We start from the raw sequence: 72,089 nt of genomic DNA, 5'->3' as shown, positions 1-72,089 counted from the left end.
CCTCTGTATCCTCTCACTAGGGTTTACTCCTGTTGGATTCTGTTGGTTTCTGTAAATTGGCTTCAGTCTGGTTTTGACCGACTCTATATGTAAAGTGTCATGAGAGAACTTTTATAATGATTTGGCGATCTATAAATAAAATTTGATTGATTTGATTGGTTATTATATTATTTTTGAGTTCGATGTCCTAACTTTCACTTTGCAAATTCATCCCACTGGCCTGGACTGGAGCCTTTGGTGGGCCGGTTTTGGCCCCGGGACGCATGTTTGACACCTGTGTGTTAGTGGATCAACAGGTATTAAATATTATAGATGAGAAGATGCTTTTGGTCGCTGGCAGATCTTTGAGTCTTTATGGGTGAAAATGGATTAATGCAAGATGAACCTTTAGTTCACCAGGAACTAATGATCAAGCCTTTATGTGAGTACAACACACTTAGACCCTGATCATCAGTTAAAGAAATATTAATTCAGTTACTTCAAACATATATTACAAAGCCACAAGTGTTCAGATCTATGAGTTAGAACAGGGGTGTCAAACTCATTTTAGTTCAGGGGCCACATACAGCCTATTATGATATAAAGTGGGCGAAACCAGTAAAATAATAGGATAAGAACTTATAAATATCAACTCCAAAGTTTTGCCATCTTTTTGAGTGAAAAAAGTAAAATTCCGTAATGAAAATGTTTACGGACTGTACTTGAACGTAACATAAACAAGTACGAACAACCTGAAAATTCTGGGGAAAAATAAGTGCAATTTTAACAATATTACACCATAGTTTATCATTTATACATGTGTGTCTTAACTTACAGATCACAGTGGATCTACAAATACACAAAACATTTAGTAACAGGCAGAATATTGGTACAATTCCACATACTTAAGACTTTTCAGGCTGTTCTTATTTGTTCAGATTATTCACATTTTTTTGTAAAAGGCTAGTCTGTAAATGTAAACATTTTTGTGTAATTTTACTTTGTTTACACTGAAACAAAGAGGAAAAAATAGCTTTTTTCCCCCTATTTATAGGTTATTATGATAGTATTTTACTGGCCTGACTCACTTCAGACTGAATTGACCTAAAATTATTCTAACATCCTTGACTGTTAATATCTTCAGTGTAATTTTTGCATTTCACAAATTTATCCCACGGGATAAATTGGATCCTTTGGCGGGCCAGATCTGGCCCCCAGGCCACAGGTTTGACACTTATGAGTTAGAAGAACAGTAAAAAAAAAACTAAAACTAAATTTAGCAGATGATTCAGCAATCAGAAGGAGTTGTGAAAACCTCATATCTGTAGCTGTAAAACCACTGCAATAACTGGAATTCAGTGTCAGAGCAATAAATGATATGCCACCTCACACATAAATCCTCCTCTTCATGCTGTCATGTTGTCAGACTGTTTACCTAACCTCAGCCTAAAGTCATGGAAGGCTTTGTCAGTCTGAGCGTTTCACTTCATTTCAGAGCTGCCTATATTTTTATTTTATTTTTCATTTTAGCTCCAGGAACTTTTATGTATAAACGTAAATTTGGACTATCATTACTTCTGTGGTAATTAGTAAATGTGAATCAAACACATAAGGCCACAATGACTCCACCATTTTCTCATGATTTCTATTAATGATTTTAAAAATATCATGGAGAATGCAGTGGAGGAGGAGTGTCACTGTTTTTCTTGATGCCATTATGGTTGAATAGTTGTCACTGTATTTTATTGTTCATTGTGTATCATGTATGTGTTTTATGTTGTTTGGACTTTGTGTGGATGCGACCTTGACCAGGTCTCCTGTGTAAAAGAGATTCCTAATCTTAATGGAACTTCTTGGTTGCCGTTTCACTCTGTTCAACCTAAGAAAGACCAGGCCATACCTAACCCAACAGGCCACCCAGCTCCTGGTGCAGACTATGGTTATCTCCCGCCTTGACTACTGCAGTGCTTTTCTAACGGGCCTCCCAGCTTGTGTTGTCAGACCACTACAGATGGTCCAGAATGCAGCAGCGCGTCTGGTCTTCAATCAGCCTAAAAGGGCACATGTCACCCCCTTACTCACCCTAAAAGGGCACATGCCACCCCCTTACTCACCCTAAAAGGGCACATGTCACCCCCTTACTCATTGAGTTCCACTGGTCTACCCATAGCTGCCCGCATCAAATTCAAATCTTTAATCCTAGCCTACAAAATTCTCCGTGGGTCTGCTCCTACCTACTTAGGTGCACTGATAAAAGCTTATGTCGCCCCACGACCACTCCGCTCATCTGGGGAACGTAGTCTGGTGGTCCCCAGACCTTGTACAAGACAATCCAGGCTCTTTTCATGGGTCGTTCCACGTTGGTGGAACGCTCTACCAAGTGCTACAAGAACAGAGTCATCCCTGCCTATCTTCAAGAAGCTCCTGAAGACCCAGCTCTTCCGAGAGCACCTCCTATCCTAGCACTTTCAAACATTCCATCTTAAATATTCTAATAAGGTTTTTCCCAGGATAACCACAGATTCTTCCAGGATTATCTCTGGACCTGCTGCGGTGGTCCGGCCTCTTCCCTGCCCTCATCATCACCACTCACTTATCCTCAACCGCCTCCATGTGTCTCCCCCTACTCCCCCCTTCTCCCCCTCTCCCCCAGTCTCTATCTCTATCACTCTCTCTTTTTCTCTTTCTTTACCCTCTCTCTTTAACCCCAGCTGGTCCTGTCAGTCGTCCATCCTCCAGGAGTCTGGGTCTGCTCCAGGTTTGTGCTGTTAAAGGGAAGTTTTTCCTCGCCACTGTCACCATCACTAGTGTTTGCTCCTGGAGGATTCTGTTGGGTTTCTGTAGAATTGACTTAGAGTCTGGTTTGGACCAACTCTATATATAAAGTGTCATGAGATAACTTTTGTTGTGATCTGGCATTATATAAATAAAATTTGATTGATTGAGTGATTTAATTGGTTTTCCCCTGTAAGTCACTTTGGAAAAAAGCGTCTGCTAAATGCATAAACATAAACATAAATAAAGGTAAAAAAAAAAAAAAAAAAAACCCAAAAAACATGAGCAACAGATGATTTATCTCACATTAAATCATCATGCCTTGGTTATTTTAACACACAGGTGTCAAACATGCAGCCCGGGGGCCAAATCCGGCCCACCAAAGGGTCCAATCTGGCCCGCGGGATGAATTTATGAAATGCAAAAATTACACTGAAGATATTAACAATCAATGGTGTCAAAATCCTTTTAGTTCAGGTTCCACATACAGACACATACAGTCCAATTAGATTTGAAGTGGGTCAGAACCAGTAAAATATTATCATAATAACCTATAAATAATGACAACCCCACATTTCTCTTAATTTTTTTGGTGTAAAAAAGTACAATTTCATGAAAATGTTTACATTACCAAACTATACTTTTACAAAAAACATGAATAACCTGAACAAATATGAACAAACGGAAATGTTTTAAGAAAAGTAAGTGCAATTGTACCAATATTCTGCCTGTTACTAAATGTTTTGTACGATTGCAACACACGTGTAAATGATAAACTGATAATCCGAGGCAGAATATTGTAAAAATTGCACGTGTTTTTCTTAAGATAATTCAAATTGTTCATGTTATTCAGATTTTTAAGGAAACTTTGTAGATGTAAACCTGATCATAATACAGTTTTGCTTTTTTCACTCTTATTATTTGACTGGTCCGGCCCACTGCAGATTAAACTGGGCTGAATGTGGAACTGAACTAACAGGAGTTTGACAGCCCTGCTTTAACATATGACTGTTCCTTTTATTATTATGAAGTTACCAAATAATGTTCAACATAATCAGTTATACTGTTTGAATCACACCTGTACTGATGAATGAGAAATGAGAAAACCTCAGATATTACAGTCACATGAGGGGATAATACACGGTAAAAAATGCAGTGTCAGTATTTCAAACTCAAGCTTTTTTAACCCAGATAGAGTATTTTTTTAGCTCTATGGAGAGTAAACCAGCTCTAACAGCAGAGTTAAAAGTCAGTGTAAAGTTCTGCACAGATGCAGTGTAAAATTCAACTCTACAGAGTGATGATTAGTGCCAGTCTGCCACATTGCATTGTGGGTACTGGACATTTTACTCATTGTGTTCTATTTTATATGCAGGGGTTCGAGGGGTGTGTGTGTTAATGTTTATTTAGGTTAATGTGTCTGTTTTACAATGTTTATTGGCCTTTTTATGTTTTTTTTTTTTCCTTTTTTTTTTTTTACTTATATGCTCCCACTCGGTGAGATTTTTAACCGCCATAATGTCTCTTTCCACTGCTATGCAGATGACACACAGGTATACCTGCCCCTGAGACCGGATGACCCCAGAAGCCTCGCTGCTGTGTCTGACTGCCTCACTGATGTAAACCGTTGGACGGCCCAGAACTTCTTTCAATTAAACAACTCCAAATCAGAGGTCATACTGTTCGGTCCACCACATTCCACCACTGCCATAAAAAACAGCCTCGGTCCCCTCTCCTCAAACATTTCACCCACTGCAAGAAATCTTGGGGTAATATTTGACTCAGCCCTCTCCTTCCAAGCACACATAAAGTTATCCAGTCCTGTTTTATCCAGTTACGAACCATTTCAAAACTCAAACCAATAGTCCCACACTCTGACCTGGAAACAGTCATCCACTCATTCATATTCACCAGACTCGACTACTGTCACTCACTTCTGTTCGGCATCAGCCAAAAATCACTGTCCCGCCTCCAACTGGTCCAGAACGCAGCAGCTAGGCTTCTGACTGGTTTGAACATCAGCCCTATCCTGGCATCCCTCCACCGGCTCCCTGTGTTTTAGAATTGGTTTTTAGATTTTACTGATCACTTTTAAAGCCCAAATGGGTCAGGCCCCAAGTTATATACACTCAAGGAAAAAAGAAACGCACCACTTGTTAGGGCTGATGGTACGTGAACTGAACCCAGATGCAAGACCCTCAGACAGGAATACAGTTCAAGGGGATTTATTAAATACAATCAGAGTAATTGGTTCACACAGGAAAGTAATGGATAAATCTTCAGCGGGACTGTGATGGGGAATCGTCTCGGCTTCAGATTCCAAGTGAACCACTTTGCAGCCCAGGTCGAGAGCACACGAGGGGAACCTGACTAGGAGAAAGCAAAGGATAGTCAGGGGACAGACCAGGTCATACAATCAGACAGGCAAACGTACATTGGGATAGGCAGGCTCACATACCGTTAGTCCAGGCAGGGGTCGAAACCAGGATAAAGCACAGAGGCGGATAAACAGACAGGGGTCAGGCGAATTCTCAGGTGTGATGGACAAACCAGGTCGAAGACAGACGAGCAGGCAGACGAGGAACAGGCAGAGTCGGTGGTCGAAGGGCAAAACGGGTCACAACAGGAAGACAGACAGACAGACAGGCAGGCAGGATCCAAAAACGCTGGTAAGTTATCACACCAAAAGGAGGAAAACGAACTGGCAACAAACAGGGGAGAACACAGGGTTTAAATACACAAGAGGGCGGGAAGACAATTGGACACAGGTGGAGACAATCAGGGAGGAGTCAGGTAATCAGCACAGGTGGAACAATCAGGGAAGGGAAGTAAAGACACCAGACATGACACATGAGGGAAACTTAACAAAATAAAACAGGAAACGACACACAAGACAGACAAAACAAGTAAAAGTCCAGGGACTGATATGACACCACTTTCATATCCTCAATTTTTTCAGAAATATGACAGTTATTGTAAAATTGCAAACTACAATGAGTTCAGTACTATTCTGAGTCCAAATGAAATGATTGTTTTCCTGGTTCTGGTTGATTGATTTTGATTAGCAGTAAGGAGTGAATTTGTATATTCCTCACCCATGTCTGCTCAGGAGTCAAACTTCAAAAGTCAAAAGATGAATTGGACCTCTCTTCAATTGTGCACAACCATTCCCTATGAAAAGACACCAAAATGGAGCAAAAACACATTGGTCCACAGTGCCATGACTACTGCAACCGGAGAGAGATGGGGCCGTTGGCATGCTTCAGCTGGACGGAGCAGACGGGCCGTAGCCAGGCTGTTTGGAGCCCACCACTCTACAGTACACCGTTGTACTCCTTGCTGAGCGTTACCACACCACCGGCTCCTCCAACCACCGTCCCAGATGCACAACTGAGCAGAGGTCCACTTCATCTGTGAGTTTGACTCCTGAGCAGACATGGGTGAGGAATACACAAATTCAGTTCTTATTGCTAATCAAAATCAATCAACCAGAACCAGGAAAACAATCATTTCATTTGGACTCAAATAGAACTGAACTCATTGTAGTTTGTCATTTTGCAATAACTGTCATATTTCTGAAAAAATGGAGAAAATGAAAATGGTGCATTTTTTTCCCTTGAGTGTAGATGAGATGCTGGTGGACTACGAGCCAGTCCGCAGCCTTAGATCCTCGGGGGGGCAGAGGGCTCCTGGCTGTTCCAAAGTCCAGGCTTAAATCTAAAGGGGACCGGGCCTTTTCCATCAGGACCCCTGGATTTTGGAACGACCTGCCCCAGGAGATAAGGCTGAGGAATCAGTGACATCTTTTAAATCACCTCTTAAAACACATTTTTATAGACTTGCTTTTATGTGATGTCTGTCCCTTTTTAACTTTTTAATTTTTAAATTTGATTTTTATCCTGTTTAATTATTAATTTGTTTCATACATCTCTCTAATTGTGTTGCTTCTGTTTTAGTGTTTTTACTTGCTTCTTGTATCCTGCTGTTGTGATCCTCTGTGAAAAAAGCACTTTGTAAACTTTGTTTTTAGAGGTGCTATACAAATACAATTATTATTATTATTATTATTATTATTAATTTTGAATAGAACTCTGAAAATTTGACGCTGGTCATAGAGTAAATTTTACTCTAATTTTGAGTGGGACCAAATATTATGTGAAAGTTAAATTCAAGTCTCTTAGAGTTGAATTGACACTGTTCTTTTTACTGTGTACAACACAAAAATGCATTATCACAAAGTGACCAACAATGAAAAGAGATTATGGTTGGAATATTTCTGAAATGCCACAGCAAAGCAAGGGAGTAGCACCAGGACTGTTTTAACCAACAACTTCCTCTGTTATAAATAAATAAATAAATTCATCCAGCTGCCATCTGGTAAACATTTAGTGACTATGGGCTTTAAAAATGGATAAAATGATGTGTATAGATGCAACTTATACACTCTAAGAAATGATTCATGGGGTTAGTAAGTTAAGCTTAAAATCAAGAGCTTTCTCTGCTTAAAAAAATTAGTTTGTTCCATGTACACATTTAAATTAGTTGATAAGTTATTTTATTAAGTGGGTCTAAATGAAAAACAAGGAAAACAGTCTTAACTTACTAACATATCGATTTTGAACAGACATTTCTGCCTTTAACTTAACAAAGAAGTAGATTAAGTTAGTACAACTTAAAAATCTTGTCATCGTCCTTTAAAAGCTGAGTACAGATCTGATGTGCCGGAGTCAGGGCTGTGGACTTCCATGCACATGTCAAACAGAGGCTGTGCAGACCTGGTACTCCAGAACCACATGTACTCTAACAGCATCCATAAAAAGGACTAACAGTCCCTTAAACCACCCTGTAAATACACTGTTGTCCCTAAAGTTAAACTAAAATGTGTTTAGCTCTTCTCCTTAAATGACTGTGACTATGTGATTTATCTTTGATTAATAAAGTGTAACTGGGACTCATTATGTGATCATTACATCTGCTCAAAGGGGATTACTAACAGGAATATGTCTGAAAACAAGTTCATGTGCAACAGTGTCATGTGTAGGTGTACAGTTTGTGTTGGATTCACTTTTATTTATTGACACTAAGCCTTTTTCTAAGATAACAGGAGCTAGTGTGACACCAGTGAGGAAGGACCTGGGCTCCAAACTGAAGCCCACGGGTCTGAAAGTGGAATTCCACTGACGACTCCAAACGCCTGTGACTTCCACAAGCTTCACTGAACTTCTCTGGAAATATACGAAGTCAGTCATTTATTTCCCAGAGTTATTTCAGTCTTATCCATTTTATTTGGATCTGAGCTCAGGTTCAATCCAGAATTTAGTCAAACTCAGAAGAATTTATTATTTTTTCCCAGGGGAAGTTGTGTGTTACAGTTGTTCTGTGCAAGTACAGCCTAATAAAAGCAGCAGGAAAGAAATGATCAATGCTACAAAATACAAAAACAAACAAACAAACAAACAAACAAAAACAAGAACGACTATCATTACAAAACGAAATGTAGATGTTGTTTGTTTTCGGCCTCATTTAATACACTTCAACATGGACACCATCAGCTGCACCAAGTACATGAAGACAAGACTGGAGTTCTGACCATGTTCACTGTCCACTACTACTACTACTACAAATACTAGTACTACCAGTGGATATACTACTACTACTACAAATACTAGTACTACCAGTGGATATACTACTACTACAAATACTAGTACTAACAGTGGATATACTACTACTACAAATACTAGTACTAACAGTGGATATACTACTACTACAAATACTAGTACTACCAGTGGATATACTACTACTACAAATACTAGTACTACCAGTGGATATACTACTACTACAAATACTAGTACTAACAGTGGATATACTACTACTACAAATACTAGTACTAACAGTGGATATACTACTACTACAAATACTAGTACTACCAGTGGATATACTACTACTACAAATACTAGTACTAACAGTGGATATACTACTACTACAAATACTAGTACTAACAGTGGATATACTACTACTACAAATACTAGTACTACCAGTGGATATACTACTACTACAAATACTAGTACTAACAGTGGATATACTACTACTACAAATACTAGTACTAACAGTGGATATACTACTACTACAAATACTAGTACTAACAATGGATATACTACTACTACAAATACTAGTACTAACAGTGGATATACTACTACTACAAATACTAGTACTACCAGTGGATATACTACTACTACAAATACTAGTACTACCAGTGGATATACTACTACAAATACTAGTACTAACAGTGGATATACTACTACTACAAATACTAGTATTAACAGTGGATATACTACTACTACAAATACTAGTACTAACAGTGGATATACTACTACTACAAATACTAGTACTACCAGTGGATATACTACTACTACAAATACTAGTACTACCAGTGGATATACTACTACTACAAATACTAGTACTACCAGTGGATATACTACTACTACAAATACTAGTACTAACAGTGGATATACTACTACTACAAATACTAGTACTACCAGTGGATATACTATTACTACAAATACTAGTACTAACAGTGGATATACTACTACCACAAATACTAGTACTACCAGTGGATATACTACTACTACAAATACTAGTACTACCAGTGGATATACTACTACTACAAATACTAGTACTACCAGTGGATATACTACTACTACAAATACTAGTACTACCAGTGGATATACTACTACTACAAATACTAGTACTAACAGTGGATATACTACTACTACAAATACTAGTACTAACAGTGGATATACTACTACTACAAATACTAGTACTAACAGTGGATATACTACTACTACAAATACTAGTACTACCAGTGGATATACTACTACTACAAATACTAGTACTAACAGTGGATATACTACTACTACAAATACTAGTACTACCAGTGGATATACTACTACTACTACAAATACTAGTACTACCAGTGGATATACTACTACTACAAATACTAGTACTACCAGTGGATATACTACTACTACAAATACTAGTACTAACAGTGGATATACTACTACTACAAATACTAGTACTAACAATGGATATACTACTACTACAAATACTAGTACTACCAGTGGATATACTACTACTACAAATACATGTACTAACAGTGGATATACTATTACTACAAATACTAGTACTACCAGTGGATATACTACTACTACAAATACTAGTACTACCAGTGGATATACGACTACTACAAATACTAGTACTACCAGTGGATATACTACTACTACAAATACTAGTACTAACAATGGATATACTACTACTACAAATACTAGTACTAACAATGGATATACTACTACAAATACTAGTACGACCAGTGGATATACTACTACTACAAATACTAGTACTACCAGTGGATATACTACCACTACAAATACTAGTACTACCAGTGGATATACTACCACTACAAATACTAGTACTACCAGTGGATATACTACTACTACTACAAATACTAGTACTACCAGTGGATATACTACTACTACAAATACTAGTACTAACAATGGATATACTACTACTACAAATACTAGTACTAACAATGGATATACTACTACAAATACTAGTACGACCAGTGGATATACTACTACTACAAATACTAGTACTACCAGTGGATATACTACCACTACAAATACTAGTGCTACCAGTGGATATACTACCACTACAAATACTAGTACTACCAGTGGATATACTACTACTACAAATACTAGTACTATCAGTGGATATACTACTACTACAAATACTAGTACTATCAGTGGATATACTACTACTACAAATACTAGTACTAACAGTGGATATACTACCACTACAAATACTAGTACTACCAGTGGATATACTACCACTACAAATACTAGTACTACCAGTGGATATACTACCACTACAAATACTAGTACTACCAGTGGATATACTACCACTACAAATACTAGTACTACCAGTGGATATACTACTACTACAAATACTAGTACTACCAGTGGATATACTACCACTACACTACAAATACTAGTACTATCAGTGGATATACTACTACTACAAATACTAGTACTAACAGTGGATATACTACCACTACAAATACTAGTACTACCAGTGGATATACTACCACTACAAATACTAGTACTACCAGTGGATATACTACCACTACAAATACTAGTACTACCAGTGGATATACTACCACTACAAATACTAGTACTACCAGTGGATATACTACTACTACAAATACTAGTACTACCAGTGGATATACTACCACTACAAATACTAGTACTACCAGTGGATATACTACCACTACAAATACTAGTACTACCAGTGGATATACTACTACTACAAACCTGTGAGGCGATAAAACACAGACTCCAGGGAAGAAGTGAAGTCACTAACATGTATTTGGTGAGGTGTGAATAGAAGAGAAGAGGAGGAGAGAAGGTCAGAGAAGAGGAGGAGCAGAGTGTATGTGATGAGTGTCCGTCAGTCTAAGCCTGTAACAGCAGAACTCAGATCAGCCTGAGCTCTAACTACAGGCTTCATCTAAAAGGACCGTTTTAAACCTACTCTGAAACATAGAAATAGTGTCTGACTGAGGCAGGGAGGAGGTTCCACAACAGACGAGCTGCAAATACAATGTGCTTTAATTATTTATTTATTTCTTCATTTATTTAGAACATGCAGAGAAACAAAATAAAACAAAACAAAGCAAATTAAGACAAAAACAAAATAACATGTAAATGAACAGAATCTATCCTGAAGTATGTGCACGTCTGAATTTTGCACAGTTGAAAAGGAGTAGGAAGAAGAATAACCTTTAAGACTCTGAGAACCACTGAGCAGGGTTACAATAGTTTAGGATTTTCCATTCTAGTTTAGTTTTATTTAGTTTAGACTTTTTTTTTTTTTTCTCCAATTCAGTTAGTTTTGATTTGTTTTTTAGAGCTAAATCTAAAAACAAATTTTAGAGCAGGTTTTTTTTTTAGTTTTTATTAGTTTTCATTTTCTTCCAAATGCTTTGTTTTAGTTGTAGTTCAGTGGTCTCTTTTCTCTTCTTCTCTGTCGTTGTATTCAAATAAATCCCAGACAGGACTCTGCTGCTTTCTCCCAACTTTAGTTTCCATGTTTCCAGGTAGAGTGGGGACCAGAAGACGACTGGAAACCACAAGTGTCTCATGGTGCTACTAGCTAAAATTGCTAGAGCAAAATAAACCGATTTCGAATCAGTCCAACATTGAAAAAGATGAAAACGGAGGGAATTTTTTTCCATAATTTTTATCCATTTTAGTTAGTTTTGTAAACACACAATACAGTTTCAGTTAGTTATTGTTTTTTCTTTTAATTATAGTTTAATTTTTTTTTTTTTTTCAATTAACAGAAATGTTTTTTCAATTCTAGTTTTCATCATTACGTTAATTTTCCTTAACAATAATTACCTTACCACCACAGGTGGGTAATCCCAGCTCCATAAGTAAAAGTCCTGCCATGAATTTGTTCCAACCACTCACTGAACCAGCCCATTTGGATGAGCACAACTCTGCATCCAGGTAGATGAAGGCATAATTAGTGGAATCACCTGTGTTAAGTGAACAGGTAGAACTAATACATGGCAGGACTTTTACTCTGTGGAGCTGGGATTACCCACCTCTACTTGCCACTGAGTGCATAGAACAAATCTGATGAGCATATCATCACTTGCTTTTGTAAAACATTTTATAGATATTTTGCGGACCCTTTGTATAATGTCTCACACTTTGCTGTAACTTTTCCTCTCCACATCCTGTTTACGATGAGACGTCTCTGTATCTCCACATGACCAGAGTTGGAGTGATTTTCACCTCTTTTAATTCTTTTCCCCTTGTTCTTGAAAAACAAGGTGAATGTGTCTGGGTGATGGTTGTTTTGCTGTTGGTGACGTTGCAGATCCAGCTCACTGAGCCGTTTCCCAATAAAATACCTGTTACACCAGTGGCCACACGTCTCCGTCTGCCCAGGGACTGTGGAGGCGAAGGGGGAAATCTCTGGTGCTTCCGTGACAACAGTCAAAATGACAGCGGTGGAGCTCCGCCACTGCAGATGATGTTGACATTTAGCAAAAATAGGTTTGTTTGTCCTCTTATCAATATGAGGTGTTTTACAGGAGCAGAGACGCCTTTGGAAAACTGCTTTAGTCCAAACTGACAATAAAGTAACTCTGCTGAAGTGGAACAATACAGTGACCTTCAGTACTCTGCCGTCTGAGCTGTTTGGAGCCATCTTATGAACATACTACTGCTACGTTCTGATGCACCTTTTCCCCCTTTGTCTCCTGTGGGTTTTTTGTTATAATTCTTACTTTACTCTTTTGGGGGATTATTGCTCCCTCTGTTATTTTTGCCTTAATAACATTTTTGTATAATATTATGTATTTAGTGTGTTTTTAGCTCACTGGCCGACAGGCCGTAAGCTATTGTCGTCGTCTGTCGTCGTCTGTTACAACAATTTCAATCGTCTTCTCCGAAACTACAATTCCCATTGACTTCAAACTTGGTATACAGCTTCTTTATGACGATGTCAACAAACGTTAGAGAAATTATTTGGTTGATCTGATTCTGGATTTGGTGCCACTTTGAAAAATGTCCCCATTATCAGAGATAGGAAGTGGATGGATGCAATAACTCAGTAAATCTAAATGATCTCCAGTGTAAATGTCTCCAGTCCAGCCCTGATGGGGAGATGAGCCAAACATAATGTCCACATGCTGATCAGGATCTTCTTCTGGATCTGGAACTGACGCAAAATTTAACATGGGCTCTTACGGGAAAACATTTCAATCGTCTTCTTCTCCCAAACTCCAGTTCTGATTGACTTCAGAATTGGTATACAGCTTCTGTATGAGGATGTCAACACAAGGGACTGAAATTATTTCAATCCAGATCTGATTCTAGATTTGGTGCCACTTTGAAAAATGTTCCCATTATAACAGATAGGAAGTGGATTGATCCAATAAATCAGTATCAATGATATCGAGTGTGAATTTGAATTTTTGACAGATCTGATTGGAATATGAGCAAAACATGGACTATTTCTATAACAGAATAAATACACAGAACTGGATGAGAATAAATGGATCTGGATACATTTCCCAAACCTTTGAATTTGGGATTTCTAAAACAAAGAAAAATTTGAAGTTGTCATTATTTATAGGCATAATGTAATTTTTTTTTTCACATCAAATCGAGAAGAAAATCATTATTCAATCATTATTCATCATTATTTAATCATTATTTTTTTTGTAGTTTTTTCGTTATTATTTGACTGTAGATCATATTGGTCTGTATGTGGAACCTGAACTAAAATGAGTTCCACAGCCTTGACTGTGGAATTTTTGTACTTTGTAAATTCATCCCACAGGCTGCATTGGAACCTTTGGTGGGCCGCATTTGGCCCCCGGGGCCCATGTTTGACACCCCTAGGCTGAGGTAGCAGTATGTGGCCAGGTCTGACAGTCCTGTACAGGGTCGGTCTGAGCCACATACCGTCCTTTTGTTAAGTTTGCCGGCTCACCCTGGTCCTTGCTTTTCCTTTGAAACTTTGTTTTTTTGTTTTGTTTTGTTTTGTTTAGGGCACGGGAACGGGGTTAAGAATAGGACAAATCTATACTTACCTTTAAATAAAAATAAAGTACTTGGTAATTTGAATCATTTCTTCTCCTGTGTCCTATGTTAAATATGTTGCAACCTTCAGGTCATAACAACTACATCCCATAATGCATTGCAGTCATCTTCTTAAATTCAGGAGTCTGGGCCAGAGAACATCATTTACATTATTTACACTAATTCCACTGGCAGTTCATATGAACAGTTGTGCTTGTGTGAGGTTATTTCACTAAGGTTCCTACAAACTCATCCAAACATGTGCAAACACTGGTGTTTCAGGCCAAATGAACCCCTGTCCTGGTTAAACCCAGTGTAACAGGCCAAAGTATACCCCCAGGTCAGAAATACACAGCGTTAAAGTGGCCTAGGCCAGACTAGACCCCCATGACATCAGCAGTGTTGAATGATGTACACAAGAAAGACTGAATTTTTCAACATTTCATTGGGTTCAGCTTTGTCAGGTAAGTTAGTGAGAAAACTAACTGACTTAAATCTTAAAACTCTGAACAATTACTTTTATTACTTCAACCAGAAAAACTTCATTCAGCAAAAATATAAGACTTCCACAGAGAACCTCCAGGCCACACTGTACCACTGTTGTGTAAAGATGAGTTGATTGTGTTTACACAGCGTATTTACTCACTTTAACCCTGTAACTAGGGCTGTAAGAAAATACCTGTTCTGCAATATATCAAAATATTTCATTTCACAATACTGTATCGATGTTAAACAGTGCTGTATTGATATTTGTAGGTATTTATTCAAATGCAGATACTGTGGAGGTTCATTTTATATATATATATATATATATATATATATATATATATATATATATATATATATATATATATTTTTTTTTTTTTTTATTATTAACACTCTTTGACTAAACAATGTTAGTTCCTTTGTTGGTATCGCACAAAAATCCTGTTCTGATGTTAGTTGTGAACTAATAGAATCTGAACATTTGAACAGTATCTGAAACTGGAATGTCTGTAAAACAGAATTTCAGTTTGAACACAGTAACATTTTGTGATAGAACATTAGATCCTGTTGGAATCAAATAAAAATGTGTTAGGTATTTGTGCAGATTTCTGCTGTAATTCAGTTCTTCCAGGAAATAATCATTTAAAAAACAAGAAACAAACAACCAAAAAAAAAAGCTTTTTTTTTTTTTTTTTTTTTTTTACAGTATTATGATATATTGTGATATACCGTATTGTGATCCTAGTATTGTGATTTGTATCACCAGATTCTTGCCAATACAAACCCCTACCTATAACACCAAAAGTGTCATATTTGATCCATGAGTTTTGAAGTCTTTTACATGATAAGTGTGATATTATTTTTCTTAAAAAACCTGATGTATACAATTAGAGACATGCAATACACAGATAATCCACCAGGGGGAGGAGTTCATTCACCAGAGGCTTTTCCAGTGACACTACAAGACTGACATTAATGAGGACGGAGGCAGAACTTTGACAATTTTGAAAAGGATTTACCAGTTTGTTGGACATGTTTTTGTTTGTTCAAAAATAATAATATTTGAGCATTGAGACCTGATGTATTGAATATGATACAAAATTGAAACTCATCTATGGAAATTGATATTTGAAAAAAAAAAAATCAAAACATTTTTTGGTTGTTCAGAAGGACCAATAAAGGCTCCAGTTTCAAGGAACTGGAATTTTCTGTCAGTGATTTAATGGTTCAGGCTTTACAGGGTTAATCTACAAAGAGATAAAACATTTGGCCTGGGACATCAGTGTATTTTCTCGGACACATGTAACACACCACCACCACTGTCCATCTGATGACAGTCGTTCAGAACATTCCGACCTGACAACATGATCTTGAGGAAGTGTGACTTTGAAGCATCCGTCGGTGTTTAAGGAGGGAGGACTTGCTATTCTTAGAGCTTGAACTTTCAGGACGTTATGACTTTTATTATACAATATAATGACCAGTCAAAATAATTGAGCACTATGTTCCAATTGCATTATAATGTTTGGTTTTTAACCCATACAGACCCAAACGTCCACCAGTGGCCAAATGCATCTACTGATTTAAAATGTTTAATCGCTGTTGATTCACCAATAGTATCAATACATGTAAATATTTGGTGTAACATGCAGTTTGTCATCTTTTCATGGTCATCAGATATGACCCATTTGGACGTTCTGAGGCACTGTAGTCACCGTAGAAACACTGTCATCTTCTACAACATTGATTCACCAGTAAAACCCATGTTTAATAAATAACAGTGGATGGAAACACCAGGTTCATGTTCAGTTAATGAGAGATTTTACTGCAAAAGTTTCACAAGTTTTCTCGGTTTTTGGTAACCCTCAAATGTAATCTGAGCATGATGATGAAAGTATATGATCAGTGAATTAAATATAGAAAACTACCTGATTTTCACTGAAAAAATCAACATGATATCATGAATTACATAAATATACATATTGCTTTTAATTGGATTATCTGTACGCTTTATAAGTTTTCTGCACGTATGTTCACGCTGCGTCAAATACCACATGATTAGTGGTTACGGTTAGTGTTAGTGTTAGGGTTAGTGTTAGGGTTAGGGTTAGTGTTAGGTTTAGGGTTAGTGTTAGTGTTAGGGTTAGTGTTAGGGTTAGGGTTAGTGTTAGGGTTAGTGTTAGGGTTAGGGTTAGTGTTAGGGTTAGTGTTAGGGTTAGGGTTAGTGTTAGGGTTAGTGTTAGGGTTAGGGTTAGTGTTAGGGTTAGGGTTAGTGTTAGGGTTAGTGTTAGGGTTAGGGTTAGTGTTAGTGTTAGGGTTAGTGTTAGGGTTAGTGTTAGTGTTAGGGTTAGTGTTAGTGTTAGGGTTAGTGTTAGTGTTAGGGTTAGTGTTAGGGTTAGTGTTAGTGTTAGTGTTAGGGTTAGGGTTAGTGTTAGGGTTTAGTGTTAGTGTTAGGGTTAGTTTTAGGGTTAGGGTTAGTGTTAGTGTTAGGGTTAGGGTTAGTGTTAGGGTTAGTTTTAGGGTTAGGGTTAGTGTTAGGGTTAGGGTTAGGGTTAGGGTTAGGGTTAGTGTTAGGGTTAGTGTTAGGGTTAGTGTTAGGTTAGTGTTAGGGTTAGTTTTAGGGTTAGGGTTAGTGTTAGGGTTAGGGTTAGGGTTAGGGTTAGTGTTAGTGTTAGGGTTAGGGTTAGTGTTAGGGTTAGTGTTAGTGTTAGGGTTAGTTTTAGGGTTAGGGTTAGTGTTAGTGTTAGGGTTAGGGTTAGTGTTAGGGTTAGTTTTAGGGTTAGGGTTAGTGTTAGGGTTAGGGTTAGGGTTAGGTTAGGGTTAGTGTTAGGGTTAGTTTTAGGGTTAGGGTTAGTGTTAGGGTTAGGGTTAGGGTTAGGGTTAGGGTTAGTGTTAGGGTTAGTGTTAGGGTTAGTGTTAGGGTTAGTGTTAGTGTTAGTGTTAGGGTTAGTTTTAGGGTTAGGGTTAGTGTTAGGGTTAGGGTTAGGGTTAGGGTTAGTGTTAGTGTTAGGGTTAGTGTTAGGGTTAGTTTTAGGGTTAGGGTTAGTTTTAGGGTTAGGGTTAGTGTTAGTGTTAGTGTTAGGGTTAGGGTTAGTGTTAGGGTTAGTGTTAGTGTTAGGGTTAGGGTTAGGGTTAGTGTTAGTGTTAGGGTTAGTGTTAGGGTTAGGGTTAGTGTTAGGGTTAGTGTTAGGGTTAGTTTTAGGGTTAGGTTTAGTGTTAGGGTTAGTGTTAGGGTTAGGGTTAGGTTTAGTGGTTATGAATATGTAAACCGAAGATCTGGGTGTAAATTGATGTGCGACCAAATGGTGTTGAATAACATGCGAAAGGATGAAAATGTGTACATATAGCACACCAAATGCCATAAGAACTGGTGTGACATACGACATGGTTTGATGAGATCAGTCTGAAAAAAATGCAAAACAGAGAGGGTAATATTGTGATAAATGGTGATAAATCCCTTAAAGCTCTACCTACTGATGTGACATTTCTCACAGCACTTAGTAAAAGTTTGAACATGAACAACCTGCCTCCCTCCAAAGCCCCGCCCCCTTCCCTCTGCCTGAGCACTGAGGCTCCTCCTCCTCTCTCCTCCTCTCTCCTCCTCTCACCTGATGTGCGATGGAAACGGAGGAGGAAGCAGAGGTGGAGGTCCGGTCCGTTTTGGCGTGTCCGCGGACCCCTCCCTCAGTAATCAGATGCATCATCCACCTGCCGCGGGCCCGCGGCTCCTGTTCCATCAGTAGACCTGTTCCATCAGTAGACCTGTTCCATCAGTAGACCTGTTCCATCAGTAGGCCTGTTCCATCAGTAGACCTGTTCCATCAGTAGGCCTGTTCCATCAGTAGACCTGTTCCATCAGTAGACCTGTTCCATCAGTAGACCTGTTCCATCAGTAGGCCTGTTCCATCAGTAGACCTGTTCCATCAGTAGGCCTGTTCCATCAGTAGACCTGGTCTGTGCAGTACTGGGTCAGTGTCTTCACTGCGGTGCCCAGGGGATGGGTGCGCGCACTGTGAAGGCGCGGCCTCCACGAATTTTCCGTGGACATTTGAAGTTTCATAGTCCATACAGTTATCATCCTACATCATCTTACATGTGTGACACCAGGTACATGTACCTGTATGAGTCCCACCGTCAGAAAAGCTGAGCTTTATACAGACCTGTTCAGTCCAGTACAGCTGACTTCCAGACTTTTATCTCCATCCTTCATTCATCAGACTCCTGTTTGTTCCCCTCAGTTGTTGTTTCTGTTCATAAATCTGTTTTTCCCTTCCACATGTACATGTCAGTTCTATCCAAACACATCCTAGACAGTAGACTGTGGTCACTGGTCAGTAGACTGTGGTCAGTGACAGTAGACTGTGGTCAGTGGACAGTAGACTGTGGTCAGTGACAGTAGACTGTGGTCAGTGGACAGTAGACTGTGGTCAGTGACAGTAGACTGTGGTCAGTGGACAGTAGACTGTGGTCAGTGACAGTAGACTGTGGTCAGTGGTCAGTAGACTGTGGTCAGTGACAGTAGACTGTGGTCAGTGGACAGTAGACTGTGGTCAGTGGTCAATAGACTGTGGTCAGTGGACAGTAGACTGTGGTCAGTGGACAGTAGACTGTGGTCAGTGACAGTAGACTGTGGTCAGTGGACAGTAGACTGTGGTCAGTGGTCAATAGACTGTGGTCAGTGGACAGTAGACTGTGGTCAGTGGACAGTAGACTGTGGTCAGTGGTCAGTAGACTGTGGTCAGTGACAGTAGTCAGTGGTCAGTAGACTGTGGTCAGTGGACAGTAGACTGTGGTCAGTGGTCAGTAGACTGTGGTCAGTGACAGTAGTCAGTGGTCAGTAGACTGTGGTCAGTGACAGGAGAAGCAGCGCCAGTGAAGCGTCAGATTCAGAGGGACACATATCGGATGTGAGACGGCGATAATGGATCGGATGCTGGACGGCCGTAATGGATGATTGACAGGAGGCTCAGTCAGGTTCGGCCAATTATTTCATTCGGACCGAATAAAATGATTGGTCAGACTTTTATCAGAAATATATGAGAATTAAACATTTTTGAGTTTCAATACCTGGTGGATTTCTTTTCCATTTTAGTTTGACACACTTATTAGGAGCATTTGAAGATGACAAAAGAAAAGTGTAAAAATGCCACATCATGCGGTAGAGCTTTAAGGAAGGTTAGAGAGAAAGATTCATTTGGGAACTGCCATAAAAGTAGCACTGGGTCTGTACGGGTCAATGTGCTTTTATTTTAATCGTAAACACTACTGAGAAGTGTGGTCATAATCTCTGATCTTTGTGGAAGTCTAATATTTTTACTGACTGACATTTTTCTGGTTGGAGTAATAAAAATATGTGTTTAGAGTTGTAAGATTTCAGTCAGTTTGTTTTCTCACTAACGTTGTGACCCTGGACCTCCTTCCTCACCCTCACCTGTCTGGATGGACCCCCTCATGTGCCCCCACCCTGCTGCATCTTTACAGATTGGAACTACATCCACAAATGGACGTCCATCAGTCCTGGTTTCATCTACAGTCTGTCCGTCCATGGGAGTGGATCTGTCCTTCACTGCAGTTTCTCTTTTCCTATTGGGTTTTTGGAGCGTTTCCTTGCCGAGAAGGATGGTCTAAGGACGAGGATGCCTGGGACATTAATCCACTTCCTTCATCTGCTGTTTATTTGACTGTTTATTTTCATATCAATGTTCTAATAGTTTTGGATTTTTCATTATAGTTTACTTTTATTCGGTTTTGACCTTTTTTTCCCTGAAATTCAGTTCGTTTTAATTAGTTATTAGAGCAGGTTTACTAGTTTTGTTAGTTTTTGTTATTTTCTAAATGCTTAGTTTTAGTTTAATTTTAGTTTTGTCATCTCTTTTCTCTTGTTCTCTGTCGTCGTATTCAAATCAATCCCAGACAGGACTCTGCTGCTTTAGTCTCCATGTTTCCAGGTAGAGTGGGGACCAGAAGACGACTGGAAACCACAAGTGAACACAAGTGACGGAGCAACAAGTGTCGTATGGAGACAGCACAGAAAATTGCTTGAGGGAAATAAATCGATTTCATATCAATCTGACATCAACAAAGACGAAAATGAAGGGAATTTTATCCATAAGTTTTATTCGTTTTAATTAGTTTTGTAAACACACAATACAGTTTCAGTTAGTTATCGTTTTTTTTGTTTGTTTTTTTTTTTAATTACAGTTTTTATTTATTTCAATTAAAGAAAATGTTTTTACTAGGGCTGGGCAAGTTAATGTGTTATTACCGCATTAACACATTCATTAAATAACACCAACAATTTTTTAAATCTCCCGTTAAGGCTGTTCTGCCTTTCAAGCAAGTCTTAGTTCATTTATACATACAGACTCTTATTTTGAAACTCAGGCTTTTATTTTGATGCTCCACATGCCGGTGCTCTGTGTGAACTGTGCACGAGCTGAGAGGAGAAAAATGAATGAACTCTCTGAGTAATGCTGAATCAAACCTTGTTTAACTCCAGCAGGTCAACGCATGTATGTGTCAATCATTCACATGCAAACGTGCCGTTAGAAACATGTTTATGAAGTTATTTTGGATGTGTTTATTACAATGTGTCATTAACATGTTTAAGCTAATTTGTTTATGCTAGCAGTCGCAGATGGGTTGCTAATTCTTTCTGCAGGCTCATGTTAAGTTTATGTAAATTCATTGCTTGTGTTTAATATGTCAGCCTTTGAACTAACCTATATTTACCATGTGACTGTTGTATTAGCAGTCAGTTTAAGTTTAGAATATTAGATTAATCACAGAAATCCACACGATTAATTGCGATTAAAAATTTTAATCGCTGCCCAGCACTAGTTTGTACAATTCTAATTTTTGTCATTTCATTAGTTTTCATTAATGATAATAACCTTGTTTCATATTCAGCTAAGTCTGTAAAGCTCTATGAGGTCACCTTGTTGTGACACAGGGCACTACAAATAAAATTTAACTGAAATTTAATTACCTGACAAAGCTGAACCCCACTAAAATGTTGAAAACTTCAGTAACTCTTGTGTATATCACTGATTACTACTGATATCATGGGAGTATAATCTGGCTTCGGCCACTTTAACCCCAGGTATAGAAAGCTGGTGGTCATGTGACTATGGTGCCCATGGCATCATTGTTCATATACAGCGTTCTGTACTGAACACCGCTGTAGAAAAGAGTATGAAGTACTTATTGAACCTTTCGCGTACCCAAAAAACTAAATCCTACATATTCTGTACATAAGAAAGTTGCTTAAATAGTTTAAATAGTTATTGCTCAAATGGTGGCCCAAAAATACTTATTAAAAAACCAACAAGTCTTTCATGACATCTCATAATTAATTAAGTTTAACTTCCAGGCCTGAAGTCCCAGTCGTACATTTCCATGACTGTGCACTCTGTTGTGAACTGTATATGAAGTCATTTTTCTTCTGTTTATCACATCTCCAGTAGTCTGTGTTTATGATACTCCACTTTCTCTATAGTGTTTTGTGTGTTTGGCCCCAAGCAAGATTTAGTTTTGTAGAGCAAGAAGAAAGGGAAACTATGTGTAGAACTGCTCAGCCATTTCCTCCATAAACTCCCCCAAATTCTTCATCTTTTATTTGTTTTTAACCTGCTTCTTGGCTTGGCGGCTTTAGTGATTTTATTTTCAGCTCGTGTTCTAATAAGAAATGTTCTTCATCTAACTTTTACGTCGCCCCGAACACTGTCACTTCCTTTTATGTAATCGCATTGAGATTGTTCTAATTATGTCATTCAGAATTACATATCTGCACATAGTTTGGGATTTATTACCGTGTCTGTCGGTACCTTGGAGCGTACAGTCTGATTATCCTTACTTCTACTTCCCTACCTCCGTTTCTTTTGTCCTCTGTCCTTTGGCGATTTTACTCTGAGCCTAAGAATATCATACCCTTCCCAACAAAGTCATGAAATAGTTTCTCATGGCTTTCAAATATATTACTCTGAAAGGTCCCTTCTCAATGCGCTTCTTTTTCCTCTCTTGGGTCCCTGGAAAGTTCCATTTCAAGACAACATGGTCAAAAATATAATGTTCTAAAAATCAGAGGCCGGTTGAATCTGGGTCTTGTTACTTCAGTCATATCTGAGATACTTTCACACAACAATGTCACTGATATCAGTACAGGAGTAATTACACCGCATCTTTGTGAAACAGACCTGTAGACATGGAAAGAAGTCATACCTGTTGTTTTAATCAAAGTAATAGATTTGAACCCATAAAGACCCAAACAGCCACTGGTGACCAACAGATTTCCTGATCTAAACTGTCTAATACTTATTGATGAACTAATCCTATCAATACATGTAAATAATTGCGGTAAAATGCAGTTTCTCAGCGTTAAATCAGCATCAGATATGACCCATTTGGATGTTTAGAGGCTCCGTAGTTACCGTGGAAACACAATCATCTTCTACAACATCGATTCACCAGTAAAACCCATGGCGTTGGATCAATGACAGCGGATGGACACACTAGTTTTTACGTTCAGTTATTGATATTTTTGCTGAAAAAGTCACTTTTTCTTCAGATTTTTTTTCTGTTTCTGATATAATAACCTTTGAATTTATTCTAAGTTTTCATGAAAATCTACATCAGGGGTCTCAAAATCATTTTCTTTCAGGTTCCACATTCAGCCCGATTTGATCTGCAGTGGGCCGGACCAGTAAAATAAAAACAGAATAACCTATAAATAATGACAACTCCAAATTTTTGTCTTTGTTTTAGTGCAAAAAAACCCCTATTAAATTATGGAAATACTTACTTATATAAACTATCCAAACAAAAAAGATGTGAATAACCTGAAGAAACTGAAATTTCTTAAGAAAAATCAGTGCTATATTAAAAATATTATTCCTCCACTTCTCATTTCTCCATGTGCATTCTGGATCAGATCTACAAAGACACTAAACACTGAGGAACAGGAAGAAAACTGTTCAAATTGTGCTTAATTTTCTTAAGACATTTCAGGTTGTTCACATTTTATTGTTACAGGATAGTTTGTAAATGTAAATATTTTCGTAATTTAATGTTATTTTTTGTACTAAATCAAAGACAAAAATTTGAAGGGGGGGGGGGGGGTGCATGCAGACAGCTGAGGGGGTCCATCTATAGTCAGATGAGGGTGAAGGAGGAGGTCACAGGTCCGGGCTCACAGATATCCCATAATACTTCTTTGTTCTACCCATAGTGCTGTCAGATCAGATGAACAGAAACAGCTGGAGTGGAGGCGTTTGTTCTGGGTTCAATAGTGAACGCACCTGTTCAGCGCACCCTTCAACGCAAATAGTGAGCGAACGATGGTTTAGCAAACGCAGCGAGCGCAGAAACAGATTTTGCATTCGTTAAGCCTCTGCATTCGCCAACCCATCGTTCACTCTCTATTTGCGCTGAAGGTCGAGCAAACGGCTGTGTTCACTATTGAACCCAGAAACGAGCCCCAGTTTAGCGTCCACATCACTGCAGATGCCGCCTCAATCCGCCTGTCGACCTACCGCTCCCTTCTACCCTCACTCATGGATAAGACCCTCAGATACTTGAACTCCTCCACCTGAGGCAGGACCTTCTCCCTGACCCGGAGTGGGTACTTACCCTTTTCCAGCTGAGGACCAAGGCCTCAGACATGGAGGTGCAGATCTTCATCCCAGCTGCTTCACACCACCCCAGCAAGAGGGAGGTCGTTGCTTTTTGCGGATATGAATGTCAAAACGAATGTCAATAATCTGAACAAGTATGAACTGAAAAACAGGACACAAGTACATACACACAGCAGCTTTTATGACACCTCTACAGCTAGAAGAATAAAATAATTCCAAGCAGCATGTTTCACTGAAATATTTTTTCCAGGGTTGTAGACGCTTTGCACAGAATACTACAGTACTTACATAGTGTGTGATTAAATATCTTGAGATGGAGCCAAGTGTCCTCTTTTATGTAAATCAAAATATGGTCACCCTATTGTTGATTTAAAAAAAAAAAAAAAAGAGTGAGAAACTATAGAATTAAGGAGAGCTACTGGTCAGTGTCGGCTGTGAACACTGTGGAATCCAGTGTCCAGACATGGACACCTACATGTATTTTTCATTACTGTGTCTCCCTAGGTCATGCCATCCTTTTTAATATCCTCTGTGAAACTGGTGATCTTCCAGTTGTCCCTTGAGCAAACATGACGGACACTGTGACGGGTGTTTTACTGAAATTATTACGTTCCTTCAATAACACCTTCACTTCTACTGCAGGACTCCTCTTATCAGCTCTGCTCCTTTGTGACCCCACGATAATTTGATATTTCTTAAAATGAACCGGTTGCATTTAAATTCATAACTGGACGCTGTCAGTTCATCCATTTTTATTTCTCAGCCTCATGCTAATTAAAACGAGACAGAATGAGGCAAATTAGGCTAATTAACTGAGGTGAATTAGGGTTTCAGAAGTATTTAAATACTTGACTGCTTACTATTTGCTGAGCATCTGTGTTGTTACTGTGTTCCTGTCCAAAACAACTGGCTAATGGGTGAGATTTAATTGAGAGCTGCCGTCAAGATTGAGGTAGAGTGTTTGTCATTATGAGGAGTAAATAGATAACTGTGCTAATGAAGAAGATAATTACAGGGCTCGGAGGAAAGCAAAAACCTTTCAGAGATGTTCAAATGGGATCGCATCACAGCACATGTTTAGAAAGAAAAGGAGGTCAGGTTTAGAGTTTTCTGTGCAAATGACAGAAGGAAACCCTGATATTAAAGGTGCAGTCTGTATAATTCTGTTCTCAGTCGTTCTAAAATGGCCTTGACTGTCACAGACATGAAGGAATCCTGTTCATTTCAATCCTGATCTCAGTGACAGTAGTAGTCCAGACAGAATATTCACGTTTGAAAAGCTCAGTGTCAGCCCCCAAATGATGTTTATGATGTCATTGTGTGTTTCGATCTGAGGCTCCGCCCATCACCTGTCTGCCAATCACAGAGTCAGTACCTTTGTTCATCCGGGTTGGCAGTTCCACTGAGCTGCAGCTGAACATTTATGAGCACAAATGTCTGATATTAATAAACCTAAAAGGACTAAAGGGATTATTCCCAAATACGACAAAGAGGCAAAGTGAGAAACAAAACAAGGAACTGGAGGAGATGATTTAGAAACATGGAGACGACTGAAAGAGGAGAAGGATTTGTCGGCCGGGGGGCGGGAGCAGGGGCGGAGGTCAGCCAGTTTCTTATAATACTATGGGGGGGGCGTGGGGGGGTACAGTAGCGATCCATGCCACTTGTACTTGGCGGAAGTAAAAGGGAACCCTGCGGCTCATTTCCCTTTTTTCTATCTCCTGAATCTGTGCAAACTTTCATTTGAGTGTTCAGGACGTTTGTCCTGTTCTATTCCACATTAGACTGATGTAGAATCAGTCTGGTGGTGATTTTTTTGTATGAAATTTATGGTGTGGTGGCAAGGATTAGTGGAAACGCTAGTAGTAGACGCTCATGCTGGATCTGGCAACCCCTAGTCTGGGTTGAGGAGCAGAGGGTACCACGCTGTACAGCAGTGGTTCCAGCCTTTTTTGGCTCCTGACCCCATTTTAACATCACAAATTTCTGGCAACCCCAGACATTCAAAAAAAAATTTTTTTTTTTTTCTGCTAAAATTAATTTGTTTTTGATCATGTAATAGTTTGCTATACTATGTTGCAAATAAACATTAATGTTAGAGGACATTTAGTCTGTATAATGTCTATTACTGTGGACATTTAGTCTGTATAATGTCTATTATTGTGGACAGAGGCAGTAAATCCAGGTGTAGATTACTGCACAAAGGCTCAGGATCTGTCCAGTCAGTCCAGCTGGGATTTACACGGAGGACAATTAATACTGAACAAACAAGAACTGAAACTATGAATTATGAAAGAGCTGCAGCATCTGAAACTGACCACAGTGAACATGTGACACAAACAGAACCACAGTGCTGCAGTTTCACAACCACAGTTTGTCATGTCTGTTATGTACTGTGATTGTCTCTCTCAACTCACCACACATTTTTATTAGTTTATTAGGGTTTTTTTTTTTTTTTTGGTTTTTTTGTTTTGTTTTTTTTGTTATCAATTACTAGAAATTTCAGGCGACCCCATTTGAATTCCAGGCGACCCCACATGGGGTCCCGACCCCAAGGTTGAAAAGCACTGCTCTACAGTATTTTCAATGTGATTACACTACCCGTTTTGGCCACAATCCTACATACAGCACCTTTAAGGAATTATGAACACTCATGATGGTTTGAGTCCAACAGTGAAGAAGAGGTAAAGATAAAGTGCAAGAAGGACATAAAGGTGGAGCTCTTAAAGCACCTCAGTGATGGCAGCAGTAGATCAGAGACAGCACAAGTCCTTGTATTAGAGTTTTATTAATGCTGTAATACTGTGGGGAAAGTGGCTCTATTAGTGAGACAAGACTTCCATCCAAGATGACCAACCAACTGCCCAAAAAAATACCCACAATGCCTTTAGGCCAGCACATTTAATTTGACTCTACATTACATTGTCCATTTAAGGTTTCCCACTGAGATGGATTCATTTTGTGCTACGATTACTGGGAAATGTACCAATTCAGTAAAGAGTAGAAACGTCCCAGGTGTTTTTTAAAAGCCTGCATCCTGAAATGTTCAGGGATTCTGCTCCATTATTTTACCAACACAAGCAAGGAGAAGTTGGACAGTAATTTAAAAAAACAAATCAAAACTCACAAAATGGACACAAACAGACCAGACCAAGTTTTTACTATTATCATCACAATAAATCTGATCAGAGCCAGCAATGCATCGAGGCGTAAGAACCTCAGAGCGCACAAGTAAGTGATTTAATAAAAAAAAAAAAAAAAAAAACCCTGTTAAGATGGAAAATCCACAATACTGGCTCAGAAAGATATGTGGATAAAAGTATGTGGATAAACCTTACAAAACAAGTTACAAAAGCACAATGGAAGTTTTATTGCACACTAGCGGCATTGTACCCGTGGTGCCATTGTACGATAGCATGATCAGTAGAACTTGTCTGCCACCAATGTCCATTTGTAAACTACCATTTAATCCTGCATTGTGCAGGTAATAATTGGAGCCAACATGTGAGGCATGAAGGGAAGAGCATGTGTGTGTTTGGTCTGTGCAGCAGGATTCCATTCATCCAGCGGTAGTGAACTGCAGCCTTCACACTGGAGCATCGTCTGCTAGCAGTAGAACTGTCATGAACGGCAGCAGAAGCAAATGGGCAAATTACTTGTAAAAATTAATTAATTGTTGTTACTAATTACTTGTCCAAAAAAGTAACTGAATTAGTAACGGAATGAGTCCCCCATAAATGTAATTAGTTATCAGGGAAGGTAATTATTGTGTTACTTTTTTGAAAAACCTTCAAATATGTAAAAGGGAAGTGATTTTTGAGCGTGTTTCACAGTCAGTTTCATAGAGTAGAACAGCAGACAGGTACTGAAGACCAGGACTGTGGGGAGGCCGGGGTCCACCAGTGCCAGGCTGGGGTCCACCAGGTGCCAGGCCGGGGTCCACCAGGGCCCATCTTTTCCACCACATAAGGGGATCAGCATTTGCAGAAGCAGATGCTCCTCCAGTTAATCCCACATCTCCACATCTCCACTTTTTTCAGTCGCTCCTCCTGATCCAGCGGTAAATGTCTTCAGTCCAGTCAGTCAGACTCTCACTGATAACTCCTCCTCTAAATTAGCTGCACACGTAGCTGCGTTCAGGTGACTGTGTTGTGCTGGGACAACTCAAACTCGCAGATGTCATCAGTGGTTCAGGTGAAGGCAGCGTGGACAACTCAGACTCATGGACACACAGGTGAAGCATGAAGGCAGTGTGGGTAATTTGAACAGAAGAAGGGCACATAAATGAACGACTCGCAATGAATTGTTATCGTTGACTTAAAAGTGTGGGGTCGTCCGTGAACATCACATCCGTCATGCCTGGTTGAGCGAGCCAGGAGGGATAGAGTCTCCCAGCATACCTCACAACATTTGAATATGGACATAAAATTGTGCCTAGTAGATAGTCAGGTAACATGTCTATTTATTTGGTGAGTTTGGCGGCGATATGGGCCTGTGAAGGCTGAAGAAAAGGCGTACAAACACCCTCATGTGCTGCAACATCGATCGGACAAAGACATGCAGAACGTCCATTATAGTAGGGTGCACCACAAAAATACAGTAGAAAAGACTTTTAACGGTCCATCTGTACAAACTGATCAGCAGATCGTTGTTATAACTGGACTATTACATTTATCATGGGTCTATAAGTCTGATACTCACTTTGAAACAGTAATCCACGCCTTTGTGACCACTCAGCTGGATTAGCACTCAGCTGGGGGTTAGTGGGTTCTCCATCACACGTCTTCAAAACGCAGCTGCACATCTTTTAACTGGCACAAGAAAGCTTGAGCACATTTCACTGATTTTAGCTTTGCTCCATGTCTTCCCATCCATTTTAGAATTGATTTTAAAATTCTTTTATGTGCTTTTACATGTCTAAATGGTCTTGCCCCAGCATACCTCTCTGAGCTTCTGCACCCCCACACCCAGCAGATCTCTCAGGTCAGCTGACCAGCTGCTCCTGAGGGTTCCCAAAACAAGGATGAAGCTCAGAGGAGACCGAGTGTTTCCTGTCACAGCTCCAAAACTGTGGAACGAACTTCAGCCGCACATTAGACAGACCTCCTCACTCTCTACTTTTACAACTCTTCTTAAAACCCACCTCTTTTCTTTGGGTTTTCACACCGTGTAGGAAGTTGATTTTATGTGCACAGATATGTTATCTGGGGTGGACAGTCTATTTATTTATTTACTAATTATGTTTCATTGTGTTTTTATTTTAGTATTTTATCTTTTTATTATGTTTTTATTGTATTTATTTTACTGTACAGCTCTTTGGAAACCTTTGTGTTTGCTCAAATTTATTATTTATTAATAAAAATGGATTGGATTGGATTGGATTGGATGGACACTCAGTGTTGCTGTTGGTAAACAGGCTTATTTATGCTGAACTGCTCTAGTGCTATTTTTTTGTTCTTGGGAATATTTCAGTTGATTTTTTGTTGTTGCAAAAACAAATTCACAGTATCTCTGACTCTGAAGTGACAGTGGGTAGGTCTGTGCTGTTTGTATTTATGACCTGATTGGATTATAAGACCCATGGATTGACAAAGTTTTCATTGTTTTTAAGTCACTACAAAAAGCCTGTAGTAAATGTAAAACAACTGACTTCATTCCACAGAAATAATACTTTGCAGAGCAGCGATTTATTTCATGAGAGGGGGTTTGACTGTGTGTTTTCTGTAAATTTTCACTTGGAGAAAATGATTTCAAAGTGTGGCAACATCAGCCTCAGGTATCAACAGACCTAATGTGAACACTGTAGGTGGACTGATCATTAGAAGGGAATTAGGCAAAGGCATTTGTCCATGAAGGATTCTGTCTCAGGCTTTTTGAGCAAAAGCGTAAAGGTCAACTCATTTCAGTATAACCGTAGGGTGATTTGGTCTCTGCATTTTATATAATAATATAGGCAGGGTACCTAGGGTTAGCATCAGCAGTTAACGTCAGCACATAGTACACACAGAAGTATCAGTGATCTGTCACTGTAGACGCTCATGGACCAACAACACATGGAAATCAGCACCATGGTCAGCGACACTGACAGGAGACTTTACTTATGTGATTGAACCTCGCAGTTTAATTTGTTCCATAACTGAGTCGTTTGGCAGTTTACTGGTTTTACAAATCAATTTTCCAAACTGAAATGAATTGATTAATTAATTGGTTAATTCATCTGTTCCAGCCCCCCAAAAATGACTAAATTCAATGAAAATTCTAAAAACTAGGTAATGTAGGCAACTAGTATTATTCTTTTTCAAAAAAAAAAAAAAAAAAAAAAAAAATGGGGTTGTTCAGAAGGACCAATAAAGGCTCCAGTTTCAAAGAACAGGAATTTTCTGTCAATGATTTAATAGTTCAGGCTTTACAGGGTTAACTCCTGTCTTTAACCATCTTCATCCTCATTTGTTCTGGATATTTTCTACAGATTTTTATTTCTCCGTTGAAGAAAACCTGACGTTACCCTATTTCCTTATCTGTTGGATTTACTCAGCATCTTGTCTTTTTCCATTAATGTCATTAAATCTTGGATTAATTTCCCTAAATCAGGGCTCTCAAACTCATTTCCTTTCAGGTTCCACATTCAGCCTGATTTGATATGAAGTGGGTCGGACCAGTAAAATAATGGCATAATAACCTATAAATAATGACAACTCCAAATTTTTGTCTTTGTTTTAGTGCAAAAAAAAAAACAATTAAATTATGAAAATACTTATTTTATAAACTATCCAAACAAAAAAGATGTGAATAACCTGAAAAAACTGAAATTTCTTAAGAAAAATCAGTGCTATATTAAAAATATTATTCCTCAATTTATCATTAGTCCATGTGCATTATGGATCAGATCTACAAAGACACTAAACACTGAGGAAAAGGAAGAAAAGAGTTCAAATTGTGCTTAATTTTCTTTAGACATTTCAGGTTGTTCATGTTTGTTCAGATTATTCACATTTTATTGTTACAGGATAGTTTGTAAATGTAAATATTTTCATAATTTAATGTTTTTTGCACTAAAACAAAGACAAATATTTGAAGTTTTCATTATTTATCGACACAGTATAATATTTTTTTCACATAAAACCGAGAAGAAAATCTGCAGTCATTCTTTTGTGTGGGTTCTTCTGCTGTTCTTATCTGACTATAGATCAGATTGGTCTGTATGTGGAACCGACACTAAAATGAGTTCCACAACCTGGACTGTGGAATTTTTGCACTTTGCAAATTCATCCCATGGGCCACATTGGAACCTTTGGGGGGGCCACATTTGGCCCCCGGGGTGCATGTTTGACAGCCCTGTTTACAGGGTTAACTCCTGTCTTTAACCATCCATATCCTCATTTGCTCTGGATATTTTCTACAGATTTTTATTTCTGTGTTAAAGAAAACTTAACGTCATCTTATTTCCTTATCTGTTGGATTTACTCAGCGTCTTGTCTTTTTCTGTTAATGTTGTAAGTAAATCTAGGATTAATTTCCCTAAATAATCATTTTTCTCAATGTCTCATTTCTCAAAGCGACACTTTGACTTCCTGTGAAAACTGCTGAGCGTAATGTTTAACTCCATCACCAACTTTAACTGATGACCTCAACTAATTTTTTATACATGTGAACTATTGTTCTACCCCACAGTGTAATGTATGTAGTTTATTCAGTTGAATCCTGTGCATAATTGTCTCAGTGAGATTCATTTAATGACTGCTGTGAATATTGCTGCTGACAGATGCTGAAAGACCATGCAATAACAATAACCATAGTGATAGCTGATGGAAAGGGAAAGACCCAACTGAGACATTAATGAGCTTTCAACCAATCAGAGGAGCTTTGGCGTCTGCTATAACATGCCCGTTACATCCACTAAAGGCGATAAAAAGTGAGCATCTGTGAGAGCAGAGTTTGTAGACAGAACGATAAACGGCATGTATGTGACACAAACACACAGTCTAGTGAAAAAGCTGTGACCTCGATGCTGTTTGAAGATAGCAAAGTTCAAGGGTCTGCAAATAATACCAAGAAACTACCAGCGGTGCTCAGCAGAGGCAGAACACAGGACCTCACATTGATCAGCGGCTCTTGGGGAGTCAAAGACAGAATCAGAAAACCAAGCTGTGGACACAGATGTCAAAGAGGGTCCAGAGTTCAAAGGAGCCAAAGAGGGAAAAGAGCAGAAGAACATCCAGAGGAAAAGGGCCTGGGGCGACTGACAAGAGGGAAAGAAACCGACGAAAAGAACCCGACGGACTGGAAAGAGCAGCAGAAACAGAAGAAGAAACAGCAGAGACGACGGGATGGACGGAGGTAGAGGACGAAACACGGTATATGAGAGAGGAGGAAAACGGACCGGACCTCAGACAGAAGCAGAACCACAGAAACAGAACCAAGGAGACAGAATCAGAACCACAGAATCAGAACCACAGAAGCAGTAATGTATGTGGGGGTGTGCTCCATAAACAACATCACTTACGATCCTGTGAAAACAAAAACGAAACTTAACATTCTTTAAACATTCACCTTCCAACTTCTACACCTCTTGTGCAACGGCTCGTACACGAAATTTCCACAACTTCTATATCCACTGTGCCCCTCCACTGCTCTGAGGGCCCCCTCAACAACTGGGCCCCATGAATTTGTCATGTTCACCCCCCCCCCCCCCCCCCCCCCCCCCCCCCCCTTATCAGCGCCCCAGACCGTGGGACTCATACAGGTACGTGGACTTGGTGTCACACACTGTAGGATGAGAAATGTCTGGATATGAAACCACAAATGTCCACGGATAATTTGCGGAAGCCGTGCGTTCACAGTATGTGCGCCCATCACCTGGACGCCTCATCAGCTGAAGACACTGACCCAGACCGGCACAGACCACACCCTTAAATACAAACCAGACCCTTAAGTACAGACCACACCCTTAAATGCAGATCACACCCTTAAATACAAACCAGACCCTTAAATATAGACCACACCCTTAAATATAGACCACACCCTTAAATACAGACCACACCCTTAAATACATGTCAGACCGTTAAATACAGATCACACCCTTAAATACAAACCAGACCCTTAAATATAGACCACACCCTTAAATATAGACCACACCCTTAAATATAGACCACACCCTTAAATACAGACTACACCCTTAAATACAGGGTCTACTGATGGAACAGGAGCCCCAGCAGGTGGATGATGTATCTGATTACTGAGGGAGGGGTCCATCGACATGCCGAAGTGGACCGGACCTCCACCTCCACTTCCACTGCGTGCATCAGGTGAGAGGAGCATCAGACCGGGGGAAGTGGGCGGGGCTTTGGAGGGAGGCGGGTTATTCATGTTCAAACTTTTACTAAGTGCTGTGAGAAATGCCACATCGGTAGGTAGAGCTTTAATATCCACAAAAAGAACTGCCTTATTATATTTCAATAGTGCGTTTATGCAACTTTTCAGTATTAAATCTGTTTTAAAGGAGAACCAGGCAATATTTTTACCTTAATTAAACAGTTTCAGAATAATTGTGATGGTTAGGGGGAAAATGACAGCCCTCCGCCTTCCCACTAGCGCCTCTAGGGCCACCTGCACCTTCTCAGTGCTGTCCCAGGAGCCTAGATCTCTTCCCTGTGGCCCAGATCTCGTCTCTCATGAGAAACATCACGGTTTACAGCACTACCACACAAACACCCCCCCAGCCAGGTACTGTTGGCTACCTGTGAAAACAAGCTAGACACGCCTTCATTTCACAGGCGTTTACTACTTAGGCCGGCCATGGCTCAGATGGTAGAGCGGGTCGTCCAATAACTGAAGGATTGGTGGTTCGAATCCCTCTCTGTCCATGTGCTGTTGTGTCCTTGGGCAAGACACTTCACCCTCCTTGCCTCCAGTGCTGCTGCTCACACTGGTGTGTGAATGTTTGGTGGTGGGAGGGGCCGTAGGCGCAAATTGGCAGCCATGCTTCCGTCAGTCTGCCCCCCCCAGGACAGCTGTGGATACAGATGTAGTTTTCCACCACCAGAGGGAGAATGTGAGAGTGAATGAATAATGGATCCATTGTGTGCGCTTTGAGTATGTGTTCATAGTAAAGCGCTATATAAATCTAATCCATTATTATTATTTATTATTACTATGGCAGAGCCGGCACAGATAAATTCTGTCTACTCTGTGTTTCAGTGGATTTGTGCTCTTGATGATGATAGTAGTCGTAACTGCGGTTACTCGTTTATGAACTTGTTTTATGGACGATACCTGGATGGTTTTTGGCTAGCAGAGATGTTAGCATACTCACTAGTAACCACAGTTGTTTGTGTCACGTAGGTGTATGTTTGCCCAGTTTACTAGATCATCCTTTGTCTGCCTCAGGAGTAGGGCTGTGTATCGGCAAGAATCTGGCGATACAATACAAATCACAATACTAGGATCACAATATGATACATTAACGATATATCATGATACTGTTAGAAAGGCAATTTTTTTGTTAGTTTCTTTTTTTTTAAACGATTATTTCCTTGAAGAATTGAATTACAGCAGAAATCTGCACAAATACTAAACACATTTTTATTTGATCCCAACAGGATCTAATGTTACATCACAAAATGTTCCTGTGTTCAAACTGAAATTCAGTTTCACAGACATTCCAGTTTCAAATCCTGTTCAAATGTTCAGATTCTATTAGTTCACAGCTAACATCAGAACAGGATTTGAGTTCAATCCCAACAAAGGAACGATCATTATTGAATAAAAGAGTGTGAAATAATAATAAAGAAACAAAAATGAACCTCCACAATATCTGCATTTGAATAATTACCTAAAAGTATCGATACAGTACTTTTTAATATTGATACAGTATTGTGAAATGAAATATCGCGGTATATTGCAGAACTGATATTTTCTTACACCACTACTCAGGAGTGTGTTTTATTTTAAGCCACAGAATTTTGTCAGTTGAATGTAATTTTGCGAGATGTCTGTAGTTCATTATATGACTCATGTCTAATTGGTTTCATCTGAATAACAACTGGCATAACCAGTAGCCTTGGTGTTTGATCTTAGCTGGTGTCATATGATACTTCTCTCTTGAACAGGTGAAGGTCTAGAAACTACATGTTTGTTCTTGTTGTAAATGTTAGGTCCGAGATGATAGCGCGCTAATCGCTAACGGGGCTGGGACACAGTGACAGGTGGGAGCTGTAGATGTTTGTTAGCCTGTTAGCTCTTAAGCTGTGCGGCTAACATTAGCGGCATGATGCTAGTGCCTACAGACCGAGCCACAGGCTGCCGGTCCCTGCACCCACACCTGGTGTGTCAGTGTGACCTGTCTGCCTGGACGGCCAGGGGTTCCTGTCTGCACGCCCCCCCCCAGCCCTCCAGACGGATACAGACAGATCACAATGACATGCTGGTTGTGGATGCAGGGTCTGAGGCTCCATCTGCAGATGCTAGCACAGAGCTGCTAACATTAGCAACAGTGCTTAAGAGCAGTTCCGGTTCCATGTAGTGAAAACAAATGTATGAAACTTTGATTTCCAGCTAAAGTTTCCCATTCCGCTCTGCTCCAGCAGCGTAGAGTTTTATGACAGTAAATATGTACTCCAAATCTGTAGGGGGTGCTCCACCGAGAAAAATGCAACAAAAACAGCAAAGAAGAACCAAAACAGTAAAATGTTGTCCAGTTCCCCTTTTTAAACAACTGTTTTTCGTTGCTTGTAATGAGTACAAGTAGCTTTTTTTTTTTTTTGCCATTTTTTCATGTTCAAGTTATTAATATTACGTGAAGAAATTTGAGCTTCAGAAAATAAAAAAAATAAAGCCTTAAAAATTACACATACGCAGACAGTAGTGTACATTAAACCCTCACAGCAGAAATGAAATCTCATTCCACTCCATGCACTTGAACTTTCACAGATGTCTGGGTTGTGCAGATTTTCCACTTTATTTCTATTGTACAGATTACTTTGAGCTGCAGGTACAAACCCCTTTCTAACTCCTGCAAAGCAAGAAAAAAAAATGAAATGGAAAATAAAAGTATATAGATCACTAGAATATATGTGCTTCAAAAGACAAAATGACCTTTTCTTTAAAGAGACAGAAAAATTATTTACTTTATGTGATAAATGATTATATCTAAAATTATTTATAATATATGGGTCATAGATAGAAGGAAAATAGAACCATTATAATGCATCAGTTTACAGGTAACAGTCACTCAGATTCTATATAAATGAAATTCCACATTAACATGTTAATTCATCAGTTAAAACAGTTTGTACTGTTGTTGCAGGATGTACACTTAGTCAGCCAAGTTAAAAAGGGAACACTGTAAGTGGACTAATCAGAAGGGGATTAATTAAACAGCATTTGTCCATGAAGGACTCTGTCTCAGGCTTTTTGATACAAAACTTAAAGGTTAACTGGTTTTATGATCCCCCAAGGGAAATCTGGTCTCTGCATTTTACCCGTAATATACGCACAGTACCTAGCATTAGTATTAGCAGTTAGCATTAGCACATAGCACACACAGAAGTATCAGTGATCTGCCATTGAAGACACTCATGGACCAACAACAGATGGACTTCAGCACCATGGTCAGCGACACTGACATATGCAGCAGAAACTCGCAGAAGAAGTTTAGTTCGTTCCATGACCGAGCTCATTTTGTGATTTACTGGTTTTATAAATCAATTTTCCCTGTTGAAATTAAATGAATTATAATTAATCCATTTCAGTTTCACCCAAAAATCTTTTCTCTAGTGGTTTTTAAACAGAAAAAATGGAGTTTGAAAGAAAATAACAATTACAAAAACATGATCAAAGAGAATGCAAAATAAACAAACTGGTTTTATTAACTTATTTAACTTTATTTACACACACACACACACACACACACACACACACACACACACACACACACACACACCACTCTCAGTGTCAGTTATACTGTATTAAGCTGACTTCATTTCACAGCCTGGACGTCCTTAACTGTCCATGACTCCACTCCTCTGGTTTGACCTGAACTGGGACGGACCTGGTCTCTGCTGGTTTTCACTGACGACATGGTTTTCACTACAGAGGAGTGTACCCGGTACCTGTGTACGCACCCTTAACCCTTAACCCCTAACCCTTAGCCCATAACCCTTAACCCCTAACCCTTAACCCCAACCCCTAACCCTTAGCCCATAACCCCTAACCCCTAACCCTTACCCCATAACCCCTAACCCTTAACCCCTAACCCCTAACCCTTAGCCCATAACCCCTAACCCCTAACCCTTACCCCATAACCCCTAACCCTTAACCCCTAACCCTTAATCCCTAACATTTATGTTTATGTTTATGTTTACACATTTGGCAGACACTTTTTTCCAAAGCGACTTACAGGGGAAAACCAATTAAATCACTCAATCAATCAAATTTTATTTATGTAGCGCCAGATCACAAAAAAGTTATCTCTTGACATTTTATATATAGAGTTGGTCAAAACCAGACTCTAAGTCAATTCTACAGAAACCCAACAGAATCCTCCAGGAGCAAACACTTGTGACTGGTGACAGTGGAAGGAAAAACTTCCCTTTAACAGGCAGAAACCTGGAGCAGACCCAGACTCCTGGAGGATGGCCGTCTGCCTTGACCAGTTGGAGTTAAAGAGAGAGAGTAGAGAAGGGGAAAAAGAGAGAGCGATAGAGATAGAGACTGGGGGAGAGGGGGAGAAGGGGGGAGTAGGGGGAGACACATGGAGGCGGTTGAGGATAAGTGAGTGGTGATGATGAGGGCAGGGAAGAGGCCGGACCACCGCAGCAGGTCCAGAGATAATCGTGAAAGAATCTGTGGTTGTCCTGGGAAAAACCTTATTAGAATATTTAAAATGGAATGTTTGAAAGTGCTAGGATAGGAGGTGCTCTCGGAAGAGCTGGGTCTTCAGGAGCTTCTTGAAGATAGGCAGGGATGACTCTGTTCTTGTAGCACTTGGTAGAGCGTTCCACCAACGTGGAACGACCCATGAAAAGAGCCTGGATTGTCTTGTACAAGGTCTGGGGACCACCAGACTACGTTCCCCAGACGAGCGGAGTGGTCGTGGGGCGACATAAGCTTTTATTAGTGCACCTAAGTAGACAGGAGCAGACCCACGGAGAATTTTGTAGGCTAGGATTAAAGATTTGAATTTGATGCGGGCAGCTATGGGTAGACCAGTGGAACTCAATGAGTAAGGGGGTGACATGTGCCCTTTTAGGCTGATTGAAGACCAGACGCGCTGCTGCATTCTGGACCATCTGTAGTGGTTTGACAGCACAAGCTGGGAGGCCCGTTAGAAGAGCATTGCAGTCGTCAAGACGGGAGATAACCATAGTCTGCACCAGGAGCTGGGTGGCCTGTTTGGTTAGGTATGGCCTGATCTTTCTTAGGTTGAACAGAGTGAAACGGCATGATCGGGTGACAGAGGCAACGTGATCCGTGAAGGTCAACTGATTATCAATCATGACTCCCAAGTTACGTACTACACTGGTAGGAGCCAGAGGTATGGAGTCAGTAGTGATGGAGATGTCCTGCTGTATGGTTGGCTTAGCTGGGAAGACCAGCAGTTCAGTTTTGGACAGGTTCAGCTGAAGGTGATGGGCTTTCATCCATGCAGATATGTCAGAGAGACAATCTGAGATCCGCACTGAGACTGTGGAGTCATCAGGTGGGAATGACAGATAGAGCTGGGTATCATCAGCATAGCAATGATATGAGAAGCCGTGTGAGTGGATGATCTGACCGAGTGAGGTGGTGTATATGGCAAAAAGGAGGGGGCCCAACACAGAGCCTTGGGGGACCCCCGTGGTGAGGCAGTGAACTGCTGATGTGTGCCCTAGCCAGGACACACTGAAGGACCGACCAGTAAGGTAAGATTGAAACCAGGAGTGTGCGTGGCCTGTGATGCCCATGTTCCAGAGTATGGATAACAGGATATCATGATTGACAGTGTCAAATGCTGCTGATAAGTCCAGTAGAATGAGTACTGAGGACTTGGCTGCTGCTCTAGCCTCTTTCAAGGCTTCTGTCACAGACAACAGAGCCGTTTCAGTGGAGTGGCCGATTTTGAAGCCAGATTGGTTGATGTCAAGGAGGTTATTTTGGGAGAGGAATTCTGTGACCTGTTTGAAAACAGCCCTTTCGATGATCTTAGAAAGGTATGGGAGGAGTGAGACTGGTGGATAATTCTCCACTTGAGTGGGGGTGAGGGAAGGTTTTTTGAGTAGTGGTGTTACCTGCGCTTGTTTAAATACTGTAGGAAATGTTCCTGAAGTCAGTGAAGCATTAATCACATGTGTGATTGGTGCTGTGATAGTAGGGGCAACAGACTGTAAGAGGTTGGATGGAATAGGGTCCAACAGGCATGTGGTAGGACGGCTAGAGGAAAGGAGTTTAGACACCTCGTTCTCTGTGAGGGGAGTAAATGAGGGGAATGACGCAGTTGGGCTTTTATCAGTTGAGTTAGTAGTAGCCGTAGTCAGGGGAGAAGAAGCAGTGTGTGATGATGATGATGTTGAAGAAGGAGGCGTGCAGTCTATGGGTGGATCAGTGAACTGACTGCTGATAGTAGACACTTTATTTGTGAAAAATGAAGCAAAATTGTCTGCTGTCAGATTAGTAGTGGGCGGTGGTGGTGGAGGGTTGAGTAGTGTTTTAAAGGTTGAGAATAGTTTCTTGGTGTCGGTGGCAGAATGAATTTTGTTATTATAGTAAGCCTTCTTCGCAGCAGTGACACTGGATGAGAAGGATACCAATAGTGACTGGAATGTGATCAGGTCAGAAGAGCTTTTTGTTTTGTGCCATTTTCTCTCTGCGGCTCTGAGGTTGGTACGCAGCGACCGGAGGTTATCATTGAGCCATGGGTGGGACTGGGAGGATGGAGCGGGTCTAGTAGATAGAGGGCACAGATTATCCAGACAGGAGCTAAGTGTAGAGCACAGAGACTCAGTGGCATCGTTAACCTCTAAGGAGGAAAAAGTGCTGGGGGGAGGGAGAGCGGAGGCTACGACAGTGGAGAAGTGGGTGGGGGACAAATTGCGGAGGTTGTGGCGGAAAGAAACCATGGGGGAGGGAGCAGAGTGTTTTTCAGGGAGAGACCCACTGAACTGAATGAAATAGTGGTCAGACAGGTGTAAAGGTGTGACTGTGAGGGCATCTGTGATGCAGTTTCGGGTGAAAATGAGATGGAGCTCTTTACCAGCTTTGTGGGTTGGAGGACTGCAAACCCGCTGTAGCTCAAAAGAGAGTATTAGTGACATGAAATCTGAGAAGCTGGGATTGTCTAAGTGGATGTTCATGTCACCGAGGACTAGCATGGGGCAGTCATGCTCTGGGACGGAGGAAAGCAGAGTGTCAAGCTCATCAAGAAAATCACCCAGTTGCCCTGGTGGACGATAAATGACAATTATGTAAAGTTTGACTGGTGCTGTCACTAGGATGGCATGGTATTCAAAGGAGTTGTATTTGACTGAAAGTAGGAGTTGATTGTATTTCCATTTGTTGGAAATTAACAGACCCACACCACCTCCTCGTCCAGATGGACGAGAGGTATGAGAGAATGTGTGGCTGATAGAAAGTGCGGCTGGGGTTGCATTGTTTTCAGGCGTAATCCAGGTTTCAGTGAGAGCCAGGATGTCCAGTGTGTGATGGTTGGCATAGGCAGCAATAAAATCTGCTTTGTTCACTGCAGATTGGCAATTCCATAACCCTACAGAGAAGGACGCACCAATGACTGTGGTGTATATTAATGGGCGGAGATTGGTGATATTACGATGCCTTTTAGCAGTGTGAAACCCCATACGTGAACCGAAAATAACAGGAATAGGATGGTGACCAGTAGAGAGATTGTTCCTCAAAGGTGAGCTGGTGTGAGTGAGGGGTGTAACTGTCATTAGTGAGGGGCTGGGAGAGGAGGAGAGATCAGCTGGGGTGGTATTCAGTCTGACTACAGACTGTACAGGAGACTCTGAACGTGGTGATGTTTGATGTGACCAGCAGGGGGAGCAGGTGACTGCAGCAGAAGACGGGGAGCGTAGTCACATAGGTGTGGGTGTGGTTTTAGTCTGGACAGCGTGTTGAATGTTTTGAGCCAGGACGCTGCTGCCTAGTGTAGAGGGGTGGACGCCATCGGACTTGTAGAAGGAGGAGCGGTTCCAGAACAGATTAAAGTTATCAATAAAACTGAAGCCGTTCAGAGCAGAGGCGGACTGGAGCCAGGTGTTCAGGCTGAGGAGTCGGCTGAAACGGCCCACACCACGGGCAAAGGAGGGGAGGGGCCCGGAAATGAAAACAGCCTTCCCGGATCCTTTCAGTTTATCAAAGAGGTTTTTAAAATGAACCTTCGTCACTTCGGACTGTTGAAGAGAAGTGTCATTGAAGCCCACGTGAACTATGATCCGGGTAACGGTGGACGGCAGTGAGAGCAGCAGCTGAGGCAGTTCATGGAGGATGGAGGTGACGGTGGAACCAGGAAAACACCTGGTTATGACGTTAAAGAAACGGACGTGACGGATGATGGAGTCCCCGAGGATAGCGGTGGTCGGAGGGAAAAGTGGTCGAGGAGACGGTGTTGAAGGTGAAGGGTTCCTGGTCTCTCTAGGTGGACATTCCACGGGTGGACCGTCGGAGTGACGGCAGACGGCCTCTCGGAGGAGGCGGCGCCGGGCAGAGGAGCGGACCGAGGAGCGGGGACCCTTGTTCGACGGCTTTACAGGAGGACCGGCTTTAGGACCGTCGCCGGTAATCAGCTCGGTGGCAGCCACGGAGTCAGCAGGAGCCGGTTCCGGGACAGAGGCAGGTGGGATGGGGGGCACACCAGCCGCGGGGGGAGGAGCCGGAGCGTCCTCCACGGACAGGACGCCGAAGCGGTTTGATGTGTTGATGGTCAGAGGTGGTGAGTCTTTGCTCGTGTTCTTTTTGCGGCCACGAATCACCACTTCAGACCAGGGTGTAGAACACGGGGGACGAGAACAGGCAGAGGAAGGATCCCATAACACCGTATCATCACAGGAGGCTTTGGGCTTCTCTGCGCTTTTCAGGAACAGACTGGACAGTGTGGGAAGGCGGCTGGAGAAACCACAGAGCTGGGCATTTTTCTCCTCGAGTTCTGCGGAGAGGCGCAGTATTTCCTCTTTGAGGTCCGCGATAGTTTGGTAAGCCTTTACCAGGGTTTTGTTTGCTTGGACGAGAGGACTATCTCCGGCTGATGAGGATGACGCCATGGTGGAAACAGCGAGATACCGGGCAGAGCGCGGGAAGCGGTGGGTGACAACCAGAGGTAAGGATCCACTGACAATACTGACCTGTCCTGATGGAGGTTTGGATTGATGGCGTCAAGTTAAAAAGACACGGTTAAGAGGTTAGGTTCAAGTGAGTAAGCGTTGAAAGGCAAGAAATAAGTAGTTAAAAGGCTGTATTTCTGAGAGTAGATCCGCCGGCGGTTTGACAGACGCCACGCATGTGCATTGTAGGTTGTTTTTTTTACCCCCTAACCCTTAACCCCAACCCCTAACCCTTAACCCCTAACCCTTACCCCTAACCCTTAACCCTTAACCCCAACCCCTAACCCTTAACCCTAACCCTTAACCCCTAACCCTTAACCCTTAACCCCAACCCCTAACCCTTAACCCCTAACCCTTAATCCCTAACCCTTACCCCCTAACCCTTAACCCTTAACCCCAACCCCTAACCCTTAACCCCTAACCCTTAATCCCTAACCCTTACCCCCTAACCCTAACCCTTAACCCTTAACCCCAACCCCTAACCCTTAACCCCTAACCCTTAATCCCTAACCCTTACCCCCTAACCCTTAATCCCTAACCCTTACCCCTAACCCTTAATCCCTAACATTTACCCCCTAACCCTTAACCCCAACCCCTAACCCTTAACCCCAACCCCTAACCCTTAACCCCTAACCCTTAATCCCTAACCCTTACCCCCTAACCCTTAACCCTTAACCCCAACCCCTAACCCTTAACCCCTAACCCTTAATCCCTAACCCTTAACCCCTAACCCTGATCCTTGGTGAAACTAATGAAACACCACTGCCTGCAGTTCTGATTTGTAGTCCTTCATCCTTTGTATTTATTTACTGTTTGTTTTTGCATATTGTATAACCTTGTTTTTACTTTTAGCCCCCCACCCCCCACCCCCTCCCCTCAAGGTGCCATTGCTCTGTGATCAGGCTGCATTTGTAAATAAGACTCTGGTCTTAATTGCTTGCCTGAGTAAATAAAGGTTAAATAAAATACATTTAAAAAATTGTCCCTACATATGGATCTACATTCTGATCATGTATGTTGGACTGGGAACATGGGTACTGGGGAACATGGGTACTGGGGAACATGGGTACTAGGGAACATGGGTACCATGGAACATGGGTCCTGTTTATGGACGAGGTATTGGACCAAAGTTTTATGATCATTAAATGGAGCCCAAATAAAACACAGTATTTTATTATGGATTTGTCAGAACATTGTCAGAAGCTTAATATTATAGAAGTCAACAGCATGTAAGACAGGCTGGGAATAGCACATACCACAGCTGTGAGTCTTAACACAACGACAGGTGGAAAAAAAAAACTGGGGAATGTTGAATAAATGTATTTTTGTGAATGTATAACATGTATAAGCACTGATAAACTGTCCAAATACAGTTTTTATCAGTGGATTGGACAACTGAGTCTCACTGAAAATTATATATTTATATATATATTTATAGGTAATTTTATTGTTTTAATACATGAAAATATTCTTATTAAACATTAAAAAGTCAAAAAAAAAAAAAGAAAAAAAGAAGCAAATTCATGTAAAGTTAGGGCAAAAAACTGTATTTTAATTATGGAAAATTACCCTATTTTTATGAGATGGTTATTTTCTGTTATTTGACAGTATTTTTTCGACGCCCCTGCTGCCGGAATAATACCGTTCTTTTTGCTGTGTTTTTTACAGTGTAGATGTAGAAGAGGAGGCGTTAAACCCTCATCTGTTCCATCACTGTTCTGTCACAGTCTTCGTCTGGTTCTGTCACCGTTGGACCACAGTGAAGCTGATTATAACTCTGAACACCAGATGTTAAAAGACACTATTTATCTCCTTCATGATACTTTATGGACCATATGGTGTGATTATGCATGATGCCACCGATTAGCGTCCTTGACAAATTACAAATGAGACTTGAGTAAATGACAGCTCTGTTTATTCAAGGTTTTCCTTATGAATTGCATTTTTACATTTGCTCCATTTCTATTCAATCTGAATATGTGTTTGAGTTTGTGAGACTGAAAATTTGGAATATTTTATTTCTAAACCCAGAAGATGTTTTTTCATGTGCCCACTGGAAACCCAGGCAGCTCAAAGGGACTGCTCCATTTCATTTAGAAAAAAAAAACCTCCTGACATGACTCATCATTTAAATTATTCAATAATAATATAAACAAAAAACACATCATGACCAAATCTCAGAGGTTTGAGTTTTTGACAACATTTGGGCTCTGGGGAATAACACTGTTTGCCCGGATGTTCATAATCAGATGTACAGAGCAATACAGGACTGACAGATTTTTTTTGAGAGCATCTCCCCTGTTCCCTTAACAAAAACTAAATAAAAGAAAATTTGAAAAAAAAAGAATTTTCCACTGGATTTTGGATTATTGCAGAAAAACTCAGCGGAAAAAAAAAGTTTGAGTTTTTTTTATCTATTACTTACACTTCTGGTGGAATATGATTTTTCCAGTAAAAACAGCATGACTTCATTGTCATCACAATTTAACGTACAAGTTTAGTTTGACTTAGATTTAATTTATCTTTTCCTCAAAAACCTTCCTCTTAGTGCGACTTAATCTCTTTGTTGCAGTTATTTGGGGTTAAGCACGATTACTTTACATCAGTGTTTTTCAACCTTGGGGTCGGGACCCCACGTGGGGTCGCCTGGCATTCAAATGGGGTCGCCTGGAATTTCTAGTAATTGATTAAAATAAAAACCTACTGACAAAAAATATATACTGTGTTGACAGAGACAATCCCAATCCATATCAGACAAACTGTGGTTGTGAAACTGCAGCACTGTGCTTCTGTTTGTGTCACATGTTCACTGTGGTCAGTTTCAGATGCTGCAGCTCTTTCATAATTCATAGTTTCAGTTCTTGTTTGTTCAGTATTAATTGTCCTCCTTGTAAATCCCAGCTGGACTGACTGGACAGATCCTGAGGCTTTGTGCAGTAATCTACACCTGGATTTACTGCCTCTGTCCACAATAATAGACATTATATAGACTAAATGTCCACAATAATAGACATTATATAGACTAAATGTCCTGTAAAATGAACGTTTATTTGTAACATAGTATAGCAAACTATTACATGATCGAAAAACAAATTAATTTTAGCAAAAAAAAAAAAAAAAAGTATCGGTTTTGAACATCTGGGGTCGCCAGAAATTTATGATGTTAAAATGGGGTCATGAGCCAAAAAAGGTTGGAAACCAGTGCTTTACATCCTCATAGACAAAACAACTGTCATTTTTATGTAATTTACTCTAGTCTTCACTGTCCATTAATGGTTCTTCTTCTTCTTGATCTTTATGTGTGCGTAAATATTCATCACTGTAAGGTTTATAACTTAAAAAGGAGAGTTATTTAAACACATGATTTCAGCACAGATGTTTGTTAAATAAAAAATACGTTTAAACTATTATTATATGATTGTGGGTCTGTGCTCCTAACTGGTGCACCACCACTGAACCCTTTTGTTTGAAATTTGCAGTGAACAACACAAGATAATGCAAAGCACAAATCTAAGACATCATACAGTTTTCACACAGTACACGTGGACACATGCTGGAATTTTTTTCATGGATTTGAAAGGAATTCGGGGATAGGGTGAAGAAAAGGAAAATGTAGACAGCAGACGAGATTTTGGGGTTGGGGCAAAGGAGAAGTGTGTGTGTGTGTGTGTGTGTGTGTTGTGTATTTGTTGGAATGTGTGCAAAGATAAGAGACTCCAGTGGGTCCATCTGTCCTTCAGCCGGTACCAGTTCTTATCTGTCCAGTCCTACTGTTGTCCTGACCATGGAAGATGTTTGGACCGCAGGGGGAGTCGATTAGACAAGAATCCTGCCACTTCCTCCGCTCCCAGGGGAAACAGTTTAGGCCATGGGGGAAACTGGATTTCTGCTTTAATTTAGTGTGAGTCACATTTTGTTCTACCTGGCCTCAGCATTCATCCTCACTTCAGAGCAGTGAGGTCTCTCTGCAGTTCGTCTACTTTCTCCTTCAGACCTGCAGATTGACGGAGCCCCTCCACATTGGCTCCCATTCCTTCTGCAGTGTGGCCCACGATGTAATCTAACTTCTTGTACGAGTCCGCAGCCCGTCCATCCAGGTCTTGCACATTGTCCCCCAACTGTGTCACCACCCGTTGGAATTCCTTCACATTATCACTAACTGCTCCAAAGTGCTTCTCAATTTCGACCCGGTCTCTTTGCATGCTGCAGTCTTACCGATCTTGCGATAGATCGAGGCCATTCCAAGACCAATCAGAAGGTGTCCCACTATCATAAATCCAAATAGGTAGATGTCTTCGATGTCCTCCACCGACAGAGCAGACAGACACACCACCCTCCACTTGTCCCAAGCGTCCTGGGTGTATCCGGCTGCAACTGTCCCATCAGTTGCAGTTGTTCTTCCTGGGTGAAAAAATCATGTCTATTGCACTGAGTGATGAGTTGATCAATTCCATATTTGCTGTTGGAGAGCTCAACAAGCAGGAGATCCAAAAGTTAAAGTAAGTCAGACGAGACACTGCAAGGCCAAAGCAGAGTTGGGGGGGGCAGAAAAAAACTGCAGGACAGCTCAGAAAACACGTCTGCTCTCTTTGAAGGACAAGTCAGGTTCTAGAACCCTTGGAACCCCATGGGTCAACGCGCTAGTTATCATTATCTACACTTTCATTGATATTCCATTATTATTACCCATAAGCATGACCTAATGTAGTTTATGATAGGGATGGGAATCGAGAACCAGTTCTTTTTGAGAACCAGATCCCAGTAGCTCAGTTCTTTGGAATCGTTTGCCTGCCTGCTTAACAATTCTGCTTATCGATTCGGCTTTCATTGTGCATGTGCAATGACGTCATGCGTACGCTGCATTGTTTTGGTCAGAACATAGACAACATGGTGTTGAGGCAAAAACCGACTAAAAAGACCACACCAGGTCCAAACAGACCACACCAGGTCCAGTTGAACACTGTCAAAGCTTCTATTTCTTCTAAAGGGTGGAATCCCTCCAGTCTACTCAAACATTTGTCCACAGCATGGGATTTATTTACAGGAATGTCACATATTTGATTCGCTACTTATCGACAATTGTGAATGTAGCGGCAGAGTGAACGCCGGGCCCAGTTCCAGTTCCGGTGCAGGCAACAAACGTTGTAGCCAAATACAAGTTTCTGAAGGTTGGGGAAAGGAAATGAGGTGCACAACAACAACAGCTGAGCTGAGCTGAACTGGTTCGACGTAGCGGACATGCGGTAATAGAAGAATTAGTAAAGTGTCTTTAGTTTCACTTTCACTGCACGCCGCCGCCCCCACCCCCCCGAACCAGGCCCGGCGTCATCTGTTCTTATTATTTGTACATACTGTATATGTTGTATTTGCTGTGCAGATGGAAATATAAAGGACGGTTAATGCAAACACACCTGTTTGTACTCTTTTATTCCCTCAAAGAATGAGAATTGATAAGGAATCGGATCAATAAGCAAAATTGATAATGGAATCGAAATCGTGAAATTCTTAACAATTCCCATCCCTAGTTGATGAGCAGTTTGCAGATGAGTGAGGAATTAAGTTATTGTGATCTTCATGCTGATTTTCATGTTTCTTGTGATGACATTTAATGTGTCAGACAACCTCTGGAGTCTCATCAAGCCATTCGTTACCAGTGGAAAAGTTGTACATTTCATGAGTGGGGGTTATTACCATTAACATTTAGTACCTTATTTCATGTTGAAAAACCAAATGTGAATTTTATGTTTAGACCTTATCAAACCAAAACACCTCAATAAACACAATGACTTTGAGACCAAAGTATGTGTAAAATGCTAATTCATTTCTGTGTTTTAAATACCCATGAGTTGGATGTGGATATCTAAATGGTTTGACGTGCCTCGTGCTTTACCCTTATACCAGGATCTGACAGCATTGTTTATTTATTTATTTTTAAGGGACTATGTATTAAACATAAATGCTGTCATTTGATGTGTTGTACCAGGGTTTGTCTAAGGCTGATCCCCTGACAGGTCAGAGTTAAACCTGACTCAGTAACTGAATAAGGTATTAGACAAGACACAAAACAAGAAGTTACACACAATAATGCATCACACATACTGGTATATACACATTTTGCCAGGAGCGTAAATATGTGTGATGATTTTAAAAACCAAAGTACATGATTGCCAAGTAAAACATGAAATGAATAAAGCACATTTTCATATAGTATGAAGTTAAACAGAATCTGGGTTACAGAGCCAGTGGGTGCAGACTAAAGCTGTGGGTGTCACTGTCCAGTAACATGTTGCACTGAGTTGGGACAAAGCTTGATTCCCAAAGGCAGAGCGATGGAAGGGAACACTACAGTTTATTCTTGAAGACATTCATTGGATTTTCTGAAGCTTTCAGAGCAAAGAAGAAAAATGTACATACTAGGGATGCAAATTATCAATTAATCGTTAGTTGGTTGCCCTTATCGATCGATTAATGATTAATTGATAAGCAGCAATTTTCCTGAGAACCTGAATTTCTTTTTCAATACGGTCTGGAAGAATAAAAGCTAAATATTGTTTATACACTTCATGATAAAAGCATGTCATATTCCTGAGTGACTGATTTATAGAACCAGGGGATACAGTCAGTGTTTCCTGTGGAATTCATCTGTTGATGTGGTGGTGTGGAACAGGGGGGTGCACGCGCATGCGTTTTGTCTTGGGGGGGGGGGGGGCGTAGGCGGTACTCGCACGCGCACAGTACAGCCGAGGGATACATGCGTGTTGGTTGGTAACGGTGTGTGTGTGTGCATCACTTTCCATCCTACTTCTAATACTATGGGGGTACGGGGCAGTCCATGCCCCCCCCCGCAGAAGTGAAAGTGAAACTTTTCACTCATTTATCTTTTCCTCCTGAAGCTTCGCAAATACCTGTGGCCCGAATCAGGAGCCTGGAGGATGTTTTCAACTTCTGTCTCACTGACTGAGGACTAGACCAACCTCCAGGGAAAACACTCCGATCCGATACCGACCCTGCATGTGTGCGTTTATTTATTCGGGGGTGCACCGCTCCCACAAATAGACGGTCGGTCTGTGTTTGGCTCCACCCACAAACAGACGGTCGGTCTGTGTTTGGTTCCACCCACAAACAGACGGTCGGTCTGTGTTTGGTTCCACCCACAAACAGACGGTCGGTCTGTGTTTGGTTCCACCCACAAACAGACGGTCGGTCTGTGTTTGGTTCCACCCACAAATAGACGGTCGGTCTGTGTTTGGCTCCACCCACAAACAGACGGTCGGTCTGTGTTTGGTTCCACCCACAAACAGACGGTCGGTCTGTGTTTGGTTCCACCCACAAACAGACGGTCGGTCTGTGTTTGGTTCCACCCACAAATAGACGGTCGGTCTGTGTTTGGCTCCACCCACAAACAGACGGTCGGTCTGTGTTTGGTTCCACCCACAAACAGACGGTCGGTCTGTGTTTGGTTCCACCCACAAACAGATAGTCGGTCTGTGTTTGGTTCCACCCACAAACAGACGGTCGGTCTGTGTTTGGTTCCACCCACAAACAGATAGTCGGTCTGTGTTTGGCTCTACCCACAAACAGACGGTCGGTCTGTGTTTGGTTCCACCCACAAACAGACGGTCAGTCTGTGTTTGGCTCTACCCACAAACAGATGGTCGGTCTGTGTTTGGTTCCACCATGTTCATAAACATTCTAACTCATCAACGCCATGATCCGGTTCGATGGCCGCCTATCCCAGCCACAGCTTTGCAGCGCGGACACACTGGCAGCCTTCAGACAGGTGTGGACAGGTGGACAAGGGCAATTAACTGACAATTAATAATTTAATTAAGCAAATTCTTATCGAATATTAATGGTTAGTCGATTAATCGTTTACATCCCTAGTACATACAGTAGGTAGTGCAAAACCATTTGGGATTTTATATAAAACAAACATTTGAATCATCTGAAACGGACCCTTTTTGCCCACTGTCTCACATGTTTGGGGATGAAGTTGTTGCTCATAGTTGTGGAATGGTTTGTGCTGATGCTCCTGATGTGACGTTGACCAGTCAGAGTGGACAGGAATCACAGAGACCACTCTAATTTCCTGTTTTCATAAGAAACAACCAAGGCCACGGTTAGGGAGAGTAGGCCCTACAATAACCAAAGGGTTAGCGGTTCGATTCCTGCTCTGTCATAGTCATGTGCTGGTGTTTCCTTGGGCAAGACACTCCACCCTCCTTGCGTCCAGTGTCACTCACACTGGTGTGTCAAGGTTATCATAGTTTTGGATTTCTCAGTATAGTTTTGTTTTTGTTTGTTTCCTCTGCCAAGGACGTTCTGTTTTTGTCAACGTTGGTTCGTCTGTCTGTGTGCAAGATAACTCAAAAAGTTATGGATGGATTTGGATGAAAATTTCAGGATTTCTGGGACAAGGAATAAATGATTACATTTTGGTGGTGATTGGGGGTGGGGGGTGGGCATTGGGGGCTCACTGATCTGCCTTGGCGGAGGTCTGTGTTCTCTGAGTGCTTCTAGTTTTGACTTTTTTCTCTACTTCAGTTAGTTTTAATTAGTTTTTAGAGCAGGTTTGCTAGTTTTTATTAGGTTTTGTTTTTTTGTAAATGCTTAGTTTTACTTTAGTTCTTGTATTAGTTTTAGTTTTTTCATAAATTTTCTCTTCCTCGCCATCGTATTCACATAAATCCCAGACAGGACTCTGCTGCTTTCTATCGACTTTAGACTCCATGTTTCCAGGTAGAGTGGAGACAAGAAGACGACTCTGAACGACAGGTGACAGACCATAATATTTATCAGTTAGTTTTGTAAGCACACAATACAATTACAGCTAATTATCATTTTTTTCCTTTTAATTATAGTTTTTTATTTCAGTTAAAGTTTTTTCAATTCTAGTTTTCATCATTTTGTTAATTTTCGTTAACGATAATAACCTTGTGGTGTATGAATACTTATGAATGTTAAGTGGTGGTTGGAGGGCCTGTAGACATGAATTGGTAGCCCCCACCCCAGAGAAGCTGTAGATACAAATGTAGTTTACCACCACCAGAGTGTGAACGTATGAGTGAATGAATAATGGGTCCACTGTACACGCTTTGAGTATGTGTTCATAGAAAAGCGCCATATATCATCATCATCATCATCATCATTGTCATTGTCATCTTTATTTGCAGACTTGGGAGTCCATTTAAAAACAAACAAACAAGCAATCAACAAACAGAATAAATTTAAGAACACAGGTTAAAAATACAGACAAAACATCATCAATATTATAAAAGACAACTGTACCAGTGTCGCCACAGGGATGACTGGTATCGCACTGAACTATGACTGGGATTTGTCAAAAGCCTAATGATGGAATTCTGAGAATCGTTCAGTCGACAGATAAATTTGTACATTAAGTTTCTCATAAGAGCCTGAAAAGTGTGAACTCCTGCATTGCAGAATAACTCACTTGCATCCAGGTCCATCCAGGTTTTTAAACAGTATTCTCTGGAATCATTTTATGCAACTTTGAGCTTCTGTAAGCTAGCCCTTTTAAAGCTGGACCACCAGGGGGCAGTATAAAGAGGAACACAAAATGCTCGGAAGAGATTCTTCTTCCGGGGCTTGGGGACCGGCGCCTCGCCTGCCCCCAGCAGGGGGGTGGCGGCTGGCATCCCTGGCCCCCTGGGGCCTGTGCTCGGCTGCTGTGGGGCCTCCCTCGACCATCTTTGGGGTGGGCGTACTGTGGCCTGTCGCGGGGGGGGCAGGCTAGATCCCCCCTCTCTGTGGTGTCTGCTGGTTGGCCGGGCCTTGGGGCCCTCTGGGTCCACCCCTGATCCTTGGAGGGAGTGCGGTTGCATGTGTGTGTTCTTCACCTCAGTCTGTTTGCCTGGTTCACTCTGTCACAGCAGATGAATGAGAACAACCGATGTGTGGATTTGTTTCTGGTATTTGTGCGAACGTGGTATACGATATTTTGTTCATCATTTAATAGGTCTTGTGTATTTTATTGTAGTTTCTCTCTCATTGTTTCCATTATAATTGTCTTCATGGTTGTTACTGTTTGTATTGTTGATACTTTCTCGTGAGGGTCCTCGCCACCTTCTTCTCTCTTGCTCTCTCCCCTTCACCCCCCCCACTGTCAGGTCCGACGTCAAAATGTGATTCAAGAAAACTCATAATAAACACAGTAGAATATCAATGTATCGGACTGAGTACGAAGCCTGAACCCAAATGCAAGACCAGCAAACAGATGAAAAGTTGAGTGTTTATTAAACACAATCATAGGGGAAAAACACAGAATAGTTAACACGTCTGTGAAGGCGTGGGTATCTGGACTCGACGTCCGGGCTGTGAGCGGGGTCAGCGGGCGGTCAGCACGGCCGAGCCGGAGCAATCCCGACAGCAACCCGACTAGGACAGAACAGAGGGATGTCAAAAAACAGGCCAGGTCATACACAGGAGAGCAGAACAGAAGGCAACAGGACATGAGGGACAGGCTTACTCACGGGCAAAATCCAGGCGAGGGTCAAAACACACAGGTGATCGTCAGAGGCTGAGGTAACCAGGGGAAAAGGCAGAATCAGAAGTCGGATGAATGAACCAGGTCACAACAGACGAGCAGGCAGAACAGGAACAGGCAGAAACGGTGGTCAGTAGACAAAACGGGCAGACAGACTGACAGGATCCAAAAACACTGGTGAGTAAGTACGAGTGTAGCAAAGAAACAAGGGAAGACACAGGGTTTAAATACACAAGAGGGAGGGAAGACAATTAGACACAGGTGGAACACATCAGGGTGGAGTCAGGTAATCAGAGCAGGTGAAACAATCAAGGAGAGGAAGTAAAGACAACAGACATGACACATGAGGGAAACTGAACAAAATAAAACAGGAAATGACAGACAACAGAAAAAAGAGACAAGACAGACAAAATCCAGACACTGTCTGGGAGCCGACATGACAATCAAGTGGAGCTTCACATACTTTATGAAGTTACCCTTGGCAAAGCAAATGTGTTCAGCACCAAAAGGAGTCAGACTACCATTCTGCTGTTAGGATGACGGACAAGACAAGCTAGAAAAAAAAAAAAAAAGACTGAGACTTTTCTTGCCAACATATTAGCCTGAGCATATAACATTGCCTGTACATATCACCATCCCATCATCGGACATTTGATCCTTAATAAAGTGACCGAAATACTTTATTTTGGTGCTCACACTCAGCACCTGTCCTGACAGGTCAAAATGAGGAAAGTTTAGGTCCTTGTCCCCCTTTTGTTCTGCATATCAAAACAGTGATCTTTGTAGCATTGTATTGCACTTCATATGTGTGTGTGTGTGTGTGTGTGTGTGTGTGTGTGTGTGTGTGTGTGTATATATATATATATATATATATATAATTTCATTATTATTATTATTATTAATAATACATTTATTGTGGTGGCATCTGTTGGTGCTGTTTTTGTGTTTGTGTTTCTGTGTATGTGGTTATGACCCCTACTGCACACATTTATCTAAGGATAAATATAGTTGAAGTTGAAGTAAATATGCACATGTAATGGGTTTTGATAGCTGCATCATGTGGGATTTAAGCCTCATTTCTGCAGCACAAAACTCAAAGAAAATCATAGAAGTGGAAGAGCCACAGTAACAGTGTCACATAGATTCATCTGTTCAGGACAAACATCCAGCCTCAGCCTGTATTTACTGTAGATGTGTTTCCTACTACAGTATGTATTTGCAGTTTTACATTGGAATATCTGTTCAGTTGGTAATACCTTAAGCATAAATCAAGTGTGACTGGTGTTTTTCACTATTTGCTTTTCTGCTTGAGGGATTTATGCCAATGTCACTTTGACCAACAGAAGTACATTAAAAGTTTATTGACTATAAAGACTGTTCTTGTGCAAATCACTTGGCAAAGACATGATAGTACGGAGCCACAGTGTCACATGACTTGGCTGTGTGTGCAGGAAACTGATGATACAGCACAGTAACGCTGTAGCACCAAAAATATACTGTGTGACAACCACTGACTCTCAGGCTGCTCTTCTCCTCTCACACTGACACAGTTAAGTTCAAGGTGACTTCCTAATACCAAACAGGTGCAGGCGTCATTTAAAAAAACAACACGTCTTGCCTGATGAATGTGCCGTTTTACTGGCACTAACCTCCATCAGGACACATGCAGCGTTGTTCAAATAGCGCCCATCGACTCCAGTAAACTTGGATAGCTCAGTAACTGCCTCAGAACGGGCTGAACATATGAGAAGTGACATTTGTGAACACTGAGCCCTCTGCTGTGGCGTCCTTGGCCTCCATCATGCTGTTACAGCTCAAAGATCAATCGGTTTGAACTTGGACCTCGTTGGGGGGGGAAAGTGCGACCACTGAGCCTGAAAAGTGACATGAGCCGGAGGAAAGACAAATCAGTCTGTGGCATGTGTGTATGATCTACCCAGGTATGTCACAAAGAAAATAACAGCGTCACTACAGTCATGTGGTGACCAATCAGCTGCAGCGAACACATCTGAAGGGCGTGGAAACTCTTACAGACTTGGTTTGTCAGACTTGTGCATGAGTGGGCGCTAACAACTGAGGTCAGAATAGTTTTGTATTTTTCATTACCAGGAGGTATTGTCATCCCTTTGCTTTGTGTGTTTGTTTGTTCTCATCTTCAGTGTAAAACTCTTCCACTCATCTTTCCCAGATCTTCCCCACAGATAGGCCTAGGCCCTGGGACCAACCCAGTCCATTTTGGTCCCAGTAGGACAAAGTTCAAGGTCACAGCAAGGTCACAGCATCTACAGTTTTCCATCTGTCATCACTGAGACATTTTCCAAAATTCATCAAAAATTCCAAACGACTCCGATTCTCCCCCAGTTGGATCCACCTGTAGCTTAGAACAATCTCTTGTATCTGGAACTAAATTGTCCACATCCACTGTGGAATGTGGACTCTGTGGACATTTACACTGAACATTGAAAATCCCATTTACCACACATTTTTCAGTAGAACTCAACAAATATTGTTTGGAGTTGAATCTAATTGGACAGACACATGACTGGTACCAAGCTTCAACAGTTTCTGCTGTATGGAACAACCTGGAAACTGTTGAATTTAAACAGAAAGAGTCGATCCACACATGCACAGTGTTCAGGGTGCACGAGGAGGTTTGCGTTCTCTGAACACTTGCTATAGATTAGTTTTATTTAGTTTTGACTTTTTTTCTCTAATTCAGTTTGTTTTAATTAGTTTTTAGAGCAGGTTTGCTAGTTTTTATCAGTTTTCATTTTTTTCTAAATGCTTAGTTGTAGTTTAGTTGTAGTTTAGTTGTAGTTTAGTTGTAGTTCAGTGGTCTCTTTTCTCTTCTTCTCTGTCGTTGTATTCAAATAAATCCCAGACAGGACTCTGCTGCTTCCTCCCAACTTTAGTCTCCATGTTTCCGGGTAGAGTGGGGACCAGAAGACGACTAAACGACAAGTGACGAGAAGTGATGTGGATCTATACAGTTATTTACTTTTACTCTGTCATTATTTAGTCATAGTATATTACATGTGAACTTTGAACACACTTACGCTCTGTATAAAGTTCATACAAGCTGTGAGAAGTAATCTTAGTGTGTCAAGGCCTTCTAGGTTACAGTGGCGCCAACTGAGCCATGAGCTTATCTACAATTTACGTAAACACATACGTGTAACAACTCCGAAGAAACCATAAAAACACCGATCACTAGATGCAACTGGTATTCGGACGCCGACACGCTGTCAGTATGCCTGTTTACCCTGTGTGTGCCAAATAAACCCTCCCTCTGTGAGACGACCCAGTGTCTCCCACTGTTTCTGTGAACGAATGACGACATTGACGGATGTGCCCTATGGTGCTGCTAGCTAAAATTACTACAGCAAAATAAATCACTTTCATATCGTTGACAAAGACAAAAACAAAGGGAATTTTATCCATAATTCTTATACATTTTAGTTAGTTTCATAAGCGCACAATACAGTTTCAGTTATCTGTTTTTCTTTTAATTATAGTTTTTATTTATTTCAGTTAACGAAAATGTTTTTACAATTCTAGTTTTCATCATTTCATTAGTTTTCGTTAACGATAATAACCTTGCTAACAACCTATCTACACAGCGCAGTCGACATAAATGTCACACACACAGTGTAATAATATTATACTATGCCGATAAATCATGACAACTTCAAAGCACAAAAAATAGCATTAAATTATGAAAATATTTACATTTACAAACTGTCCCATAACAATAAAATGTGAATAATCTGAACAAATATGAACAACCAGAAATGTCTAAAGAAAATTAAGCACAATTTGAACTCTTTTCTGCCTGTTCCTCAGTGTTTAGTGTCTTTGTAGATCTGATCCATAATGCACATGTAGAAATGAGAAGTTGAGGCAGAATATTGTTAAAATCACACTTAGTTTTCTGTAGAAATTTCATTTTTTTCCAGGTTATTCACATCTTCTTTGTTTGGATAGTTTATAAAAGTAAGTATTTTCAGAATTTAATGGGGGGTTTTTTGCACTAAAACAAAGACCAAAATTTGGAGATGTTGTCATTTATAGTTTATTATGTTATTGTTTTACTGGTCCAGCCCACTGCAGATCAAATCAGGCTGAATGTGGCACCTGAAAGGAAATGAGTTTGAGACCCCTGACTTAGCAAATTATGCTATGAAGCTAACAGTATGTGAAAATGTTGTCTCTGAATAAAGATCCCCTCAGGGAAAAGCCCCAGCACCAACCACCAATCTGCACCACCTTCAACCTGTGAGTGCATCACCACTGTTCAGGTTTATGTAGAGGCCGTCACCACCTGCCGATGTAAGGACAGCATACTGACAAAGGTCACACATCACGGTTAATAAAACAGGTCAATGGCAGAATGACAAAGAAGATGGGTTTGTGACTTACAGAGTGGTTAAGAGGGCCGTTTGGGCCTGTTGTGCTGTTTGGCCTTTAATGTCATATTTACCTGATGTGAGGATACAGATGTCGGCTGCAGTGACTGGTGGACAGATAGAGCTCACAACCTTTTATTATGGAGGCTGTTAGTATCTATCCACTTTTAGATAGACTGCACTAGCTCAGTATCGAGGGTCTTTTGTGGGCGTAGATTACATTATGTACCACATCATGTGCTAAAATTGGTTCCTGGAAATCGACCTCCATTTTGGCCTGAAGAAATATCTGCCACAAAGGTGGAAAATGAATGAACTCAATTGCACAGTGCTGAAGGGAAAAACAGGTTTATTTAACACAAATAAAAACTTAAACAAGGGATAAAAAAAAAAACAAAAAAAAAAGCTTGGGTTGCAGTCAGAGTCCGTAGAAGTGGTTTGAATGTCTGGGTTATGGAGCAGGTGAAGAGGACATTGGACCAGCGCCGCACAGCAGGTGGGTCAGATCATACACTGCATGAAAAACCAGATTATCGACCCCGTAAATGCCCGCCAACTTCAAAGATTCCTGGTAATTATCGTGAGTTTACAGAGAAGTTCAGCTGTGCCCGAAACTGCCACAAATGGAGCCAACGGGGGAGGGGCGTGGGTGCGGGGGTTAACAGCTCACGGAGATGTGAATGACCCTCATTTACATTTGAATGTCACTGGTGCCTGCCATGTCTGACCACAGAGACAGCCATTGGGTGTTTTTTTTTTTTTTTTCTTTTTATAGTATCCCATTGGATGTTACCACAAAGGACAGCTCACATGTGATTGGTCATCTGTGCAGCATTATAATATGCCCCACCCATTAAAAAGATTATTTTATTGTTTTTATTATTATTATTATCATTATTATGTTTATTATTCAGATATTTATTCACATATTTATTTATTGTTGCAGGGTAATAATTCACATACTGAAAACATCACCACCAATATCAATTAAGAAAGAACACGACTGCCAAGATCATGTTAAAAAATAAAGACAAGCTTTAATAAAATGTAGAATGCAAAAGCACACTTACATATTTAAGAAAACAGTGCCAACACTTTCAAATTAAACACACTTAGAACTTCCACAGTCAGTTCAGTCAGATGTGCTGTCCTCACAACATGTGACTGTGCAGCTCCAGCCACAAACAACAACACAGTACAGTCCAAACAAGGCTTTGTGTTCTGAGCTGGAGCTTCTCCTTTACTTGACGTTTTCTTTAACGTTTTTGTAACTGCAACATATAAAATACATCCAACTTCAATTAGTAACAGACATTTATTATTAATTACGCTACACATGTAATGCACTCACATCACTAGCTTGAATAGCATAAACATTAGCTTCATTACACGTTCACAAAACAGTTTCAATCAACCAACCACCAATTAAAATATACAAGTTAGGAAGAGTAAAAAAATAGATGCATAGGATTATAACAATAGAGAAACAAAACACAACAAACTATTAAAGTTCCTTCATCAGCAGGACTCCACTTTCTACTCCATTCCAGCCTGGACCTTCAGCTGGAGCTGCCATTAAATGAGCAGTCACTGCTTCACTGTGGGTGAGCTCAGTCTGAAAACCAAATAGAAATAGTTCAGAAAAAGCAGACATTAAAGGCGTACATTTACTTCTGTAGAGCAGAATGGATCCAAACTCTTTAAAATCTGACCCTTGCTCTGGTTCATACCATCTGTTGTTTCCTTCACTGTTTTGCAGACGGCGCACACCTTCCTAAAAAAATACCAGACTAAGTCACTTTGAGGAACAAACCCCTCCAGGTTCAAGCAGGTCAATGTGACACATTCATGACTTTAATCAGTTCCACAAGTCAAACCACACTATCATACACTGTGCAATTAACTAAGAAAGTCACACTAAGATAAAATTCCACCCAAATAGCACACATGTAATAATTAATTGAATATATACTTACCACAATTTTTGGATTGTGCTCCAGCCTTTTTCTGGTTCTGGTCCACAGTCTGGTGGCTCATCCAGTGTCTGCCTGGTTCAAGTCAGTCAGTTGTTGTCTCACCTCCACTGTAAACTGCTGTGTCATGTACGACTCCAATTGCATTTGTATAGCTCACAGCAGGACCATTTACATACGAAAACCTCACATAGCCCAAGGGGCTGGGGAGGGGTTATTGCCAAGGCTCTCTAACCAGAGGGGGGGAATTCCTGGCAATTCCCGGCAGTTAGAGAGAATTTTCTGTGGTGACTTCAAATTCCCACCAGAAGGCGTTAATTTGAAGTTCCACAGCAATTTACAGGGACGTTAACTGACGAAAACCCCACTTTTCATGCAGTGATAGATAATATGGAGAGGGAGGAGCCGGCGGTCACACCGGCACAGACCGTGACAACATCCATGACTTTATTTTGTAATTGAATTGCCCTTACTTATGTTTTAATGTTTCTATTACCAATCAGTATAGTTCTGGAGAGTAATATTATTTAGCAATTAAAGCATCAATCCTCATTTACCAACTGTATGGGTTATATATCTGGTACTGACTCGCCTTCAGCTGGATGCTGACTCTGCAGATCTGCAGGGCCACAAATATATGCTAAAAAAAACAAAAAACAAAATGTAATCATCTGGATTTAACTGAGCAAATAAGTCAGATCCTTCTATCGGAAAATTACTGCAGTGATTAAAGGTGGGGTCTGAGATGTTTTTCTGGAGCACTTTTTATTATATTCCTTAAAATCCCCTTCACACCCTAATTACAACTAATTAATTAAATGCTCTAACACAAAAATTTAAAAAAATCAGTCAACTGTGGAACAGGCAGGACTGAAAAAACACCATACCATCATTTTGAGCGCCCACTGGAAATGATTGAACAGCGATATGTCTATCAAACTCTACTGCCATTCACCCCTCCCCCCCTCCCCCCCCCTCTGTTCGTACCCCTCTGCTCGTTCCCAGAGGCTGGAGCGCTTGTACAGGAAGCGTAGCCAGAACTTGGCTATATTAGTTCTATTAGGAGGGACAGTTCACCTGTAAACTGTTTAGTCACAACATAAACCAGTAGGAAATGGAACATTAGTCCCATCGGTCTGAACTGGGTGGTTCTGGAAGAGCGGGGGGGTTAGAGGAGAATGAATGAGCTATGCATGGATACGTCAGCCGGAGCCTCAGCTGGGGCCAGAGTCGGGGTAGGAGCCCGAGGTGTACGGGACCAGAGCAGGGGGGCGGAGCCTCAGCTGGTGTCGGAGACGGTTCGGCCGGACCGGATCGTAGACGGCGTCGGAGCCCAACCCGGGTCCGGAGCAGAGCAGAGCCTCAGCCGGCAAACTGTTTCTGTGCAGCGCTGGTGAACCCTCAGGAACAAGCATTGCGCGTGCCACTACTCTGGAGGCGTGGCTTCAGAGGGATGTCTGAAGAAAGGGGTGTGGACTGTTGAACTGAGTATTTTCAAAATGTAGCTGCTGGAACCAATTTTCTAAGATCTAAGACCCACCTTTAATAGGTTTCAATTTCAACAAGAATTAAATGACCACAACATCCTACACAATATAATCATTGCGTGAAAAAGTCTTTTCTTGATGTATTTTTCTAGTGTCGTGTCAGACAACAACACATCTCTGATTCAGTCACATGACCTACTCTGTGTTTCCACTACTACTTCATACAAATACCTTGTCTATCGGGATGTCATTAAATCTACAAAGATAAGGTTAGGGGAGGTTATGTGTTCCTTCTCTGACAAGCCACAGACAGAGATAATAGGTAATTAAATCTGTCAGTCACACATTAACCCCTTCGTGTCTCTGAAAACACAAGTGCAAAGCCAAAACACGCCAACTCTTCCATCATGGGGTAAATATTCTGCAGTCTGTAGAGGGGAAAGTCTGCTTTTATCCCAGACCACTTTAATCGCAGTATGTTGAAAAGGAAGTGGAATGGGACTTTTGTCTAATGACACTAAAAAATGTTGCACAATAAAACTGTAACTCTGGAAACAGGTTCTGATCCATTTGAACAACCTTCGACCAGGGCCTCATAGTCTTTGTCAGCCAATCATCCGTACATGGTTGAAAGAATGACATGAATGAAAGGAAAGTTCAACTTCAAGCATCAGAGTGAAGAGCTGGTTCCACCACAGCCTCACCTCTCATGTCTTTGACCTCTGTTCTGCACACTGTTCCTCTAAGATATTTTCCCTTATTCAGTGTTTTCAGGAAGGTGTTACAGAGCTGCTGAACACTGATATATTCATATAACTCGACCAGATTTTAACTTTTAATACAAGTGTGTGACTTTTGTTTTATCTTCCTGGTTGTGTTTTTAAATACTATTTATCCTATTATTGTGTATCTGTTTCATCTGTTTTAGTATATCTTATCTTGTATCTCTCTCTCTCTCTCTCTTTTTTTTTTTTTTACAAGTTTCATCATATCTTGTATTTTTACCTATATCCTGGTACATGACTTTGGGTACTTTGCATTGTTGTAAATAGGTTCTAGAAATAAACTTGACCTTGACCAGATCCTACAGTAGCAACCAAAAGACTGACAAAAACAACACCAGTCAGTGCAGTGAATGCGCCTATTGGTTGTAGTTTTGGTTTTGAGATTTTGTTGCTACTGTTTAAGACACAGACCAACCAGGGGCTCATTTCTGTATTTAAATCGTTAAGCCCAGCACAACGCAAAATGCATCCATTTCATGCATTTTGTGCTATCCCGTTTCTGGGCTCGCTCTTTGTTCGTTGACAACAAATGCAACGCAAAATGCATTATCCAGTTCGCACGTTAGTGCCTTAACCCCAACGCAATGCAAAATGCACTATCCTATTTCTGGGCTAGTTGGTAAAAGTGTGCGCTCGCCCAGTTTCACGTCACAGGGCTGATTTTAGAATGAGGATATTTTCTTGTAGCTTCATTTCACTTCGTTTCTGTCATGTATTTCCTTTGAAATGTTATTTACATTTGAAAAAGAAGATTTTTAACAGAAGTTTGACAATATCTTTAATAATATCAGATTTTTCCCATGGACATTTTGCACTGACAAAAACAAATTTACCGAGTAAGGACTGATCTGCTCACTGAATTTTATTCTCTATCGATTTATGGATAAATATGGATTAGTTCAGGATGAGTGTGTGTGGCTTTGAGAGATGAATGAATAAATGAATGAATGAATGAATGAGAACCGTATGGGGGCGGAGCCAGTGAACTGGTGACACACACACCAGCGGGTGAGGGTGAAGGAGGAGGTCCGCACTCACAGATATCCTATAATAATTCTTCATTCTAACCATAATGCTGTCAGACCAGAAACAGTGGGAGTGGAGCTGTTATTCTGGGTTAAACAGTGAACGCACCCGTTCGCAAACATCCTTCAAAGTAAACGGTGGGCTAACGATGGTTTAGCGAACACAATGAGCCCAGAAACAGATTTTGCATCAGTTAAGCCTCTGCGTTCGCCAACCCATCGTTAGCTCGCCATTTGCGTGAAGGGCGCGCAAACGGCTACGTTCACTATTGAACCCAGAAACGAGCCCCTGGTTCAGTCAGTCCAGGTCTCACACATAGGTCTTAGATTTAAATAGACTCTCAGATCTTCCTCTCCTGGATTCCTGTTGTTCCAAGGATTTTATTAAAAACCCAACAGTGGCCTCTGGCCCTTTAGTCTGGGGACAGTCTGTGTGATGGATCTGTGGACTTATAAAAGTACCCTGAAGGCATACCATTAACCCTGGCCTTTTAATGAAGGTGCCTCATCATTATTTTACTTAGTTTTTAATCGTTAGTCTTTAATCTTTAATTTTTCAACATTTGCTTCTTTTATCTGTTTAGTTTGAAATTTGTTCATTTTAACACCTCATTATTTATGTTATTTTTGCATTTTATGACTCAGTGAAATAGTTTAGGCTACATATTGTATGAAAGTTTTTCAATAAATAAGGGTGATTTCAGCTGAGTTAACACATTTAGGTTTTCAAATGGATTAAGATCTGCTCATCATTTTCATAGTCATCAGTTCATTCACTGACCCTTCATGTAAGAATGGAGGACACTGTTATCCTCCAGTCAGGACACAAATGTTTTATCAGTGGATGGGGATTTGTACTGATTTGCAGTGACTGTTCTCTCTAAGGTAGACCCAGGCAGACCCAGGTAGACCCAAACCCAATCTCCAATCACTCCATCTTTGGACACATGACACATAAACTAATCTGTCACATGGTCTCATATAATAATCCATTCAGTGCAGTGGTTCAGTGATTAGCATTTCTGCCTCATCCAGAAAAAGCTCTGCATTCCTGCATTCTGTTTCATGTGGTTTCCCCTGCCATCAGAAACAGGTATACTTAGGTTACTTCAAGGTTAATGCTCTTGTAAATGCCCTTGGCTGAGGTACTGGTGAAGATCTGAAGTTGTCCCTGAGTGCCTTCAGATCACTGCTCCGAATGCGCAGATGGCTGATGCTAATCATCGAAGCTAATACTGGTGTTGGGTGTTGGCATGGGTCAAATACAGACACTGAAAAAACCTATGAGGAGAATAAAACAAGTTAACCTTTAACATTCACACCTCCACTTGAGAATGAAGATTATGGTGAAGAATACAGTTGATGGTACAGATATTCAAATTTATGTCATATATGAGGTTTACCAGCTGGTCCCACTCTATATAAAAGGGCTTGGACTTGGACAAACTGGCCCCCAGTGGGACTGAGGGGCCACACAGATGCATTATATAAGCTCAAACTAGCCCCTCCACTCACAATAAGCGAGTGTCCTACTTATCACTTTAAGACTAGGCCTGGGCAGGTTAACACATTATTACCACGTTAACGCATTCATTAAATAACACCGACTATTTTTTTTAATCTCCCATTAATGCCGTTTTATTCTAACTCCTATTCTTCTGCTTGTGTGCGTGTAGCGATTAACTGCAGATAGACAACAGGTTTACCAAGAAAAGCCCAAAACTTGTGTCCAAATCTGTTCCTGTAGACTCACTGTAAAACTGACACATACAAACTAAATATGTCTATGAGTTCTGTTCACTGCCTTAGTACATTTACATGGCATTATACATTTAAATGAATGGGAAAAAGATTGCTAGCTCGATGCTAACTTGAATGGGAAAATCCATGGATACACTAACGATTAGCATTTACAGATTAATTTAAGATTTACAACGTCTTTTTATCCAACAACAAAGAGACAACATCAGAGATATTTGATACTATTCATTCTGACAACAACTGAACAGAAAATACTCACAGGCAAATGTTTTTGGGGCCATACAAACAGAGTGAAAGAAACATGTCTGTTAGTTCCTTCTTATGTCTGAACTGAGTACGGGAACACCGAAAGGACAAAACATACGTTAGTGACACTTATTCCCACCACTAGAGGGCCCCCTTTGTTTACTTTGAACAACTGAACATCACATATTATTGGGCTTATTAGTATTAGTACTGATTAGTGGGACTAAGACTCCTGTCAATCACTCACAAGCGGAAAGAAACGTGTGGACATAAACATGTGTAACAGTAGCGGTCTGTTCCATGGACATTTTCATTTGAAATGTCTTCAGATGGTGGGGGGGAGAAGGACACAGGTGTTTGGAAGCACTGACATGTGCAATTATTTTTATCAGCGGAGTACTGCAGTCTGAAATATCACTGAAAGGAAATACACACTGTTGATGCCGGCACCCCCCCCCCCCCCCCCCCATATAACTGCAGAAATCCACGCGATGAATTGCAATTAAAAATTTTAATCGCTGCCCAGCACTATTTAAGACACTTTTAAAACCCATTGAAACACAGCCCAGTCTTTATGCTCTCCACCTATTTACACTGGCTTCCCCACAGGTCAACACGCTAGTTTGTTTTATCTTCTGGTTGTGTTTTAGATGCTATTTATCCTATTACTCTTAATTCGTTGGGGTTTTTTTTGTTTTTTTTTTAATCAGTTTTAATGTATCTTGTATTTATTCTTATTTTACTAGTTTTAACGTAACATTTGTATCTGCAGATTTGTACAGTACTTTGGGCACATTGCATTGTTTTAAATGTGCTACACTATATAAACTGATAGTTGTCAAAGGAATGAGAAGCTACTGCATCAGTTAAAGCAGGGGTGTCAAACTCATTTTAGTTCAGGGGCCACATTAAGCTCAAACTGACCTCAGGTAGGCCGTACCAGGAAAACAGTAGCATAATAACCTGCAAATAATGACGACTCCAAATTTTTCTTTTTGTTTTACTGCAATCAAAATTAAATTATGAAAATATGTACATTTACAAACTATCCAAACAAAATGATGTGAATAACCTGAAAAAACTGAAATTTCTTGAGGAAAAATAAGTGCAATTTTAACAATATTACAACTCAACTTACCATTTATACATGCATATTACAGATTGGATCTAAAAAGGCACAAAATATTTAATAACAGGAAGAATAATGTTAAAATTTCACTTTCAAAAGTTCAGGTTTTTCACATTTTATTGTTAAAGGATAGTTTGTAAATGTTAATATTTTCATAATTCAATGTAAGTTTTTATTCTAAAACTAAGAGAAAAATTTGGAGTTCATTATTTATAGGTATAATGTAATATTATGTTTTTCACATTAAACTACGAACATTTGGAGTCATTATTTATAGGTTATTATGCTGTTATTTTAGTTGAGATCACATTGTTCTGTGTGTGGAACCTCAACTAAAATGAGTTCGACATCCTTGATTGTTAATATCTTAAGTGTAATTTGGCGCTTTGCAAATTCATCCCGCAGGGCGGACTGGAACCTTTGGTGGGCCAGTTTTGGCCCCCGGGCCACATGTTTGACACCCCTGAGTTAAAGGGTTAAAGAACTTGTAGAAGTTGAAGCATGAATCACTGCAGTTATTATCCAGCGGAAGGATCTGAACTATTTGTTGAGTTAAATCCAGGTTTCCAGTGTCCAGAGAGGCTCTCCTGTTTTTCCTATACATTTTGAACAAATGCACAGGCGTCACATCTCACCACATCAGTGTTTACCGACGTCTTTTCCCACAGATCTAAATGCAGATACCACCTGGGTTCCTCCCAGTTCCTATTGAAACGCTCCCCAGGTGAGCAGTATTAGTGAGTGAAGCCCTGCCACCTGCGTCCTAACCCTCTTTTAAAGCCACTCTCATCTTCTACTCATCTTGGATCAAAAGTAGACTACACCTGCACTGGTTTTTTATTTTATCCATGTGGTTAATTGGTTGATTATACCAAACAGTGCACCAGTGTGGATGCCTCTGCATTTGTTCTGTTTCTCTAGTGATTTAATGTGATTGTTGTCTGCATTTTTTTTTTTTTTTTAATTTTCAGATTATTATTATTATTATTATTATTATTATTATTATTATTTCTTTACTTTACTCTTTCTTTTGTGCGACTTTCATAAGTAAAATCCAAAGGAACATTAAAAGTTGAAGACAAAAAAAGAGGATTAAAACTAATGAATCAGGGAAGTTCAGGGAAGACATAATACTTTGTATAAATGCAACTATTATTTCATTTTCATATTAAGCAAACAACTGCAGGCATACTGATGTACACACTAACTCTTTCCCATGCTAAACTGCAAAAACCCAGAAAAAACAATTGAATAAAATATTTTATCAGTCAACACAAGCTGAGGTTTTTAAGTGGTTCAGCTCTTTTTCATTCTTAGGCAGCCAAGCAGAGAACCTTCTACCAAAAAGCCACAGTCCCATAAAATACCCACAGAACTGTAGATAATCACAGGTTACAGCTCCTCAGTGGAAAATTGTTACTAACTTGGCTCATGTGGGACTTTGAAAAGCTGGTGGAAAAGTCATTCATTTTCCTTCAGAGAGGGAATTTTCTCAGCAGTGACTTTTTCCTATGTATCTGCATCTTAATCTCCACATTAACATGTCTGAGTCCAGAAGCTTTAAAGCCAATTAGGAGGTGGTTAAAGCAATTTTAAAGCTGACTAAAACAATAATACTTCACTTAAAACTTTATGCAACTTTTGGCCAGTGATTAAAAACACTGTGACTGGGTAAAACTTGAAATGTCAAGAAATTACAAAAGATTGAATGAATAATGAATCCCATCTGAAGATTTTAATTTGTGTAGTGTACAAACATCACAACAATCCCTACTAATTATTTAAAAATAGTCTGTGAGGTAGGTGTAATAACTGGGACCGAAACATCCATTATCATTCTTAGCTTTGCTGCATCGAAATTTGAAACAAGGAAAGTGATGGATTGAGCTGTGGATCTGAGCTCCATCTAACAGAATTTAACATGAGCCTGGGAATACAATTATGCATTTTTACACAGAAATGTGAACTGCTCTTGAACAATGGAAACTCTGGTAAAAAAAAAAAAAAAAAGACAAAAAAGGATGTTTGAGCTCACTCATTATACCATTTTAATTGACGCTTCTCTGCCAATCAAATGAGTATTATGAGTGGCTGAGGTGGGAAGTATGGAGGAAGCGGGAGTGCTGCCGGTGAAGATTATGATCTGGCACATTCTGGACAGAAATAGACAACTGTCTGCACCATGTTATGACATGAGGAGTTATATTAATCCATAAGTATTTACATTATAACTTAATGAAGGATTGTTAAAGCTGCAGCAGGAAGAAATTAGAAACAACACAAGTGGTGCCGGGCACAACAAACCCCGCCCCTCGCACATATAGAGGGTCTGCACATACGTCACTTTGGTAACACTTTATTTGAAGGTCTAGTTTATAATGCATTAAGCACACATTCATAAGACATTATAATACATTTATAACGCATTATAAAAGTCATTACAACAGTTTATGATCATGTACAACAACTTATACCAAGGTTAATAAAGTATTATAAGTGTAGGCCTAATGTATTATAAATTCAGCTTCATAATGTTTTCTACATCCACACCAAAGTGACACCAGTGTTTGAAGGAGACTCTCCAGTCCTGGGTTCCAGAACACATTCTAACCATCAGAACTGGAGCCAGTTATACAGACACAGAACTGCTGTGACGTAGTTTCTGAAACTAAATAATGCCTTAGAAACATCAATAATAAGTTACAGGAGGACTTTAAGAGCTTTTAGTAAAGTGACAACACTGTCTAAGGTTATTAGCAGTTGTATGATATTAGAACACAAGTCCGATGACGTATGAGCAGTATCTGCTGGATCTGAGGAAAGTTTAAGTCCAAAATTATACATCAGTGTACTTTATAACTCTTTATTTTGCAAAAACAAAACAATAAAAGAACAGAGACAGTTAATAGAAGTGTTACATGTTGCTTTATACATAAATAAAAAATAATGTGGCAGCTCTAAATCTGTGTTAATTCAAACACATACTTTTTTTTTTAAATAAAAATTAAATCCCTAAAATAGATGGGTATAGGGACCAGTGACAAAAGCTAATAAAAGTTCCCCACATAAAAACTTAATTCCTTCACACTGCTTCTGTGCCAGAATCCAACTCTCCCAATGTTTATCCGATAACTTTTCACTTAAAACCAAGCAGCTGAGGAACTAAACAGTGGACTTTTAAGAACAAACCATAAGCTTAATTTACATTTAATGTGCACTGGGCAGTAAAGTACCATTTAAGTACCACAGTAAAGTGACTTTTATAATGCATTATAAATGCATTATAATGTCTTATGAATGTGCACTTAATGCATTATAAACTAGACCTTCAAATAAAGTGTTACCAACACCCCCCCCAGGCCACGCCCCTCTCAGTCAGACTGAGTGTCTTAAACCAACCTGCTCAACATGACGGAGTATAGCAGTAAACACAGCCAGAGCAAAGGACCATGGGAAATCTGAAATTAAATGAAGGACAGTTGGACTGGACATGGATCTGTACGAGCTACCAAAGAACAAGTGGTCCATGAACACTGACATGTGGACACACATGGAGGATCCAGACCTGATCCAGGGTGGAGGGGATCAGCGCTATTTGGACCTGAAACTAATATACATGGTTTCATCAGGACTGACAACCAGGGTCCAAAACTAGGACCAGAACCAGCTGATCCAAAGGCTCCAAAACTAGGGCCCAGAACCAGCTGATCCAAAGGCTCCAAAACTAGGACCCAGAACCAGCTGATCCAAAGGCTCCAAAACTAGGGCCCAGAACCAGCTGATCCAAAGGCTCCAAAACTAGAGCCCAGAACCAGCTGATCCAAAGGGTCTAAAACTAGGACCAGAACCAGCTGATCCAAAGGCTCCAAAACTAGGGCCCAGAACCAGCTGATCCAAAGGGTCTAAAACTAGGGCCCAGAACCAGCTGATCCAAAGGGTCCAAAACTAGGGCCCAGAACCAGCTGATCCTAAGGGTCTAAAACTAGGGCCCAGAACCAGCTGATCCAAAGGCTCCAAAACTAGGACCAGAACCAGCTGATCCAAAGGTCATTTCCAGTAGACCGTGGCCTGACCCCAGTGAATATATGCAGGATCTACTGGGACTGAGCAGATTTACTGAGTCTAGTTCAGATCCAGTCCTTTATCCAACACAGATACTACTGCTGTGGACCAGCAGGGCACCACTGCATTCTGGGAAATTAGCAGATTTACACCACCTGGTTTAAATTAACACATTATTCTGATCATATTATGGTTTTATTGTCAGAATATGATGAGTTTAATCTCATAAACGAATGACATTTTTGTTAAATTATGAGTTTTTTTATAAATACGACTTTATTCTCATAACATTCTGATTCTTTTTGTATTCGACTTTATTCTCATAAAATTCCAGGTTTTATCTCCATATTTTATGACTTTCTTCTGGTAGTGCCCAGTGTTTTTCTTTTCTTCTGTGGTCCTAATACTCTGTCGTAGCTTTATTCTCCAGTCCCTCCGTATTTGTAAAACTAGGTTGGCCTCAGTTTCAGTTAGTTTACTAATCATGTAGGAGCACAAGGTTCACAATCACAAAATGAAGAAGAACAGTTCAAAGCATACTGGAGGAGGCGGAGCTGGTAGACTGGTCGAAACCAGAGAAAAGTTTGAGAGTGAGTGAGCACCTGTGAGGAATGAGCCAAAGAAAAAGGAGGAGGATTTGGATGCACTTTTCAGAAAGAAAAGATGGACATGACACTGGCAATATTTGCAAAAAACATATATCTTTCAAGTCTGGGTCAACGAATAATTTGCACTGACATTTGAAAACTCCGCAGCGACTGTCCTGGTGGAACAGACTGTTCTAGTTCTGAGAATGTCACTACAGTTCAGGTATTTCAGTAACTGAACTGATTCATCACTGTTGTGTTTTGTGCAATTTTTTCTGTATTTTTACACACATTTATTGTTCTTGTTTTGAGGAGAATAAAATGTTATTTCATCAGAAAACGTTTGATTTTCTTCTTCATTTTTATTCTGCAGACTAGTCCACATAATGTACTGGGATGTTTTTGGTCCAGTTCCATCATTTGTCTAATGTCACCTCTCATGTCATGGATTTAATCCACACACTTGAACTAACGATTCTTTTTTATGGTAAGATAATATTTACTGCCGCGCCAATTAAACACCTTTAAAATGTAATGTCAATCACCACATGTAGCCAATTTAGTCATTAAAACATTGGTGTTTCAAAAGAATGCAAAACACATAAAAGAGCCAGTCTGTTGAACGACTCTTTTCAGTGAACGACTCCTGATTGAACGACTCCCTTCAAAGAACCAACAGTCCCATCTCTGTAACTCATCTCCCTCTTTCTGCCACTCAGTGGGCGGAACTGCGGTGACTTCCACCAGCGCTGACGTCACGTGCATACCCTCTACAGTTGCATATTTTGGCATTGATCCTGATGTCATCATGTCTATGCATGTGCTGATGCCAGCATGTCAGTTGCCTCTATATATGTGCTGAGTTTGAAGTATATTGAAACAAAATTGATGATTTTATAGATATGTGAAATTTTGCCCATTATGAAAAAAAAAATATCGTAGAAACTCAGAAAAATGTGTAACTTTGATTTATTCATTAATTCATTCATTTTCTGAACCTGCTTTATCCTCCTGTAAAAAAACCCAGCAGACTGAACATGAATGTGTGACAGTATGAACGTTTCTCTGTCCTGTAGTGTTGAACAAGAGCCCAGATCAAGTCCAGAGGTCTCAGTCCTTCTCAGACCACTTGAATTTCTATGTTCCGTATTGTTAATACCATTGCAAACATAAAGTGTATAGAATTAGTGGATGGACGAAGTGTGACGTCATCCGTTGGTTTCTCAATTGCTGATACAGATGTTTGCATTTTGGTTGTCGCCATGTTTGGCTTGTAGAGAAATA

The sequence above is a fragment of the Sphaeramia orbicularis genome, chromosome 3 (genome assembly GCF_902148855.1).
Source record: "Sphaeramia orbicularis chromosome 3, fSphaOr1.1, whole genome shotgun sequence".
Classification (NCBI taxonomy): Eukaryota; Metazoa; Chordata; class Actinopteri; order Kurtiformes; family Apogonidae; genus Sphaeramia; species Sphaeramia orbicularis.
The sequence above is the reverse complement of the archived record's forward strand: the minus strand, read 5'-3'. Positions refer to the sequence as shown.